Source organism: Galleria mellonella, unplaced genomic scaffold, assembly GCF_026898425.1.
Source record: "Galleria mellonella isolate WM207_F2 unplaced genomic scaffold, CSIRO_AGI_GalMel_v1 utg718, whole genome shotgun sequence".
NCBI lineage: Eukaryota > Metazoa > Arthropoda > Insecta > Lepidoptera > Pyralidae > Galleria > Galleria mellonella.
Genome location: NW_026442143.1, coordinates 327,852 through 399,940, shown reverse-complemented (window position 1 = coordinate 399,940; position 72,089 = coordinate 327,852). Strand labels below are relative to the sequence as shown.

Genomic DNA, 72,089 nt, shown 5'->3' with positions numbered 1-72,089 from the left:
AGACTAATATTCTCTTCTTATGGGGAGAATGTGGTGTTTAATAAGTCATAGTTACTGTTATTCTTAACTACGAGCGCGAAGAACTATTTCCTTATATATCTAATATATACTTCTATACTAATATGAAAATAGTAAAAAAATATTTTTTGCGTGTTTGTTTGTAATGTATAAACTCCAAAACTATTTAATCGATTTTAAAAATTCTTTCACATATAGAAAGCTACATTGTCAACGAATAACGTAGGCTATATATTATTTTTACTTAAAAATCCCTACGAAAAATACAATAAAGTATCAAACATTTTTCTATTCAAGCTAATGTAAAATACTAACTTATCTTTCTATCTATCTACTCGTGCGAAACCAAAGTCAATTTCTAGTTAAATTATAAATTTCAATATATTTTTTTCATATTCGTCAATTTTTCATTTCAATATGAATTCACTGCCAAAAGTATTTAATATAAATAGCTACTAATTTCAATGGCTACCAATGAATGTAACGTAAATAAACATATGGAACAATTTGATTAATTTAATAGACTATTATTGTCATCGAGACTAATTAGAGCTTTTGGCTTTTCTCGCTCCAACAATGGCGGTCGGCCTCGTGGCTGCAGGAAACTGGTGAAATGATCAATCAACCGTCCGTCTTGGCCTCGACAAACATTTCCGGATGGAATTTGACCGAAATGTCTTTTGTCATTTGGTCGATTAGTTGAGCCATTGACTCATGCATCTTGGTACCTTATCTACTTTTGGCTTGCGAGAGAAAGAGGGGGGGGGGGGGGTGTTCATTATTAATGATGATTAACAGCCTCATGGATAACAATATGTCTTATCTAATAAACCTCCACGCAGTCTCCTTGAAAATTATTTCTGGTAATTTCTAGCGAATTCGTAACGATGGGTCGATCTCTCATTGATACCCTGGCCAAGGTATACCAATACTTCAAGCAGAGTTACTATTCCACCACCTAGTTAAAAAACTTTGGCACTTGATTCTTTCTACTTATATCAGAAATGATTTGGGATGACGATAAATTATATATTAAACTAAATCAAGTTATGTTTAATTTTAATATTATGTTTAATCAAGTAAGCTTTTGATTCTGCCTACATATAATATATGTACATTTTTTCATATACTATTTAATTATAAACGTAGATAACAAGTTAGATTGACAGTGCCATCTGTGTATAAAGATTTGGAATAGTAAGTCTCATAAGTGCAGTCCGTTCCTTGGTTGTAAAATACCAATCACATTTGAGTTTATTTTAGTTTCAGAGGAAAAACACAGATGGCACTAGCGAAATATAATTTATCGCGGAACTTTGACAGTACGTGGGTATATTGTATCGTATAATGTACCTAAGTAATTGTTTCAAAGTACAAAGTTTTATTTTTTGTCATAATTATAAATACCTAAACATCAGTAGTGTCGTACGTTGATTATATACATTGTTAAATGAATTATTTACTACCTCAATATTTTTAGCCAATGTAAAAAGGAGATATATATGTTTATGATCAGATACTTGGCAATAAAATAAAAGTAATTCAATTGAGTTTCTTGCCAGTTCTTCTCAATTGGATCTATATACCGAACTGGACGGTAGGGAAAAAAATAAAATTATAATGTAAAAATTTGACGTTCATAAGCGGCTAAAATGTCCTACATGAATAAATGATTTTTGAATTTTGAATTTTGAATTGAATTCATTTATTTAAAAATTATTGTTTAGCATCTTTTGGTCTTATTAAAACCCCTAAAATGTGAGAGATATAAGGTACAGACATCATCTAGTTACAATGTTATTATATCAAATAATATAATATTAAATAAATTTTGCTATATCTATACAAGATTTTGTACTCGCTTTCCATAAGAATACTGTAATAATTCAACTTTTTATTATGTACATGAATCTATTTTTTTATGCAACTTTGAATGACAAAGCTGACGGCCCACCTGATGAAAAGTGGTAATCGTCGCCTATAGACTATTTAATATACTATTAAATAAATAATCAAATGAATAATAATTATTAAATTAAATATACCTATAAATAATATTTTTAATAAATTTAGTTCATTAGAGATTAGGTTTTGATTCGGCAATCCTCGGCATCGTTATCCAATATTATTTCGCCTTCACTTATTTTGTGTCAAGTCAACAGCAATGTAACATTATATCTAGGACTTTACGCGTCAAACAGACTGCAAATAATTTATAGATATCTATATATGCATATAGAATAGATAAGTGATTTATAAATAATTTCTAATTATATTTTATCACCTCCAAATTGATTTGTTACATTGCTATCTTTTACTCACTAGTTAGGAATGAAAAATATTATAAGATTAGATAATCTAATATATTATATTTGTAATCCATCAAGAAATAAATAAATAATAATTATAACATTCAGTCATAATTTAGTCAATATTATATCATAAATCTAAATAGTATCCTTAAATACAAAATATTCGTAGTGGGGTGGAGGGGGGGAGGATATAGATAATATTGAGGTCTAGCAGCTCCATTTCTAACAATATACTCTGTCAGGTCGACCTCCAGGCAGTTCTCCGTGGAAACTTTTGTGCTTTATTCTTGAATTCATCACGAAGAACTAACTAACCTACTTTCATTAAATCATCTCTCACTGGTGTCTCACCAGCGTATACCGATTAACGTATTAATAATGTGAATTGGACTCTTTTACCGCGCTAAGCCACTCATTTGGGCCATTGTGCGCATGAATCGTGCTTAGTACAGCCAGATAAGCTTCGCCCAGAAGTACAAAAGCTTCCTGGGGTCTGGGGTGTCATATATATGCTATTACGTCACAGATTGCACTGGAGAACTAAGATGTATTTGTAATTTCACTGTTAAACCTCTTCTTCTGGTATTAAATATTATTATACAAAATATTAAATTACTTTATATGGTAAGAGGTAGATATAACAATTTAGACGTCATCAAGACTTAAGATCAGGTAACATTGTGGTCATGTACGCTCAAAAATATAACAAAGACAATTATAATAACAGAACAATTCACAATACACCAGTGCCACAGAAGGCAAACTTTAATTAAAACTCTGTACCGATCTGCTTGGCAAGCGTGACTACTAATATTATCCTTCTTTATCTAGAGAATGATAATCACAATAAATAAAGATCTCTGTGTCCACTATGTTACGTTAAATGATTTTGGCATGTCACAGTGAAAAAGGAACCAGTAGTTCAAGGACATTGGCATATTTTTCCCGAAAGATTACATAACAATTTGAATGCACAGCGCTGTCTAGACGTGTCCATTAGACGTCTGTTTACTACGAAAGTTCTTCAAGTTATGCTATCATTTTTATATTATTATACCAGCCGTCCAATGCTGGGCATAGTCCTCCCCTATAGAAGGGGGGGGGGTACCAATAAGGCACCCGCCTACCAAGCGTAGCGACTACTGGTAAAACCCCGCAAGGGGGAGGGTTATGTTCAGCAGCGGATAGTTAAAGACTGATATGATGATGATGATTTATATAGTTACCTAATTTACTTCATGTAAGTTTGAAATTGATCCTTTCTAATATTATCCATGTGAAAATGAGTTTATTTATTTGTATATTACCTTATAGCGCCTTAACGGTTTAACCAATCATTATGAAAATTTTTTATACACGTATTATACAGGGTGGAAAAGGATATAGGCTACTTTTTATTCCTGTTCGTAAATATACCCAGCCACAAAGACGAAGTCGCACGTAAAAACTAGTTAAGTTATATGTCAACCTTTGTTACAGCCAAGACATTATATTACAATGTAATCTTAGCACAAAGTATCAAATTGAAAAGCACAGTTTTATTTTTCTTAGTTGACGTTACATAGCAGTTTCTACTCAGAAAACTCGATCATAAATTGTTACCAACCTATTTATGGTAAATTTTCTGTATTCGATAATTTATAGTCATCGTGGTTTTGTCTTATTTCCATTTGGGTTGGACCTTAGAACAATGCTCTAAAGGTTCAATGTTATATGATATTTACCATCACTATCATTTCAATAATTCATTGTCCACTGAAGAAACGGAGTATTGAGTGTCTTTATGAGTATTTTTTCTTTATAACACAGAACAATCGAGCTATACGGCGAGACTGATGGTGACTACCGTTGTCTTCATAAACAATATATATTATATTTTTATAGGTGAACGAATTTTTAAAATCAGTTGAATAGTTTGAATTTATCCATTACAAAGCAACAAACAATCAAATCTTTCATCTTCAAGTAATTCAAGTATTTTGTCACTTTTCGATAGGTAAAGTAGATTTATGAGATGTTTCATGTTTTTAGTATAGATTTACCTAGATGTAGCCACCAACAAAGACCTTTTATTTACCATGAATTGTACATGTCCATCTTCTAAGCACATCAATTAATTCCTCAAATCGTATATATTTGTGTCTATAGTAAGTTTAGCCTTTTCAATAGCACAGTAGCTATATGCCTTGTGATAACATGGGTATAACAGAGACATGACATGACATTTCTGACATTCATGATACTGTTTATATTTAAACGATTATGTGACTGTTACCGTTTTTAATCAGGTGGGTCGTCAGCTCGTTTGTAGTTCTAAGCTTTGTAAAAAAAATAACATGGAGTTTCCTCATACGAATAGCACAAGATATTTCAATATTCTATTGTCCTTATACTTTTAATTTTATACTGGTGTCATCAATACATATTTTTACTTGCTTATCATGATTATTTATTTTACTACTAAGACCAACAGGGGGAAGAGATTGTTAGTAATGTAGGCTACCTGTCACATTGTTAGTGATATAACCTGTCAGGTCGACCTCCATGTGGTTTCCCCTGGAAACCATCGTGCTGAATCCCAGATGTATTCTTCACGATGGGCTAACTGACCTGCTTTTTCATTTTCACCTATCATCCCTCACTGGTGCCCCACCAGTGTATACCGATAGCACAGGCGGGGTTACCATTTCATTATCATCCATTTAAAAAAAACTAAGACTAACATGTAAGTGGTACCAATTTGTCACTGAGCGATAATTTATTTGATAATCGACTTCTACATCCTTAGTAGGGGCGTCGTCTGGAATAGAAATTTTGTTGCTCCTTGGATATAAAACTACCAGAACTATCTGACCTGGTGGCGTTAAAAACAAGGTCAAATAGGGGTGGATTTAATAAACAATATCGACCCAGTTAGATAGGAGCCGCGGCGCCGGTCCTCCCGTTCTTAGTGTGGCGACCACTATTAGATAGCACCTTAGGTGTGGCTCAGTAACACCTCTCTAGAACATTGATCGAAACCGTCGTGTACGTTTTCTAAACTAATATTATAAAGAGAAAAGATTTGATTGTTTTCTTTGTAATAAATAAACTCAAAAATTACTTAGCCGACTTTTAAAATTCTTTCACCTGTAGAAAGCTACATTACCAGCAAGGATTATAGGTTCTGTCTTATGAAAAAAAAACTGTGCGAGGCCAAAAGTAAGCTACTAATATTTTTTATAATACAAAAATAATTAATAAAATAATCATTAATTAATTCAGCATAATTTCTCATACGCTTGAACCTAAATGGTCGCGTACAGTTTGGTTTTAGAGGATTTTTCTTTCGCGAACAGACTGTGGTACGAACTCCCTGCCATGACCTAAAGACTACGGTATGGGGTTTTACAAAAAGGATGTATTAAAATTTTTCAGTATTGGCAATGTGCATGTGACACTTCTAATGTGTCCATAGGCTACAGTGATCGCTTACCATCAGACAGACTGTGTGTTTATTTGCCACCTTCGTGGCATAAAATAATACTACAAACTTGGATGTCGCTACAGTTTCATGAATGAATAAATAATAACAGCCATTGATTGTCCACTGTTGAACATAAGCCTCCCCCTTAAGGAGTTTTGACAGTAGTTGCCACGCTTGGCACATGGACTGGCAACCGTAGTTAGGCTTTGGAGATGTTTTAAGAGAGATGCTGCTGCTCATCCCTTGCCCTCCTTTAGTCGTCTCATACGATTCCCACGAGAAAAGAGGGGTGGCCTATTTTATGCCGAGTTCTATACATAATGTCGTTATTTTAGATTTAGGATTTTAGGATAGGACTTTAGATTTTGTTTTGATCTATAACCGGATACTAGAGATTATTTTTGCTATGTATGTGCTATAATAAAAAAAAATATGCCTAAATATATCTAATATGTATATTAACCTATAAAGATTAGTACTTGCTTAAGTATTATAATTATATATCAGTCATTAAAAATAATCTAAGGAAACATTCTGTTTCCTGCGATTATCTTCAAGATTATGCTAATTTATTAAATACAATATGTTATTATTAAGAATTGATCACGTACATCTGTTTATGATTACGGCGATAAAAGTTGATGGCGTTTCGCATGCCGGTAACGATGTTTGTGATAACATACAAATGCTCCGTGAACGTACTGAATATCAGAACATACATAATATTGACATCAAAATATGAGAACAGGAAGATATGACGGCCAGGTTCGGCTTTAGTAAAAAAAAGATGCTTACATGAAATGTATAAATGATGACGGCGCCTCCTCTGACGACGACTGGACGATAGTCAACGATGCTATCCTTTAGCAGCTCTCGACTCTCTTAGCCCACTACCTTACTACACTACTTAGTACTCTTGAATCTCAGCGGCTCAAGGCGCCGTCCAAACGGGCAGCCCTTAAGTAGATCCTGTTTTTTTTTAATGGGTGAAAATGATATGGTAACCCCGCCTGCGCTTATGGGATACGCTGGCGGAGCACCAGTGAAGGGTGATAGATGAGAAGGAATACAGGTCAGTTAGCCCATCATGTTGAATTCATCAGGAATTAACCATGATAGTTTCCAGGGAGAACCGCGAGGAAGTCGACCTGGTTGAGTATATTGCTAGCAATAGGATTCTCAGTCTCCATTACTTACAATCCCTTTCCCCTCCAAAGCCGGTCCTGTTGATGGCTATCGATTTGAGACACAACACAACACATAACTTTCATGTAGAAATCTATTATTTTATTAGTTGCAAAACAACAATATCAGACTTAGACGTTTATTTCTTTGCACGATTGTCTTTACTTTTTACCCTATTGTTACAGAAAAGAGGATAATGTTTTTTCAAGTCTATACAAATGCGCAGTCTAAAGTATACGCGTGTGTATGGTCAAATACTCGTATTTGATACATGCAATTTAAATGGTATAAATGGTACTAGATTGATTTTAATTGTGAGAATGCTGTTATAAGCTTCATGAGAACGTTATAAAAAATAACCTTTATAGACAATGGGATCTGTAGAAAATTTCTCGATATCTATCCTACGCAATTTAATTATCAAGTATGATATTAATCACTATGGATAACATGATTTGTAAGTATAGGAAATCAATAAATATGAACGCATGATAAATAGATAGATACTCTTTATTGTTTCCTCTAAAGATTATAATAGTAAACTTATTATAAATATAAACAATCACAAGAAATAATCACAATGAGAAAAAAATGGGCGACCTTATCGCTAAAAGCGATCTCTTCTCTCAAATAAAGCAATTTATTTGTAAGTTCAGTTTATCTGATCTGCATTACCAATGCTATCAATATTATAAATGCGAATGTTTGCCACGACGGATGGACGCATGTTTATTACTCTTTCATGCAAGAACTACTAAACGGATTTAATTTAATTTAAGTACACAGACAGGTTATATTCTAATTTAGCACATAAGATACTTTATATACCAATTCATGTAGGTGGAACCGTAGTATACAGCTAGGTTTTTTTAAAAGGCCAATAGGGAAATTCATTTGAAAGTTAGCATAATTAAGTTAGTTAATAACCAAAGGGAGACTTTGTACAATAGTCGATTGCTTGGGTACCTCTGTCCCATTCGTGTTTCTACCGTGAAGCAGTTATGTTTGCATGGCTGTGTTTCGGTTTGAAGGGTGGGATATGGCGTGAATTTACTGGGATATATAGAGGAATAACACCTGAGTCCTCAGGAATGGCAACGCATGGGGGGTATCATGGGCGAAACTGTATACTCTGTTATGTCACCGTCGCCTATAGAAATGAGCAGTACCATGACTGCTCATGTCTATAGGCGACGGGTACCACTTTCCATCAGGTGGGCCGTCAGCTTGTTTGCCATTCTAAGTTGTATAAAAAAAAAATTCAAGCGGATTTATAAAATGCATCAAAGAAATCTAATCTCAACGGAACAAACAAGATAAGATATAAACAGCTAAAATATACAATAGTTATCGATAAAAATACAAATAGGTATACAGATTAATTGTCAGATATCATTATTAATTGGGTATTTTCCAATTGTTAGCCTAGGCCAATAGCCACTCGACAAACCAGGCTAGTCGACATCATACATCGGAAAAAGATTTATTGTGTTATGTACTAAAAAGTAAATAATTAATGTTTTACAAAATAAAACTAATTTTAATTGTGACAAAACCCATTATTTAATCACGCTTTGGAATCGACACTACAGGCACTATTGCCTATATCGAAAATACTATTATTTTCGAATAGATACGACATCGTAGTCATCAAGAAAAGATAGAAGATTCGTTTTTTAATAGGCCGGCAGCACACTTATATTTACCATTAGGTGAGCCGCATGCCCGTTTGCCCCCTTTGTTATAGAAACAAAAATTGATTTAAATACTAAAGTACTAAACCGACATGGATAACATTTCTATAGGACTAAACTGTAACTATATTTTTTCAGATAAAAAAATAATTTCTCAAATCAGTTTAGTACTGACGGAGTTAATAGGTAATAAACATAAAAGAACAACTATATGGAGAACCCCCTTCTTTTTGATGTTGGCTGAAAACATGTTTATGACAATGTTAGAGTTTATATAAAAAATAGAAGGTTTTCAACATCATTGCATTTTTATATATGTAGTGAATACGTGATAGATTAAAAAAAAAAACTACTTAAAGTAATTCCAGAAAAATAAGAAGAATAGGCCTAAGGAAAAATGGGGAAATAGACATAATTCGTAATCATATCCTATCATTATCATCTCAGCCATTATCTGTTCACAGTTGAACATAGGCCTCCTCTAAAGACTGCTTGCTATATATATGAGGAACTGACAAGGAACGGTCTTAAGCCCCCTGCATCCACTGACTGCCTATAATACATTTGAGGTCTATTTAGTAGGGATCGTCGTACACTGCGTTTGCCTGTACGGAGTCGCCACTTAAAAACTTTCTTATCGGTTGTTGCTTCTTCGAGCTATGTGACCAGCTCATTGGTATTTCAGCTTGTTTATCTTTCGGGATATGTCGCTTACTTTTGTTGTTTTACGGATCGTATCCTGGTAGTATTTAATGGGATTAATTTGTTTATTACACCTTATGACGTTCTCTTCTAATTGACTATGTCATTTATATGTAGATATAAGTATTCAGTTTATGATCCACAAGAGTCGGGAATTACCGCAGAAATATTTAGTTTTCTAAACAATCATAAAAAGTCACAATCATAAAATATTTAAACGTTTATTTTTAGTCTACGGTAAACGTAGAATTTTGTTGTTCATTTGTTTTCGTGGAAGACACCACGGAGTTACTGAAAACAAGTTTATAACCGCAATACACGCTACTTTGTATTCATTGAATTAATGACGTCGTCGAAATTGTACGACAACACGATGAAAATTCACGAAATAGCTTTACGAATATACGTATTTATGTAATTATATTTACATTCTTATTAAAGGAGTACAGAGTATATTATTATTTTCGATAATACTATTTAATCGCTAGTTTAGTATAAAGATATTAAAAGTCCTTGTTCTTAATAATATTTATTATTAATAATAAATATTATTTAGGATCCCTAAATATTTTATCAAATATTTTAAGTATTACAACATTTTAATAAAACTCTTGTATTTTAATATTGTTGTTGTACATACCTAACTAAATTTAATATGAATAATGATTAATAGAATTTGCACTCAATAACTGTTCATCTTCTAAGAAGTGAAGCAACATAGAATAGGTATGGTAATTATTTGAATAGTTTGTAATTCATATTACATGGAACAGTGGCATTATTATTAATAAAAATTGAAAAAAATAGGCATACAACAGGATTCAAACCTACAGCTGTTTGTAATGTGAGCTGAGTGTACACCATAATTAAGATTGTGTTCCACAAAAAACCGACTTCCATCATAGCAAAATAAATTATTTCATTAAAAAAATCCAGTTTGATTTAATTACTAAACTACTGGACTGATTTTAATATTTTTTTTTATGGTAACAATCTAAGAGTGTATTTTTTTTAAATGAAAAAAGAATTTCCCAAATCGATTTATACACTAATGGAACCCCGTCAGTTATAATCCTAATATAATAATAAGGTAAAAAACGGAAAAATATCCTCTGAATTGAGAACTTCCACTTTTTTAAGACAGTTGAAAATAAGGAATACTATCAGTTACTATAATTTCTTTCAATATAATTTAATGAATATGTAAACAAACAATTGGGCATTCTGTTGACGTCTAAATACATTACGAGTATAAATAAAAAAAAGAAAACGATTAATTGATTAAATATTTCGATATGTCACTAATTTTATTTAGAAACTGTTTCTGTGATAATTTCACCAAAATTTTATTATTTTTTATAGAAACTTATTAAAATAGACTTTATTATACTGTCAGCAAGAAAAGCCAAATCCTGTGTGATCGACTTGTTGAATATAAATTTTTTCAACTTGTTAATCATTTAGGATTTCTAAATGTGGCATTTAAAATATTTTCAAATATATTATGGTGCGGTACTTTGAGTGCCAACCGATCCAAACTTCAATCCTACTAATATTATAGATGTGAAAGATTGTAAAGATGTTTGTATATTTGTTACTTAATTGCTCTAAAATGACTAAATGGATTTGAATATAATTTTATATATGGATATATTATATCCAAATTTAACAGATAGCATATTTTACATACTGATTTATACGGTCGAATTGAAACCTGCAGGAAGCAACGAATCAGAAATCAAAACTAATTAAACATTAAGATCTACTTAACTTTATACATATAATTAAAAATTGTAAAATAACGCTGGTGCGATATGTTAACTTTGCATGTTATTTATGGATAAATATAAAAACAATCTGCTTCCAGAAGCTAACTAACACAGGGGGAAAATGTTGGCCAGAGATATAAATAGTCTACCAACTGGTATGAACAACAGCTATTCGTATCTGTTGATCTTTAGAGGTAGCGCCTTAGTCCATGTGTATTTTAATAGTCTAGTAGTAATTTAATTTTGAACTTCTTATATTACGCATATACTGGTTAAAAATCGAATATTAAATATTCTTTAACATGAATTGAAATATTTTAAATTAATCACTACTAATCTACAACACTCGTCTATATTATTATTACTATCAGGTTATCAGTAAGGTTTTGAGTATGGTAGTTACAATAACAAATATGTTAAAAGTCTGTTATCCAAAGAATAATATCGGATAACATACTTTTAAGATATTAAAAAATAGTCATATGGCAGATATGAGCTATATCGAAATGGGTGATGAATAAAAAAGCAAGAGTAATGATTATAATTTGACACGAGAGTATATATATATATATATATACATATCACGTAATACTTATGTATATAAAACAGACGTATAAATAAGGGATCTCTTCTTATTGAAATTGGTTAAAAAGGGCAGAGTTCAATGTTCTAGAATAATATGACGTCAAATCGTCTGATCGGTACATTCCGAATAACACAGCTATAAATAACTTTAGTTAGCCCACAAATAAATCCTGGCTATGGCATTCATTCTGTAACTTTTAGTGGAAATTTTAGTAAATTATGTTTAGCACCGTTTTAAATGGAGGGCAATCTTTTAAAGAACTTAGATAAACATTTTGCAATGTATACTTATGTAGGTATCAACCACTATTTTATTGTTTCCGGATGTGTAATCATTCAACGAAACGAAAAAAAGGTTTCAATTGTGACGGAATTTATAAGGTACTAACACGCGAGGACCTATTGAATATGTAAAAAATTATATTATCATAGTAGGTTCAGAATTGACAAAGATCACGCGTAACATACTCAAGAAAAATATAAGCCGATCAAGAAACTTCTTAAGTAAACTAAACTTTAATAAACTTTTATAAGTCGCTTAAATAATTCTTACTAATTTTATTTCTTTTATAACTATCTCACTAATATAATATAATGAAACTTTCTGACGCACAAAAAACCGACTTCAATTGTGATATAACCAGTTATTTTGAACTAAAAACTAAACTACTAAACTTTAAGTATATCCTTTCTGATAAACAAAAATCTCAATCGGTTTAAAAGTGACGATGTTATCACAATTGAAATTCAAACTCACAAAGATGAATGTTCAGTGGTCGCCTGCCAAATATTTTTAAATGACTGTTATCAATTCGACTCTGTTAGCTTCATATTAATTTTGCTTTAAATGGCACAGCTTCAAATTTAAAATCTACTTTTATGGGACATCTCATCATCAATTAATAGGTTTTATTTGTTTTAAACCAATAATACTGACATCATTCTTCTAATCAATATACGTATGTTTTATATCGTTACGATGGAAATTGCTATTTCTTCGAGGATTAAAATCTAATTTCTTAGATCTTAATATTTAAACATTAGTATTTAATTGTTGGAAGTTTCCAAATTTGAAAATTTTGTTAAATGTTGGTGATGTACCTACACAATTTGAAGATACATAAAGTCGCTCTTCTGTTGTTTATATTTGACTAGTTTTATAAAGAGAAAAGATTTGATTGTTTATAATGCATAAATTTAAAAACTACTCCACTGATTTTAAACATTCTTTCACCTGTATAAAGCTACATTATCAACTAATAATATAGACTGCAAAATTCCATCTACCTGTGCGAAGCCGGGTCGGATTACTTGTATTGGATAAAAATATATCCATGCGTCGAAGTTTACCATATGAATGAAATCTTCTGTTAAATGTGTTAAGATTATTTTTAGCAACAAGTTGGTAAAACAATTATGGGTTTTTACAGGTTATTCTAGTTTTGAGATACTATTATATTAGACAACAAAAATCATAGTTTTTTGAGAGTGATACTTTGTAATAATAAAAGTTGCAACAGTAACGGAGAGGTTGTGAAGTAATAGAATGTCTTGGTATGGTCATATCATGTGCAGAAATGAAAGCTATGTTTCAAAGAAAGTGTTAAGTATGAAAGTAAATAGATGATAAGACAGAGGACGACAGGCGAAAAGGTGGATGAACTGTGTGAAAAATGGTATGCATAAAAGATTAGTGAGCCCAGAAATGTCAGTTGACAGGGATTTGTGGAAGAAGGCATACCGCGCCGACCCCAAATAAATAGAGAAAGGCAATACAATGATGACCTTACATGTAATAATAAAATAACAAAAGTGGGAATAATCTGAGTGATAGATAGATAGATACCCTTTATTGTTTCCTCCATAAGAATACAAAAGCAAACTTATTATAAATACAAACAATGAGTGATACTCATTTAAATGGAAGTTAATCATTACAACAACAAAATATGTAAATGTGAATGTGGTACTATATTATTATATATTTTTATTTACTTCACTTCTTCTTTGACTTTCCAAAAAGGAGGTTCTCAATTCAGTGCATCTTTTTTATGTTTGATACCTCATAAATTCGTCGTTTTTAAATTCATTTAAACAATTCTAATTTATCTGAAAGAATATAAATTCAAATTGGTTTCATAGAAATTTTATCAAAATCGGTTGTTATTCTTTAGTCAAATCAAAATAACTAGTTTTGTTGGGATTTTAGTCGAAGTTCTTTTTTTCTAGAACAAAATTTATTACTCGTACGTGTAGAATAAAATATATGATGGGTGGCATCGTATATTTTGTTCTGAATCATTGAACGGAAACTACTCGAACTTCCTATTATACTTGTATTAACGACAAAGGATTCATTTGACAACTTGTTTACCGCAAGCTATAATATTGTATTATTTGTGCTATTTTTTGGTACTAAGAAATAAATACTTTATTTATTATACCTTATGGACTGAATTCATAATAAATATCCTATTAATATAAATAAATGAAAATTTGTAATGATGGACAGATTGATAAAAATTGGTTTATGTGAGTAAAGATGTAGAAAACAACTAGTATACGTAAATGCGAAAGTTTGACAGGATATTTCAATAGATGGATCTTTGATACTCTTTCACATAAAAACTAGTAGACAGTTTTTAATGAAATTTGATACATAGGTAGGTTGTATGCTAACTTAGCATATAGAATGCTTTATGTCATGTATACATTTATGATATTTATTTATAAATTAACGATTACTACATGCTAGAAGAAATTATAGGATCAAAAAGTCAAATGTCAAATCACAAACTCTTTAAGAAATATTTAAATTTAGCGAAGAAACTGAATATTTTCTCTATATTATTTATAAATTTGAACATAATAAATTATTTCAGTTATTGTGTTTAAATTAAAATATAGGTACATGGTAAATAACGATAAAATGTACATGACATTATTTCATTAATTTAATTTTATCTGGTGTTTTAATTAAACGAATTTATACTTATCTATTAAACTACTTATGAACTGATATCATCAATTTGTCAAATTACACATATTACCTGAGATAAAATTAGTAGTATTAAATATTAAGCCGACATATCTTTTGTGTTACTTCGACATTATTTAAAAGAAAAAGAAAGCGTATCAAAAACGATTCAATAGTTTAGTTTTTAAATCAAAATTACTGGTCATAACGAATAAATAAACGAAGTTGGATTTTTTTTCTGGAACACAATTTTAAATTATTAACGAACTTTGCATCTATATTTTGTTAGTAAAATAAAATAAAAAAAAAAAAAAACTTTTATCTATAACCAATAGTACGGTTTTAAAATTTTGTTACTGGGTTATTGAGGTGTCGCTACTAGGATAGACATCTACTAATTATGTCACGATGACCCAGTTCGGTCCCTCCCTATATACCTACAGAAGTTGACCTGTACTATAATATACTCTAATAAATGACTGTTAGTTGTCCAAGTAGCAAATTATATAATTACTTTTGCACATTAATGAACGTGGACGAATACAAGTTTTATTTCTTTTAGTTTTCTTTCTATCTTTTTTCTTGTGTTTCATTTAAATCATTCAATGTTGACCCAGTTGAAAAAGTTCCATTTCCATGTTCATGATATTAATGTTGCCAAATTAAAAAACTTTTCCTTCAACTGGCAATTGGCTAAATATAAGTACAGCAAAAACCGAAGTAAGTTTCGTAAGTGGCGATTCGGTACTCTCATCGATATCGGTACCCCATCGGTTGTCGGTTCTTCGAGCTTTATGGCCAACCCATTGCCACATTAGCTTGCTTATCCTTCGAGTTCTGTCGGTTACTTTGGTTTTTTGCGGATATCCTCGTTTTGGATTCTATCAACATAATATAGATTTTATTAATTAAATACTGTTTTTTATTATACCGCAAAGGTTGCAAACAAGCATACAGTCCGTTTGATGGTAAATGGTCACTTAACTTATGGACCTGTGACACTAAAGGTATCAAGTGCGTGTGGCCAAAAGTAAGTTTTTATAAGTTATTTAAAAAATTTAAATTAAATTATTAAACAAAACAAATAAATAGAAAAGCATTTTCTATGTTTCTATACGCACAACAGTTTTATTTCAAACTTTAATTCAAGGCGATATCTTATTATATCTATTTTATTATTATAACACAATGAAATTTACTGAAATGAATCACTGGAATTATAATGAAATATTTAAATAAAAATTTATTTACATTAATATGTTGTAATAAATTAAACCACATTTAAGATAATAATGCAAGCACAACAATTACGCAGTATTATCATGTGATAATAAACATAGTTAAAACTTTTTTGTAACTAAATATGTCGCGCCTGATAGAAAATACCTTTCCATCGACTAGGGATTGGTAATATCGATACCGCTCTTATATATAGATATCGAAGCTATATATTAGGTGCATCTGGATATTTATGGAGGTAAAAATGTCATCATCTATTTCGATATCGTTCACACCGATTGGATATCTGTATTCATTTTGATAAGATGCTTCATTTCAATATTATATATTGGATAAACGATATTAAATATATTCGTTATTAAACCAATATATAGGTAGTGTAACTACATTATATAGATACCCTATTACTATATATTATCACCATCTCTACTGTATACTGTGATGCCCGTAGTACACCTCATATGCTGCCATTCCTGAAGACTATAGTGTTATGCTTCAATATCTTATAATTCCAATAACATATTTTATTCAAAATAAAACATAGTCATACAAACACAGTTGTTTAACGGCAGAACCACGAATGGGATGGAAATAATCAAACAGACTTTTGTACAGTCTTCTTCTGGTAACTATGTAATTCTAGGCATTTTGAAAAAGTTATAGTATGAAAGGTTACTACTGCTAAATATTATGTTATATATATAAGGGTAATGCTCCCTAGTATCAAGAATTTATAGACGGAGAGTCTGTTCGTCGTGCACGGAAATCACTCCAGTGAATCACTGAATGACGGATTTATGTGAAGCAAGAAATGAGTGGCAAACGGTAGACCCAAACAGGTATATAAAAAATTAGAAAGTCCTGTCTTCTCAATAGCTTAGTTGTAGACACATTATTTTATTGTAGACATTTTTTAAACCTTATAATATAACAATTTTTTTTTTAATGGGTGATAATGGTATGGTAACCCCGTCTGCGCTATTGGTATACGCTGGCGGGGCACCAGTGAGGGATGACAGATGAAGATGAAAGTAGGTCAGTTAGCCCATCCTGACGAGTTAAACTAGAATTAGTTACGATGGTTTCCAGGGGGAACCACGTGGAGGTCGACCTGACAGGATATATTGCTAGTAATAGGGCTATTTGACCCCATTACTAACAATCCCTTTTCCCTCTATAATATAACAATTATAAATATACAAAAAATTATAAATAATTAACACAACTATTATTTTCATTACTTTTAATATATCCTAGTAAAATACCACAGATTTTTATAATAATTTAATAATAGCAAAGAATTTATCCTTACCAATATTATAAAAATAAAGTAGTTAGTTTATTTTTAGTCTTAGTTAACAGTTATGAAAGTCATTTATCCAGCTCAATCAATATATTCACACAGAGAAAGTCACCGGTTACTTATTAGTCTACTAGTTATAAGGAAGAAGATAAAAATAATATCGTTACTAATCCTTACTTAATATTTTAAAATGAAGGTGATTGTCTGTTTGTTATTCCTTAGGACCTTAATGTCTCAAATAATCCCTACGCAATTTAGTATACCTAGTATTTGAGATAGCGAAAAATATAGCTATCAACTTGATATATATTGAAACGGTTTTGAAAATAATATAATTTATTTGGATAAGGATTTAAACAGAAGTATGAATAACATGATGTAATTTTGGTCGGTATTTCTATCAACTTTTAAAATGTTAAAAGTGGTTATTGTGACATAACGATAATAGTTGGATATATAGTATCGTGAAGTTTTTTGTAGTTATTGATATTTTCTTCAATATATTGTAGTAGAACGTACTTTTATCTATCACCAATAGTTTCCGCAGCGCACGCGACGAAAGATATTTTATAGCATTTATTTACACCTTGAGTTACGTTACTAAAGATTTGGTAAGGAACTCTAATCTTTTCTAGCAATAAATATAGCCTGTGTTACTCAAGGTGAATGTAACTCTCTAATAGTGAAAGAATTTTTGAAATCGGCATAGTAGTTTTTGAGTTTATTCATTACAAACTTACATACACACAAAAATAAATTTTTTTCTCTTTATAATATAATATTAGTATAGACAACGCTATCGCGTTGTACATGTTATTCGTATCCTTATCGAAATAAATTATTTTGTATTTAAAATTGTTTCAATACTTGCAGATTAGATCCATTTGAAAGATACCTATTATGTTAAAAAGTCAGAAATAAATAAAAAAGGCGCCGCTCGCCGTCCGCGCCGTATCGGCCACGTGGCAAGCTAGCCAGGCATTGTAGCGGTGCGGGAGAGGGTCAAGTGGCAGGCACATCTATGAAATAGGTAGCCACGCAGCTCATTCGCGCGGACGGCTCCTTACGCAGTGAACTTAACCGATATTGAACATTTCTTGACGATTTTAATTGCATTTTTCTTTGTCGAAGTTTAAAAATGTCCACCCGTGCGAAGCTAGGAGGGACCGCTAGTAATAAATAAAACTGTCTAAACAGTGTGAGCTAATCAAGCCAACGCTCAAAAAGAACTCAAAAACTCTCTGATCGCGCCGAAATGGTGTGAATTATGGTACCAGTCTTTAACGTCTGTGTCAGAATATAGGCAGCTTAATAGGCAAATCTCCAAATGTATACGGCGTGACATACACCAATTCAATAATAGTATATGCATTATGCACAGGCAATAGAGCAGAATTAAGGCTCCAAAGTGTTCGCCTGAGATTTGGCTATTGGGCGAAGTCAACTGACAAAGTTGAAGATCGACACCGGTGATATAATTTCCGTTGCATATGAGATTTTAAGTGAGATTGAGAAGTTAAATAGACAGCTGTACACAACGTTGTTGACACCGCATACTAATGCAAATAAGACCAAAGAGCTAAATTCACCCGACACTATACCGATGATATCCCAGACGTCAGTTTGCAAGAGATTGAAATGGCTTTTAAACAGCTTAAAAACGGCAAGGCACTTGCAGAGGACGGAATTACATCAGGGCTTCTGAGAACGGGTGAAAAACTAGTATTTTCAGTCCTTCAGAAGCTATTTAATTTCGTCATCCATAACGGTGTTAAGCCAGAAGCGTGGAACAGAAGTGCGATAGTCTTAATCATCAAGAAAGATGACAATTTTCTATTGAAAAACTATAGATCGATATCCCTTCTAAATCGCGTCTACATACTGTTTTCGAAAGTCCTGACCAATCGTTTTACGCGCCAACTCGACGACTTCCAGCCACCCGAACCCGAAGCTGGCTTCTGAAAAGGCTTTAGCACCATAGACCACATACACACGCTATGGCAGATTATATAGAAGACCGAAGAGTATAATCTGCTACTATGTCTGGCGTTAGTAGACTATGAGGAAGCCTTTGATTCGGTTGAGACATGAGCGGTACTACAGTCCCTCCAGCGGTGCCAGATTGACTATAGGTATATCGAAGTATTGAAGTGTATGTACAGTAAGATTACGATGTTTATCCGAGTACAAAACCAGAGTGTGAAACCTATCTCAGTGCAGAAAGGTGTAAGACAGGGTAAAGTCATATTTCCGAAACTTTTCACAGCTGCATTGGAAGATCTTTTCAAACTTTTGGACTGGAAAAGAGATAGTATAAACATCAATGGCGAATACATTGATTTGCCGATGACATAGTAATTATGACGGAATCCCTGGAAGTTCAGAATACTATGCTCAATGACCTCAATGGTGTTTCTCAACTAGTTTTAAGATGAACATGAACAAGACTAAGATTATGTCAAACATCCATGTCACACCTATACCGGTTACGATTGAGAACACTTCGCTCTAAGTTGTCGATGAGTATGTATACCTCGGACAAGTTATCCGAGTAGGTAAGTCCAACTTAGACCGAGAGGTCAACCGTCGAATCCAATTCGGCTGGGCAGCATTCGGGAAACTACGCCACATCTTTTCATCCAAAATACTTCAGAATTTGAAGACGAAGGTCTTTATCAGTGCGTATTGCTCATTATTTTTACACATAGCTCGAACAACCGACAACCGAAGAAAAGTTCTTGAGTGGCGACCGCGTAAACGCAGTGTAGGACGACCCCCGCTAGAGGGAGTGAAGACCTGAAATTCATTACACAGAATCAATGGATGCAGGTGGCTCGGGACCATCATAATAAGTGTAATACACTTAGTAATTTATTGTGTACTATCTTTTACCTGCAATTGGTTAAACCATTAAAGCGCTATAAAGAAACAAACAAACAAAATCACTTTCACATTTGTAATAGTAAGGATACAACGAAATTGCGTCAAGATCTTATCGCCATTATTGAATGGACAGATATGTAATAATTCTAAAAATGTCTGATTTGTATATTTTGTGTTTGAGATGGAGAAAAATAAAGGCTACAATTTATCCTGATCAATAAGTATATCCCGGTCACGCGGACGGATACGCAATAAATAATAATTATAATAATTCTCTTAAAGCTTGGTTACTTTGTTATTGTCATAATACGTGAGATCACATTTTATAATACGATCACGTTCATTAGTTTTGTCAAGGTTAGTCTATGCGTCTCTATAGGTAGAATTTTAAAGGAAAACTCAGTTGTAAACAAAAATGCAAGGTGATTATTTTATTTGACTCGTCGAAGTGACGTGGAATAAATAAGTCAGTAGTATTACTTTATGTAACAGATAATAATGTTATAACGTATATAAATTAATTAAAATTATTTTATAATTCCACTACCAATGTATGTATACGACTGCCTAAATCTAAGGATTGTTTATTATTGACATTAGTAAAATCACGACAAATTATAATCGATTAACCAGTGATATAGTCCCGTATGGTCTCAGCATAGAATGGGTTACCTCGTCCTTTCTGGCGGGTGTCGTAAGAGGCGACTAAGGGAACTTAATGGTCAAGGGATGGGCAGCAGCATCCCTCTTAAAACATTACTGAAGCCTAACTGCGGTTGCCAACCTACCTGCCATGCGTAGCAACTACTGGCAAAACCCTCCTTATGGTGGAGGCCTATGTACAGCAGTGGACGGTTATTACCAACCAGTGATATGGACTTTCGTGATTTAACATCTATTTCAATAGAATATTTACAATTTAAATATCATCATCATTCAAAGCAGTCTAAGTTCTTAGGTTTTTCTAGAGTCAGTAAGTTAGTGGATACTAGAAATATTCTATAAGCGTAAATAATATTTAATAAAAAGTAATTTTGTTTTCTAAAAGGTAGACTACCGCCTTTGCTAGTTTCTCTCTAATTGCTTATTTTTACCTTATGGCCCGCATTTACTAAAGTAATTTAAAATTTTTATTTTTAATATCTATATAACTGAATGTTTGTTTGTGTAAAGTTTTAATTATAATAGAGTTACAGATAGGTACAAATAGTACATAGTGATTACTTCTTTCCTTCCCTATATTGAGTACTGTACTATGACTAGTAGCTACGTTATTTATTATGTCGTATTAAATATTATGATCGTTTCCAGTAAATAAATATTTATTTAAAAAAGAAAAATGCTTAGTTTTCCCACTAAAAATTCAAGTGTAGGCTCGCAATTCTTTCGATATTGTAGATTTTTATGGATATAATTACCATCAGGTGATCAACATGCCTTTATATTACGACCCCTTAGATTGTATAGATAGAGGGTCTCTATAGAATTGCTTCGAGAAAAACGGATCAACTATTGCATACAATTTTGCGTGATAAATATTTATGATTCCTTTATAACTTCTATATTTATTTTGTCTTATAAATTCTGCATCTTTTAAACACTCACTTTATTTTAAAATAATACGTCATCATGATACATTTTATAAATAAATATATAGAATACTGATAAAAAATCAAGTCAGCTAATTTGACAATTAACTGACAAAAAGTTTACCCTTTTTGAGGCTCGATGCTCTATCTCTCCAAGCTTTCTAATCTAAGTATGATCCTAATGGGAAGTGCGGTGGTGCTGTCCATGATCAGCACCATGGTACCACCACAGAATATATACTTATAATATATTTTATGTGTTGCCATGTTGTCATACTTTAGGATTGGGTTAAACCTTTCAGTTATTTCACCATTATATTTCACCTCTTAAAACCTTGGTTAACCAAAACACAGCTATTCGAAGACAGATGGAAGATAAATATTTTTAAGAGTAGTCTGATAGAATTTACATGTTCGATAATGTTTTATTGATTTTTACCATAAACATGAGTTCCATAGCTAACATTGCCGAGAGCAGACAAATTCCAATAAGAATGAGCAATAAACGAGACACGCATACTGAACATCAGACGCCAGACGTAAACAAAGTTTTCTAATATAGACATTTGCTATATTTAATTTACCATAACTTATCTATACTAATTTATAAACGCTTTGTCTATTTAAACTTAAACTTGTATCTAATTGTGTCTCTCTTTTTTTTTTAATATAACTTTATCAAAGTTTGCCTTATAAATCATCATCATCATCATCTCAGCGATTATCCGTCCACTGATAAACATAGGTCACTCCCATAGACTGCCACAAAGAATGGTCCTGAGCTACCTGCATCTCTCTGACTCACTGCAATGCATTTCATCTGCTGTCTGAAAGATATCACTGTTTTAAGATAAGATAGTCACCATTTTTACTCTTTTTAATTCTTGTAATAAATGATAATGAAGTTTTTTTCAATAGATGAATATAAAATTATAAACCTGCCTGCCTGCATTATTATACTGGCGGGATAGTAGATGGATTTTTATTATCATATAGTGACTCCGCCAGCGCTATCAGTGTACATCCAGGGGAATCCACGTGGAGGTCGACCTGTTAGACTATTAGTTATTGTTAGTATATTACTAACAAGGGGGCAGTTAAACCCTAAAACTAACAATCCCCTCTCTTCCCGACCCCAGTAAATGGAATTTTTTAATGGATGATAATTGAATGGTAACCCTGCCCGCGCTATCGGTATGCACTGGCAGGGCACCAGTGAGGAATGATTGGTAAAGATGAAAAGGCAGGTCAGTTAGCCCACCGTGACGAATTCAACGATAAATTAGTCACGATAGTTTCCAGGGGGAATCGCGTGGAAGTCGACCTGATAGGGTATATTGCTAGCAATAGGATTCTCAGTATCCATTATTAACAATCCCTTTCCCCCAATTAGACGGATGTTAATCCAGGCCGTAATGTGACGAATTCACTAGAAGTTAATCACAATGATTCAGGATGGACAAAGGTTGATCTGATAGGATTAGTCTAGATTTTAAAACAAGATTCGTCAATCCAAAATAGACCTAGGTCAGAGATAATAAGGATATGTCCAAATGGAGGTTATCAGTAGAATTTAGAATGTTGTTTTGGTATAAGCTCGCAAAGAAGATGTGGTAGAGAATAACAATGGACGGAAATGATTATGACTTTGTACCACTTAAGTCTACTCACAGCTAATATGCAATTTTAGCCAGGCGTTACAAAATGAGTTAAAATTGCCTACAAGATGCAGTCTTTTCGAGGAAAATCTGATGATCATCCCGTCTGGGTTAGTGAAGTACCAGTGAAAGATGATAGATGAGTATGAAGTGAAGTCAGTTGACCCATTGTTTATTTATTTAACTACTTTGATGGAATATCAATAGGCATAGAATAGGCCACCTTTCCTTTTCTGTGGGTGTCTAAGAGGCCACTAAGGGGGGGGGGGGGGGGGGGGAAGGAATTGTATCAGGTCGACCACGCGGTTACCCCTAGAATTTACCGTGACTAATTTATCGTTGAATTCACGATGGGCTAACTGACCTGTCTTTTCATCCTCGCCTATCACCTCTCACTGGTGCCCCGCCAGTGTAAACCGATAGCGCAGGCGGGAATACCATGCCATTTTCACCCATTAAAAAAAAGAGGCCACTAAGGAATCTAAATTGTCGAGGGATGGGCAGTAACGATTGTCTTAAAACATCTCTAAAGCCTAACTGTGGTTGTCAATCCGTCTGCCAAGCGTGGCAACTAATGGCAACCCCCCTCCCTGATTGGAGGAGGCCTTTTTTTAGCAGTGGACAGTTAACGGATAATATGGATTGACCAAATCAGGCAAACAGAGAAATAAAATCTGAGTCTTCAGGAATGGCAACGCATAGGGGTATCATGGGCGAAACAGTATACTCTGTTATGTCATAGTACTGCTCTTGTCTATAGGCGACGGTTACTACTTTCCATCAGGTGGGCCGTCAGTTTGTTTACCGTTCTAAGTTGCATAAAAAAAATTAAAATGTAGTATACAAAGGGGACTTAATGCTAGAAGTTAAGTTAAGCTAGTAGAATGCATTTCCTACCAGTAAAGTTATTTATTCATAGGGGATTAATCGTGACTGTCTCCAGGGTGACCACTTGAAGTTAATACTTCAATTAAATACTTTAAATCTGTATGTAATATATGAATCACTCAATGATACATTACGAGTATCAATTATTTAGAGGACTAAAGTACTTTTCATGATTCCTTATTGTTCCAATTCAAACACGAACGGTGTTGTTCATAACAGGTCAGGCGAGTCATACAAAAACACAAAACATTACTACTGTTAAATAAAATAAAACCTAGTCCCCACAATGATTTCACAACTAGGGTCACCCGATGCTGAGTGTAAATGCGTCGACCGGCGACGCTATGTCGGGAGGGCGCGGTGGTCTCTCAGTCGCCAACACTCGTAGCAAGAGGTCACTCGTACGCTGTGCTAATACAACTCTGTATACATCAACATGACCCGTAGTGTGCTTACTCCACTGAGCTTAGCTGTACTTCTAGCTGTCATTGAAATCGGTAAGTTTTAATTGTAAAACTTGTGCCAGCGATAGTACTATTTGTTTTGGCTGATTAGATTGTGGACTTGAAACAAGATTACGGTAGATGTCAATGTTTAAATAAACTATTTGCAAATTACGTTACTATTTGAAAAGTTGTACGCAGAAATAGGTCTTATCTTAAAATTCCAACAGTTTCCGGCAAAATTTCTAAAAATTTTATATCGTGTTATATTTATGTCTTCGTCGTAGTTAAAACCATATCTCTAATTCTGTTTGTAGATACTTTATACTTTAATTTAAGTAAAGATTGTGTTATTCTTAAAATAATAGTCAACAAATTCATATTAAATGAATTTTAAAGTTCGTATATATAAGGAGACAGACATATATATTTAATTATTTCTATTATTAAAACACAAATATACAAAAATAATGATTTCATACATTTAAATAATATAGATACTTAAAACTTTTTTACATGCGTAGGTTAAATAAACCTTGTATCTATATCCGAGCAAGTTTTAGTTATTTTTATCTGACCGATTTTTCCATATAAGCGCTGTTTATTTATAAGTAACGAGTAATGTATTGAGAAAATTTATAGTAAATGAAGGGCGCCACTTCGAATTATGTTTATTTATTTTTTATAAACAAAAACATAAATAAAAACAAAATCTTTTCAAGCGATGTGAAACACATCGCGCGATGTTTCGCACTTCGATGAACTATAAAATATTTCGTCCTATTGCAATCCTGTGCTTGCAAGTAAATTTTGCTACGCAACAAGTAACTTTTTGTTCTTAAAAATGGTTTCAGTTGTCACAAAATTAAAAAAAAAACACTGGAGTAAATTCTATGGACTGAAAAATTAATATCAAAATCTTTTCAAAATTAGCAATATAATCGTGTAATATTATCACAAATAAAAGAGATAAATTGGGAAACTAATTTTTTTTTATTTAAATTTTTACAAATTTGTATTAGTTTTACAGATGTCTGATTCCAAAACGCAGTAGTATTTAACGACTGACATAATAATGATAAAATCTATTAATAAAGTGTTTGAAGTAAAACCACAGATGATTCTTAAATGTATAAAATAATTTATAAATAAAATAATTGATAACGTGTCATAACATGGAGTATTCATCTTATTCAATGATAATTCTTTGCAACATAGCTATTAAGTTGAGTTTGAACTTGATTAAATACAAAATAAATAATAAGTATAATAGGTACAAAGGATTCGGTCCTTTCAGGTTCGTCCAGTTTTTATGACGTTTATAGGAGAAGGACTTTTTTTTTTATAAGCTCGCAACACTATGGAATAGCCTTGAAATATTTTTTTATGTAGATGTAATTACGTCTACGTTCATGGGCAATGGCAAATGACATCATCATGATGGCCTCGTAATGTAAGAAAAGGAATAAAACTGACAAATATTATTCAATCCTACTATTTGTAATCTTTGCATTTTAATACCAATGTATTATATATTATATATATATCACTACATAGTATAAAACCAAAGTCGCTGTCGCTGTCTGTCCGTCCTTAGGTATGCTTAAACCTTTAAAACTACGCAATGGATTTTAAAGGGGTTATTATTAAATAGATAGAGTGATTCAAGTGGAAGGTTTATATGTATAATAAATGCATAATATTATAGAGAAACACTGATAAATTTAGAGATTTCTAATGTGGTGTCGTAAATAAACATATTTTTTTGCGTTTCCATTTCAAACGCTGGCTGAATCTCACGAGATAAATCAAAATAATGTACTACAATATTGTACACCTTAAAAAGGTCAACAAAAAAGTCCTGTTAGTATCCTGTATCATGTTAGTATTGTCTAATGACGAAAAAGCTGTAAATGTTATTTATAAGGATATTCTGTAGTAGGTAGGTATATTTAGTATCAACATTGCACCCGTGCGAAGCCGGGGCGAGTCGCTAGTAGTATATAATATTATATTATAGGTATATATAGTAAGTGTATAGGTATATTATTAAAATTTTAATGTAACCAATAAAGAAGGCAGTATTGCAGGCGTTCATAGGCTACAGTGACCGTTACAGTAACAGTGAACATCAAACGGGCTGTATACTTGAATGCCACATTTGTAGTATAAAAAAGAAGGATACTAAACAGATTTTAATGAAATTTTTCTTTGTTTTCTGTTAGTCAATTTGATTTTTTCGTATTAATGTAATGATATATTTTTAATTATAATAAAAGAAAAAAAAAACAAATTGGTAATTAGCGCGACGAAAATTAAACCCGGAAGTGACGCAAAATTAGCGTCTCTAACTCGTATAACATTTACATACACTTCTGCACAAATAACAAACACTAGTCATGTTATTTAGTCTTGTGGTTTAAACACTCCTTCCTTTTTAAATTATTTGTCAATATTATGGAATATATAAATGAACATATAAGTGCCTATATATGCTGTCGCTGTACTCGGATAATTTTTTTTATTTTTTTTTTTGTGCATATTATATTTATTTAAAAAAGAACAGAAAAAACATTGTTTTAGCGTTTCGTGTAAAATCGGCCGGATTTTAGCGGTATTTACTATATATTTACAAAATAAAAAAAAATATATAATATAATTCAACACGATATCGTTTACCACTAGACGTTTATTATCATTCTAAATCCAGTCTATTTTTTAATGATATTACTAGCTTTTACCCGTGATTTCGTTCGCGTGATCAGGATATGTTTACTGAGTAGGATAAAAAGAAGGCTATATTCTACTGCTTCCCATATGTATCTATACGTGTATATCAAATTTCATAGTGATTAGGTAAGCCGTTAAATCAATATAAGGTAACAAACAAATTCACTTTCACATCTATATATATATATATATATATATATATATATATATATATATATATATATATATATATATATATATATATATATATATATATATATATATATATATATATATATATATATATATATATATATATATATATATATATATATATATATATATATATATATATATATATATATATATATATATATATATATATATATATATATATATATATATATATATATATATATATATATATATATATATATATATATATATATATATATATATATATATATATATATATATATATATATATATATATATATATATATATATATATATATATATATATATATATATATATATATATATATATATATATATATATATATATATATATATATATATATATATATATATATATATATATATATATATATATATATATATATATATATATATATATATATATATATATATATATATATATATATATATATATATATATATATATATATATATATATATATATATATATATATATATATATATATATATATATATATATATATATATATATATATATATATATATATATATATATATATATATATATATATATATATATATATATATATATATATATATAGAGTCGGGTTAGGTACACCATTTATAACTCCAGAACGGCTGTTTACATTTTAATAATCTATGATCCGTTGAATTCGACTCCGCCCCGAATAGCAAAATAACTATTAGAATATCGGAAAGATTCACTTAGTATTAGTAAGAACGAAGTTATGGGTACAATTAGATAATAATATTCTTGTACAATATTCCTTTTCCGTGTTCCTTCCCCGTGGGTTTCATAAGAGGCGACTAAGGGAACATAATGGTAGAGGGATGAACCGCAGGATTTCTTATTGCCTGTTAAGCGTGGCAACTATTGGCAAAAATCCCCCATGGGGAAGCCTATGTTCAGTAGTGGACAGTTAAGAGCTAATATGATATGATGACGCTACATCAGTAGGCATGTACTCCTTTTATGGGGTTGGAATGACACCCATGCTTACGTAATAACGTTATATCATTTGTATTCATACCCATAGGGTATTAATGGGTTATTGAAATAATTATGGCGATGATGTTGGAAGGAATTTCATTAAAAAAGTGCCAGTCTTTTGCTTGAAATACTAAATTATCTACCAGTATTATAGTATTATTAAAAGTTTGCCATTGCACTGACGTAAAGTTGCAATAAAATGTTAATAACTACCCAGTTAGTAATAAATAACTGTGACTTTAGTATCGATTAATGAACAAGTGTTTGTTTTTCTATTAATCAGTATAATACCATGATAAGGTAATTAAAATCGGAATCAATTTATTACGAATTGCAAACTACAATATTTCGATGTTTTTATATTTTTCTTTTTACTCTAACATAATATATATATATATATATATAGAAAAATATTAATTATTAGAAACTTAAATAACTGTGAGTTTATATCATTGCTATGAGGTAAACATGTGACATCACTATTACTAAATTTAACTATTCGAACTTAAATAATTTGTTTTTACATAGTACTCCTCTTATAAAAATATTTAAATAGACTTTTTTTTGTTATGACAATATCATAGAATTTATATTAAAATTGTTTAACTGCTATATGCAAGCAGCAAAAAACTCAAACTCTTTTGTTGAAATACTATCTGGTGCCGTCAATATAATAATATCACAAAAACATCTGTCATAAATTACATTTCCATTTAATTACTTTGTAACCAATATACGTTAATCTACTATCCTTATTAATAATAAAATTATAAATGTGTTTTTTATCACTTTTTTGGCATTTGAACGGCTCCACTAGTCGTTATAAAATTTTGTATACACTTAACTCCCTTATTTATAAAAATGTCAAACGCCTCGTAAACCTATTTTAGCTGTTGAACTGTTTTGTCTCTTTCTTTTATGCTACATTCCCAATTTGAAAGAACGTGACAAAATAGTTCAATAGCCAAATGAGTATTGTAGTAGGTTTTAGTTGTTTTGAAAAAGGGATTAATATTTGGGAAGAAGATGGGCATAGACAACTTTTATCCTGGCCAATAGACATATCCTGATTATGGGAACGAAGTCGCAAGTAAAACCTAGTAACATATCATATTGTCTCTAGCAAAATGTAGCTTAATTGAGTCAGATGTTACTGTGCAAATAGGTAATAATTAATGCGTAGGCGCACAATGCCAAGCTGCTTTACGTTTGTAAAGTGTCTATTGAAAACTGACGTAAGCATACATAAACAAAGAACTCTTTAACAGTTCCATTTTTAGCGAAATTACGATATGTATACCTATAGTCAAAATGCTATTATTTAGCCCGTATTTAGTTTTGTAGCAATTGGCGTGCTTTTAACACTTGGCTCATGTCAACAAATTTATAACACACAAAAAATGTAGGTACATTTTTTTTCTGTGATAAGTATTATTTTGTAATATTATTAAATTGTAAACTTTTCTAAATTATACAATATTTATTAGGTTAAATATCTAGAAATTGAATATAAAATAAATATTTTTTTTTTCTTATTTCTTTGCTGCAATTTCTCACGCACTATGAGATTCCCGTAAGAATTACGTTTCCCTATGTTTAGGAAGGCAGTTTAAATTTTGTATTATCAATCAGTTAGTTTTCCTTTAAGATGTTAACAGAAGATATCTAAAGTCATGTGCAACGTAAATCACGGGTAAATTAACATTTATCCAAGTTGAAAAATTTCTACGTTCTAATTTTTTCTCTATGTTTATTAATACTTACACTATTTACATTTGCTAAAGTATCCGCCATTTTGAGGACGTCCTTATCGGAATTTAAACAGGAAATGGTTCGAAATGGTATTCTGACTTCCGGTTCTCGTCCTTATGTTATTTGTATGGTTAGTTACCAACTGTAATATCCATACATATACCTATATAAAACATAAATCATACATCGTTTGAAAAATATTTAATATTAGTTAAAGTGATCTAGTTCAAAGATGTAAATTAAATTTTAACAGTAGAATAAAATAGTCCATATTAGACCAGAACAGTACTAAATCATCTATTTTCGTTCTATGAATCTATAAGATTCCTTAATAAAAAAAATAATAATAATTGCCAAATAAATATATTTTGCTTTAAAAAAAAAAGCATAGAAATTGTTAGATTCCAAATTAAATTATTAGATTAGTAGATTACTTTTTTGCAACAAGCAAGTTTTGAAAAAAACCGTGACAGATTTTAATCATCACAAAATAAATATGAAACCAACACAGGACCAAATAATGCAAAAAGTATCGAAATTAGCACAGTAACATACCCATAAAAGTAAACTAATTAAAATGTTCTTCTTCTGAGAATTGCTTAAAAATTAACAAAAGTGTAGTATTGAAAATGAAATCTGGCAGTTTGCAATATTGATCAATTATGTACATACAACCGTGTGTCGTGTGGTCCCGGCTTAGAATGGGCCAACCCTTCCTTTCCAGTGGGTAGTAAAAGGCAACTAAGGTAACTTAATGGTCGAGGAATGGGCAGCAACGTCCCTTTTAAAACATCACTAAAGCCTAAATGCGATGAGAGAGGCCTATGTTCAACAGTGGACAGTTAACGGCTGACATGACAATGATATACATATAACAATAAAAACTATATTTAGATATTAATATTATTACAAAACACTAGTACTCTATCACAAAATAGGTTTTATAATAAATACCTAACCGGTTATGCCATTTGGGGCATTTTCAAAGGTTAAATTTTCCACTAGTTTTTCCTCGAGTAATCAATTAAAGCATCCTTTAATAACGTTAATAAGTATACAAAGTTCCAACAAAATGCTAACAATCGTTATTATTTACATGTTTGTAAATAGATTCAACTATAGTAAGTGGTAATTAGACTTCGAGTAAAAAATGCACGTATTATCAAAAAGATTAATGATTCCATTCAACTTTAATACTGGCTTAGAACGTGTTTATGAGTTGACATAATAAAATACAATCTGCATATTTACGGTCTACCTGATGGAAAGTGATAAGCTCTAATAAACATGAACAACACTATGGAATATCGTATAATCAGAATAATGAAATCCCATCCCAAGAGGTTATAACACTAACAGTGAATTTACAACACTAATAGACCGCATTGAATGGACTTATCGTATTATTAAAAATAACTCCTTTTAACGAATCACTAACTTAATAAGAAAATTAAATGAATCTACTCATAAAACAAATAATCGTTTCTTATTTTTATTATTACAAACTTTTATTTTATAGTTATCTATATATTAATTCGTGAAGCAAAAACTTTGTACCCCTTTTTACGAAAATTGCGCGGATGGAGAAGTATGCAATTTGACACACTTATAGTTTATATAGAGAAGGAGTGCAGAATTAATATTTTTTTTATTGTGCATAAAAAAAATGTACATAAAATCAATAAAAAAAAAACATTAAAATTACACACACTGCCATGTATTTTACACAACACGCATATATGTATAGAACATACATTTGTTTATTGTTAAAGTCTGTGGTCAAATTGAGAATAGATTAATATTGTTTGTCTTTAATATTGTCTATAGTCTTACTGAATGTCAAACATAACTATAATAAATTCATTTATTACAATATATGTATGTTATGGTCGGGTTTCGACCACTGGCCGACCATTAGTCTATATCAATTCTTATATGTATAAATGTATTCCGAATTCGCAGAGAAACGGAATGAAATTAATATAATTTTAATTTCCAGTATATAAATTGTGAAATTTTAGTTTGTTTATTTTATTGTCTTTAATTAAATAAAAGTAAACTAAATTTGCTCATTTTATGTCGTGTGGTCCCAGCATAGAATAGACTACTCCTTCCTTTCTCGTGGGTGTCGTAAGAAATGATTAAGGAAGTTTAATGATTGAGGGGTCTCTCTCAAAAGATCACCAAAACTTGACTGTACCAAAACAATCCGCCTGCCAAACATGGCAACTATTGATAAAAGCCCTCTTATAAGAACGGTATATGGATAATTAACGGCTGATACAATAATACAATAAGTACTAAAACCGTTATCTACTGCTTCTATAAGTAAACAGAGGGACAGTGTGATGCTTGATTGCGATCATCCAATAACAGGAAATTCTTTCGGCTATGCCCGCTCACTGAGAGCTATTTAACGCTACAACGGCTCCGAGATTATAGGTGATAGAACTAATAGAAACAACAATAATTATTACGAGTTCCAATCACGAGTGCACAGGTTACTTCTGCTCCATGATCTAAGCAATCAAGTTTATTCTAGAAGCGTGTTCATATTCTCTGCAAAATGACATAGTTGGAACTGGTCCAGGTTTTTTACGACTGAGTCGTATCTATGTATATATGTGCATAGATATACATACACATACATACGTGCTATGAACGTAAGATAGACCGGCCGGCTCTTAGTTTACGACCCAATACTGTCACACTAACAAAATGTCTCAACAAATGAAACCCCAAATATCTTATATACGCGCACTGTACATTTTGCTCGCAAAAAATAGAGATTTCTAACATTAAGCACATTGGTGTATTTAAGGCTATTTTCCAGGGGTGACGGGATGGGGCGGTGGGGAAGGTTAGGCACGTTCGCATTCTGCCATCTGTCTTATTTTGGAGTGGGCACCAAACAATTCAGGAGTGAGCATGGCTCACCGAGCCCTCTCTCTAAATACGCCTATGGTTTAAGCACGATGAGACGCCATATTTCGTGAACACGTTAGATTGAAAATATTTGAATTTGAAAATAAGAATCATGTTTACAAGTTGATTCGCTTTCGCCACAAGCAGTTTTTGCTCCGTAAATAAAAACTACAAATTTAATTATCAAAAAATTTATATAAAACTACGATGAGAGTAAATTCTATTTATATTAAAAGTATAAAAAGAAAGATTTGATTATTTGTTTGTAATGGATAAACTCAGAAAGAACTCTATCGATTTTAAAAATTCTTTCACCTATAGAAAGCTAAATTATAAGCAGGTAACATGGGCTATATATTATTTCTGAAAATTCTAGCTACCCGTGCGAAGCCGAGCCGGATCGCTAGTCAATTGTAAAAAGATTTTTTCAAAACATTATAGATTAGTTACCATAGACATAAAAATTACAGACGAATTAAGACAACCTCCTTTTTTTGGAAATCGCCAAATTATCTGCGACATGAGGTTGGATACTGATTGTACGACAGTGTATAAAATTTATCATTGACCGTGGTGGTGTAGCGGTTGAATATGTTGACCTTCTGATGATCGCGAATTCCATCTCCATTGTTACGCAATAGACACATTTTTATATTCATGACTCACGTTTGTTTATATTAGCGTGGATGTTTTTATTGTTTTAATAAAGAATGTATTTACTAAATCAAATTACGACCAGTTGTCTAGTTGGTATTCATAATACAAGTTTTCTATACTTTAAAAGTAGATGACACTAAAATATATTCAATGATATTTAATTTGTTTATCAGTAAAATTAATTAAATCTTTATATTCCTTTTTAATGTCAATCTAATTTATATAGTGATGTAATCAATATCCGTGTTCATTTACAACATTAATGTACTCATGCGTTGTCACTCGTGAATAATAATAATAATATTGTGCCTCTCACATCAAAAATTTTGATGACTACCCATTATTTACAAATGTAGATAGCTGAGAAATATAGGTTCGAATCATATCAGATAGAATTGTCGGAAGGTAAAATTATTATGCGCAGTATTTAGATTTTTTAATATAACATTACGAATTTTAAAACACTTTGAAACATATTGATCAATAGTAGGAATATCAATGAAATAGTCCACTTTTAGATGGCGTATCAAGATAATACATGGCAACGCATGGGGGGCATCATGGGCGAAACAGTATATTCTGTTTTGTCCGTGGTACTGCTCATGTCTATAGGCGACGGTTACCTCTTTCCATCAGGTGGGCCGTCAGCTTGTTTGTTATTCTAAATTGTATAAAAAAACATACACCTGATTTTAAGTTAGACCTTCAGGAACACAACTGTGAAACTTCATCCAATTTGATATAGTAGGTTTTGTGTAATACCGAAATAAATATACAAACAGACAATTTTTTTTAATTATTGTTTTAACTTCTATTGATCATAGTAAGACCCTCATATTTTTTTCAAATGACATCTATGTACAGACATCCCCTAGTTATAATTTTATTATATGAGTAAGAAAAGATAATTGTGCACCAAATGCAAAAGTACATCGAAATCAATTCAACCGTTTATCTGCGATTGGTCAATAAGAAGCAAACATGCAAAAAACAATAAGTATTGACCTTTACCATGACGCGTAATCAATGATATTACTGAACGATGACAACAGCAAACATGATGTCATTCAGCTACCACGCTGTCATTCTACTGACATTATACATTTTCATTACTATACAAACCTACTATTTATAACTACGGTATTTTATTTAACTTAATCTATATACGTATAATAATTTGCAACTACTCGTCTGTACATACGTCTAATCTTAATATTATAAACGGGAAAGATTTGATTTTTTTTTGTTTGTAATAGATAAATTGAAAAAAAATATTTAACCAATTTTAAAAATTCTTCAGTCTATATAAAGTTACATTATCAGCGGATGACATGGGCTATATTTTGTTATAAAAAATTAAACATCTTTTCTACCTATTTATCCATGTCAAATCAGGGCGTATCGGTTATAGGAAATATTTAAGAACAATAGGAGCAATAAAAGCCAAAATAATAATATTAAGGATTTTATCTATTCGTATGTTTATTCCAATATCTCGCAATCTTCTCTATATTGAAATAATCGACTTTTAATTTTATTAACATTTATCGATATGAAAGTTTGAATTGAATCGGCTGCACGCTCATTTGTCTCATATGCTATAAAAATGTATGATGTTAAAGCAGGAAAAATATAACAATCGAGATTTGTATTTCATATTACACATGGTGATTGAAAATACAATAGGTACAGTCATCCATCATTGCCACTGTTATATCTGACGATCGAATATGTTTAACGATTACGAACGCGGAATTAATGATCAAATTCGATATAAAGCGATACTGGAGTTAAATTACTTGCTTCAAAAATGATGGAACAGGCTATGTATATAACATTATGAAATCTATCCGCCTTTACACTAGGTCTATTACTAGTTGTACAGAAGGTTCTAGGGCCAACATATATAAAATAAAACAAAAATACATACAAATGTGTAATTTTTTTTTTGTTAAGTTGAAAATGGAATGATAATAATGATATGGTCCGCACTCTGGATATATGCTGACGGTACCAGTTAATAATAGATGAAAATGGAGTCAGGCAATATCACTGCAAATTAACCCATTCGTGTTTCAACCGTGAAGCAGTTGTGTTTGCATGGCTGTGTTTCAGTTTGAAGGATGGGATATGGCGTGAATTTACTGGATACAGAAGAATAACACCTGAGTCCTCAGGAATGGCAACGCATGGGAGGTATCATGGGTGAAACAGTATACTCTGTTATGTCCATGGTACTGCTCATGTCTATAGGCGACGATTACCATTTTCCATCAGGAAGCCATCAGCTTGTTTGCCATTCTAAGTTGTATATAAAATAAAAAAAGGACAAATTTCTCCACTACTAACAATTTCTCCTTTACATGTATAATGAGAATCATTAACGCTATATACATATTCCTTGGTGGGCGTGGAATTAAATGGTAACATCGTCTGCGTCTGTCCTGTCAATGATATGTGATTGGTAAAGATAAACTCAAGTCAATTAACTCAACGAGACAAAATCAAAAGAAATTAATTATTAATAGTGTCCAGAGGGAACCCCATAGAGGTCGACCTGATTTGCTAGCGAAGGGACCTCTACATGCTAATACTAACAATTTACTCTCTCTCTCTCCACGTACATCGAATGTTGTATTGACCATAACGCTAACATTTGACAAATATCTTTGACTACTCCAAAAAGGAATATAGTCGTTGAGAATATTTATGTTCTTTATATATTCAGACTTTAAAAAGAGATAATAGATAATTGATAGTGTTACGTTTCCCGATACGTTCTTGGCCGCTTTCTTTTGGTAATGGTTTCTTAGTCAAAGTTAAAAAAGAACTAACAAAATTTCAGTCTTTGAAATGCTTACTTGCATTGGGATAATGCCAGAATTTTAAACAAATAAAAATAAATATATTGCTTATGTTAAACGTAGCCATGACATTAATCTTGACTTGGTGCCTAATTATTTTACTCCATTACCAAATAAAAAATATCTCACTTTTTAAGAGCATTTCCTTATTTTCCTTAAACATGGCTCTTCCGAACGAATCTTGGTTTTCTGCCAGCACTAGCTCATTTTGTAATGTAGCAACATTTTGTGATGTTTATTCGTATTTCTCTTGCTTAAATAAAACACAAAGCAAAGTATGTAACAAGAAAAATTACTACAAAGTAATAGTTATGTAAAGGAAGTCGAAATAAGGATATCCAGAGAAGAAATAGTGACCGATATCGTTCGAAGGATGAATAAATTGAAGTAGCGATAACTCGTAGAACCAATAACAGATAGGGAAGAGAGATCTTCGAATAGCGACTCGGTTTAGACAATATATAACAACCCCTATTAATTGAAAGATGTGTTGTACAGCACACACATACAGACACAGGCTCAGGACTGTTCCTTTAACAGTCCATGGAGGACGCGTATATTCAATGGCCAAAATGAAATGGTGGGGTAATAAATTGTGTTTCTATTTGGAGGATAAGATATGGCGGTGAAATTACAGGGTATAAAGGCATAAGACGTTAAATCTCAAGAATGGTAATGCATGAGGGGTACATAGTGTGTTTTGTGCTATTCATGATGCTATTCAATATGATGCTTTAGGAGGGTCATTATTTTTATAACCGTTTCAATTTGTAAAATATCTTCAGCATTTTTTTGTTATATTTTCACACATATTACATTATACGTGTGAAAATTTACCAAAAAATATAGTATTTCACACAATTACTCATCTAATTGAAAAAAATTAACAGACTAACAATCTGAAATCTAAGTTTGAAGTTATATAAATTGATACCATTTACATTGGTAAATTATTAAAAAATAATGAAAAATATTATTTTGATAAATATTATCCAAGTTTCATGTAAGTACATAATTATATTATGTACTTTCTTTTTATTAGTATTATGTAGTTTGCTCATTTATATTGTTACAATTTATTTTAATTATTGTTGTCAACAAAATCTGATAAAGTGAGAGAACTAGGTGCCAAAGGCAAAAAATTATTATCTTTTTATTTTTATTACTAAACTTACTAATTAAAATTTATGTATTAGGTATAAAAACAATTCAATGCGAGCCTCTTATGATGTCTTGGTTTGTAAATAGCAAATTAAATAGAATTAAAATAAAGTTAATTTTAAGGATCAGAGGCACTATCTAGATCTGGTTAATATCCATCAAAAACGTTTGTATATTAAATCAAAGAAAAAAATTCACCAAATTGTGTTGTTTGTGAAAAAGTTGAAGATGTGCAGCACCTATTGATGGAATGTCATAGGAACCGAAGTGAAAAGGAAATATTTTAAAAAACATTTAACATTAATAAATTTGATGCGGCTATTGTTCAGAATAAATGTATGCTTCTACTGTCAAAAATGCATAATGCTTAAATGAATTAGTAAGTGGAATTCATTACTCTTAGTTATAGTAGTAGATATCCTGTTTAGATATTATAGGATTAACATGTTATAAAACAAAAACCCCAAATTAAACATAGATGAAAAAGAAAATTAGGAGCAGGAAGGAATTATTAGCAACGGGGACTAGATAAAATGAGTGATAACGGAATGGTGACTCCGCATGGGATAGTGGTGGGGAACCAGTGGAAGATTAATAGGTAAGGATGAAAGCAGATTAGTTTGCACATCGTAACAAATTCCTCAAGAATTAATTACAATGGTTTCTAGAAAGATCGCGAGAGGTCGACCTGACAGAATATATTGTTAGCAATGAAACCACTAGTCCAACAGGGACATTAACAATTATTTTCGATCTCAGCCTTTTATAGTTAAAGGTAGAATGATGCGCTAGGTGTAGTTAGTAATGGGGACTAAACCCCAATTACTAACAATGCAAATGCATTGACTTTGATTTGATGTCACAGTGAAATTACAAGGTACAAAGGCATAACACCTTAATCCTCAGGAATGTGTTAAACTGAGTCGTACCATAGTGCTATTCGTGTTTATAAGTAATAATTATCACTTTTAATTAGGAGAGCTATCAGCTGTTTGTCATTTCAAGTTATAAAAAAAATATGGCTACAAACGGAATTGTTTACGTTTTGGCGACACAAGAGTCTAGAAATAGTCTGGTAGTCCGCATAGTATGTTGTTATCTATACCGGAGTACAATGACAATAGTATTCTAGGCATGTTTACGAGTACGTTATTGAGTGAAGTGAGATGACATCATCAGCTATACCTATTTCCAATACGTACAACTAGGGGCATCTAATATATCTTATAATATATTTATGTATCTTGATATTAAATTTATTATAGGTTAGACAGTATATAATATCCTGTTTGAATATTAATTATGTAGCTATTCGTAATTATTTCGTTTTCATACTTTTAAAGATAGATAAATACATAATTTATTTGTACAACTTCAGCACAAAAATAGTGACAAACGCAGATAAAATTCACAAAAACAGAGAAAAAAAAAACAAAAAAAAAAGATATAATAACAGAAATATTAATAAAAAGTGACATAGATTATATCTTCTTTTTCTTTTGTGTGTATCACAGTAACGCAAAGTGGTATTATAAAAGGCATAGCGATTATTATAACTACTTACAGATTCCATAGACGTTCGTGGGTTCAAATCACGGGAAACAGCAAAAACTTTGTAAACATATTAAATCAAAATACGTACTAACTTTCTAATGATTGATATCGTTGGGAAACTTAAATAGTCTACTATTTTCATATATTTCTATGTCTATGTTTAAAATGTAGAATTTGAAATAATTATTTTGTTCATTAATAACTAGAAAAGTAAATCTTATCCTGAGCGCGTCCTTATTAAGGTCGAAAACACGTCTTGACATACATTCATGCCACTCCTATATTCATTTGGTCAAGGATATCCTCAGTTTTATTATGGTATGTAATGATAATGATTTATTGCAAGCATTAAATCAGCAGTACCTATAGAAATGGTATGTACTTATATATCTACGCATACATTGATACCTCTACATCTGATTGGTTTTTTAAGTCATCTCTCAAAAATTGTGCTCCAAAATCGCCTTTTAAAGGGAGATGATTCCAGTTATGAACAAATTTTAAGAATTATTTTTGCGGTTGTCATTTGTTTACCATTGCGATAGTCCCATATTAATTTTGACACGATAGGAGAAGCCATTTTATTGTGGCACAAAAACTTGTTTATTAATAAAATAATTTCATGTTGAATAAAACTATTGCAGTATAATAACTGTCGTGAGTCATACTGTATTGTAATTATTTATGTCGGCTTTATATATTTATATCAATTACAATATTGTGCTAAATCCTCACAGGTTTGATAAATAAAACATGATGCTAATAATTTACATCTTTATATGTCTACATCTCTTGTTAAGATGTTTTATTCTTTATTGTACACAAAAGGTTATTGAAATGTAAAAACAAACATAATAGTGCACAAGGGCGAGCTTATCTCCAATAGAGATTTCTTCCAGCAAACCCAATATGAGAAAAGTGACAGTTCAGTTTTTCAGTTCAGAAAGCGTTTTCAGAAGTAGGTTGATCTTAATTCCTCTACAATTTTTTGTAGATTTCGTTATTTCGTTATTAGTAAATCCCTATCGATTTTGTAAAATATTACAAAATCGATAGGGATTTACTCCCTAGTGGTTTTCATGTTAATTTTATTCCGAATGACATCGCAGTTTTTTTTTTTCGGAAAAAATGTTTACATTATAACCAATTATTTACTGTGGCATGTAAATAAAAATAAGTTTTAAAATATTTAAATGTGTAAATAAATTAATAAGCCTTAAAACTGTAACCTTTTTTTTATTATTTTATATTTCTTCATTTGAGAAATGTGTAGCTAAAACTAGAGAATATATCTTTTGTTTGAAAATCATTACAAAATATTTAAATATCTGGAAATCCTTTAATAGATTGCGAACCTGGGTTGGCCACTGCAAGATATAACACCCAATTTTACTAAGTTATACTTAGTAAAATTGGGTGTTATATTTCGGGAAATTTGCAACTGTGAATCGTAATACTTATGTCTCGCTTACTATCCTGTTCTTTGTATCCTTTATCCTGTATAATAGAGAACCTCAACAGGCGAATAGGCGACCAACTATACTGTGTAAGTTGCTAAATTCTGGTCTAAATATATTTAGGTCGCATATTGACTCGGAAAAAGTAAAATATTACCGTACTGGATATTTTTCCAACAAGTAGAATATGTATCCATTTGCACGACGTGTGTTCAAATTAACACAAAACGAATTATGACTCACAGTAATTAGCACAAATAATATGATTCACATTTTCGTCATGTATCACATGTTTAAATACTTAATTTGTATGTATACTAAGAAAGACCATGTAGTCCTATCGAAAATATAAAATTTAAATTCTGACATCGATTTTCTTCCACTATAAAAAGTTGTCAGATCTCATATAAAACCGTATCAGTTATTTTAGTGAAGCACCTATTCAACAACTTTGTTATAAATTGTTAACTAATTAGTTAATTTGGTAACAATATTAAGTTGCTAGAAGTACCTCAGTGGCAAAATTAACTAACTTTAGTTGACATAAACTATAACTATTTTCTTTTTTAATGGTCTATAATAGAAAGGTAACGATATATGCTAGCGGGGTATCAGTAAGTGATTTTAAGTAAAAATGAAAAGATTTTTTTTTTTTTTTTTACAACACAGGGGGCAAACGAGCATGCGGCTCACCTGATGGTAAGTGACTACCGCCGCCCATGATCACCCACAACACCAGCGGCATTGCAGGTGTGCTGCCGGCCTTTTAAAAAGGAATATACTCTTTTCTTGAAGGTTATGTTGTCGTATCGGTTCGGAAATACTGCTGCTGGAAGTTGATTCCAAAGAATGGTTGTGCGTGGAAGAAAGTGTTGAAAAACGCACGGTGGAAGACCGTCACTCGTCCAGATGATTGGGATGAAACTTTAGTTTGTGGCGGGTTGTACGGTGGTGAAAATCAGCAGCAGGTATCAATCCGAACAATTCCTCAGATCCCCATGATAAATTCGGTAGAAGATGCACAGAGACGCAACATCTCTGCGCAGTTTCAATGGATCAAGTCGGACAGTAAGGCGTTGACTTTCGATAATTCGAGTTTGAATGCGGTCTAACGGAAGGAGTTGGTACTGTGGCGCTCCTGCCCACAGGTGAGAACAGTATTCCATATGCGGCCTGACTTGGGCTTTATATAATTTCAGGCGGTGTTCTGGCATGAAATATCGTCTCACCCTATTGAGCACTCCTAACTTTTTGGAAGCTATCTTAGCCTTCTCCTCCAGATGACCGCAAAACTGGACGTCGCAAGATATATCAACGCCCAGAATTCCTAGACTTGACTTTTTATCAAGGGAAGTGCCCTGAAAGTGAGGAGATACGACAAACGGCGTCTTTTTTGCGGTAAACGCGCAGACTTGGTTGGGTATATTGTTAGCAATAGGGCCCTTAGTCTCCCTTACTAACAATCGCTTACAGGTATTACTATTAGATATGTTAGGAATATAGGTAGTTGTAGTATGTCCTTTTAATTATTAAATATTCAAACTTCTTGCTTAATAAAGTTACAGGAGTTTAAAAGTGCTTTAAGTCACTTCGAGAAAAGGATGTTACGGCTGTTTTTGAATTGGCGGGGGCGCCACTGTGCCCTTGATCATACAATTCGACGTCGTTTGTATATCTTTTTCTACCGTTCTGCAAAGCAACTTACTTTCATGAAGCGCCGTACGATTTAGTTTAAAGGTGGCACCGAGAGAGACTTTATATAAAAGCCATTTATAAATATTTACTAGTGGGAGGACTTTATGTGATAGTCGTCTATTCGGATACTTCTGTCCCACTCGTATTGTTGCCATGAAGCAGTTGTACTTGCATGGTTATGTTTCAGTGTGCCTATAACGGACTTAGGAATAGCAAGGCATGAGATATACCAAATGCTTCTATAATGTGCAGTATATTCTATAATGTCCATGGTGCTGTTAATATCTATAGGCCTGGAATGGATTGTTAGTAATGGGGTCTAACTGATCCATTGCCAGCAATACACCCTATCAGGTCGACCTCCACGCGGTTCCCCCTGGAAACCATCGTGGTTAATTTTAGTGGAATTCGTCACGATGGACTAACTGACCTGTTTTAATCGTCACCTATCATCCCTCACTGGTGACCCACATTAAAAAACATCTATAGGCGATAGCTATCCCTTTCCATCAGATGTTTATCAGCTCAGATGACATTTTAATGATTTAAAAAAAATATTATACAATTCTAATTGACTCCAAGTATATTTTATTTATTTTATGTAGGCATACTCATTATACTTTTTTTATTCAGAAGTCATATACAAAATATGGTGCAATTAATTACACGATCATACAAAAATACATGTCAGTTTTTAAATAACGTAGATACCTACGTGTGTTGCTTTCACAGAAATAATTTTATTTGATAAGAAGCCCAATCGTTTTTTGATTAGATAAAATTGTCTTTCTGAGAAAAAAAAAGGAAGATTATATATAAATTAGTTCATTAATACTTCTTCAATAGTTATCGAGTACGATAATTATTTTATTGCATTACATAGAAGGACAATTTATAACATGAACATTGTCACTTGTCAGATAATGTAACGTGATCGTAAAATATTGTCATTTAAATTTATCATTTTCAAGACTTGTTATATTGTACTTATATTGTTTTGATAAATACAAAGTAATGTTAGGATCAATCGATAAGTATTTTGTCAGTAGTCTAAAAGAAGTTATACTACTTTTATTGTATCTAGGTTATTGTTAATAGTTCTTATGTAAAATGAGGTAAACAAGAACCAAACTCAGTAGTCAACCAGACATTCACGTCCTAGATACGAAAACATTCCTATAAATTTACTTCCCTGTGTTATAATAATACTGTTTGTTCACCAAACTACAAATACGCTTAAATGGCAAATAAAATCTAGGTTTTATTCTCACTCGATTCTCGTTTTATTATTCTGCACGTGAATTGATGTTACATTGTATTTTGATGCGAATGCGCAAAAAGGAATGTATTTTATTATGTGTTCCCGTGAATTAGAACAGAATTGGCTGTAGTACAAATAGAGTAAGATTATTAGCATTATTTAAGAGAACGTTCTACTAGTTGAAGTTTGTATCTTCACGTACAAAGAAATATTTGTCAAAAAATTATAAAATAAAATTAAGCTTTTTATAATAACCCCATTATTCAAAAAGACCAAAGCCTACTGTAAACCCATTTTAACTATTACAGTGTTTTGTCGCTTTTATTCAAATTGAGAATTTAGCACAAAAGGAAGAGACAAACAAATAGTTCTATAGTTATATGATACAGGTATTTGATACATTTGACGTTTTTATTAATAAGAACGTCTGTTCAAAGCTAGACGTACCGCATTAGTAATTAGTAGGTACTATTACATATAATGTGATGTTAATACAAGAAGATTCAAAACTTTAGTTGTCATTGAATATGATAACGATTTTACCTTTTATCTATCTCAGTCTAAAAAGTTATCTCATTCTTTAAATTATTCTTTAGAACTAATTTAAAGCAAATTTGTACAGCTGCTTAAATAATTAATAACTACGACCAAATTCTTCAGAGCTTAACTATAGTTACTAGATAACTGAGAGATATTCCCACCTATTTTATTATATATGTATATAATATATAATACCCACAAAATATCCAGTGTCATACAAACAAATATACTCAGGAATACATGTTTGATTTATACACAGATCGAACCCCTTTTTTAAATAGTAATCATTAAAACATGATAGTAAAAGATGACTGGTAAACGCATATATACCTTTGATATCATATTTCAGTTTCATTAATAATGTTATTTAAATAAACAATAAATAATTATATTGAAAACTTAGTTTAGAGAGACAATTATATTTTCTTGAATATTTATTATACTATATTGACTTCGTTATGAATACACTTAATTGCTTAATTAATACAAAGACACAAAAATGGATTTAAATAGTTTTTTGTTGAGAAAAATGTACATGTATCAAATTAATCTACCCGAAGATACCTATATCTTCGTTCTTACAGGTTCTAATAAAGTATTTTATAACGTGATTGTCCCAAGTAAACGGCAGACACTTTTATAAATTAATCCTATTAGCTGAGGTACGAAGACCCAGTGAATGACCAGCGACCGTCCAATTACCATTCTGAGGTCACGACCTAGGAGTTATTACTACAACCTGTGATTGATAGAAATAGAACTCTAGAAAAATTAAGTAAATAGAATAGATCTTAATAATAATAATAATAAAGTAAACGTGTTTTGAATTAACAAAATTGAATAATTTTATGCTTTTGCTAATTTATATATAATAATTAAATGTATATGATTTTTTCTAATAAAAATATTTTTTTTTTGTTTCAGGATCATGTATGAAATGTTACCAGTGCAACTCTCAAATGGATCCAAACTGTGCTGATCCATTCAAAAATGCCGCAGTAGTCGTAAGTAAATAGTTATTATAATTTACTATAAGAATATTATTTTTAACAGAAAAAAAATTAAGACTAATTTTATTAACAAATCATGCATTAAGCATAAATAAGAATAAAAAAATAATAAGACCCAATACGACCTTTCTGCTATCAAAGGCAGTTGACAATTTATTACATTAGAAAAACAACAAAATGCACACAATCTTCATATATAAAATAATTTTATGACCTTCATGGCGTAGTAATACACCCATTGTTTTGTATAACGAAGTCCCGAATTCGATTCTCGGTCAATCCAATTTAAAAAATGAACTTTTTTAAATTGGCCACGGTCTGAGCGTAAAAGGTTGTGCCGCCTCCACGCGGTTTCCTCGGGAAACCATGGTTAATCCTCGATGAATTCGTAACGATGGATGAATTTATCTACATTCATCCACACCTATCATTACGTACTGGTACTCCGAAAACTCATAGATAATGATAGCGCAGGCAAAGTTACTATTCCATTGCAATCATTAAATTTTATCACAATTCATCCATTAGTTATTATGTGATCCGTATACAAATATGCAATTAAAAAACATTCACAATTTATTAAAATATGCAGTTTTATTAATAAACTAGCTATATCTAGCGAATTCGCCCGCTTGAATCAATACGTAAAGTATCCTATGTGCTAAGTGGAATAAACCCTACTCGTGTACCATTTTCATTCAATTCTGTTCAATAGATTTTGCGTGAAGGAGTAACAAATATCCATCTATAAAAAAGGATGAATGAATAGATTTAAATTTTCGCATTTATAATATTAATAGGGTTAATATCATAACTTAGATAGATAAATAAATCTCTGTAGTAATAACGAAAGGTTATTGGTGATTATTAATTTCCATTATTTTGATTTGGTTTCCAGGAATGTTCGAGTTCGGACTCCACAAACTACAACAACCAATTCCTGCGTGGACTGCTCCCTGCTGAAATTGGATCAGCGATAGGTGCCCCTAGATATTGCCACAAAATTGTTATGCGTAAGTAAATAGTTCTGTATAAACAGCTGCTTAATTTATAGATGTTAAAGAAAATAAAAGAAGACTGAACAGTCTTCTTTTATTTTAAATCATTTTTAAAAATAATCTTTTATACGCTCTATGATCAGAGATAGCGATGTGGTAAAGAATTATCCACTCTTTTCCTTCTCGTGGGTGTCGTAAAAGGCGATTGAGGGAACTTAATGGTCGACAAATGAGCAGTAGCGTTTCTTTTTAAACATCACCAAAACCTAGCTACGGTTGCCAACCCGCCTGCCAAGCGTGGCAACTACTAGCAAACCCCCCCAAAGGAGAAGCTTACGAGTATGTTCTTTCTTAAACTTCTTAAACTTTAAAAATCTTAAACTTTGTTGACCTTTGTAAATTTTACTTACAGAAACTGGCACTGTCATTCGGGCGTGTTTAGATGTCAATCCCTTGAACATCAACCAAACTTGTCAAATTCTCGATACTCCGAGGATCGTGGATGAGAAATTGAAGCTGAGATACTGTGGCGTATGCGACAAGGACAAATGCAACGGCGCAGGAGCCCTCACAGCGTCACTCCCTCTAGCGGCGTTAACGATCATTACATCGTATCTCTACTACAAACAATAATATAGCAAATGATTAGTAACAACAGATATTAATGGTCCAAGCTTCATAAAAATATTTGTACTGCGCTTACGCTAAGGAATATAAACACGTTTAATTACGTTTATACGTGGCTAATAAATATTGGTTTATACGCCAAATATTTTGTAAACCTACAATACATTAACATGTATCTATTGAACCAATAATTCGATTTAGAACGTCCCCTTCAAAAAATTGGACTGTTATGGATATATGTTTTTATTTCCTATCAATGGTTACTTTTCTAATAAATTACAATAACATATCGGGTATAGTGTTGTGTTACATTAAAATTTTATACACAAGGATACAATGTAAAAGTACCTATTTTTCAAGTGTCATCAATGACCAAGCCAAAATAATTATTTTAATAAACTCTAACTACCGGAACTTAATGTATAAAATACACTTATAGTTCTATAATGTAGATATACTTAATGGGGACATAATAATCATTCACGTAACATAGCTAACCTTCCTCATATAGTGTTAAATAATGGCATTTAATAATAAGACGGGATCAATTCTGAACTTTTATTACATAGCCGTCTTTCTCAATATTGGTCTCTAAGTAGAGATCTAGTTTTAGAATCTCATTTCGTGAATTGACCCAATATGTGCCTAGTCGCCGCTCAAAGGACATTAAATATTATATTAAGATGATAATAAGGCCTTTGAGAAAATTAAAGACCGTCCAATATCATTGTTGTTACATTCGCTGTGTTGGTTAGTTTTATTATATAAGTGTATGTTAATAAGTGTAGCTTTAAGTACTTGTATATTAGATGGATATCACCAGCTAATTATTAGCTACGATTTTAAATTGTATTTTATAATTTCTACTAGTTAGAAATTTTATTTGTAATTTGTGAGAAAATTAACTAAAATTTTGGTTCATCTTTAAGCCAAGATAAAAATAAAAAAATATATATAATTTTTGGGTTTCACTATAAAATACATAACGCTGTAACGATATGTAACTATACAATAATAAAATTATTAAAAATATATTGTGACATATTTATTTGTATTTTAATAAAAAAATAAATAATGTAATAAAAATGGGTATTTATCATCAAATTACTATAACATAATCTTTTTTAAATGAAATCTATCATTTCATAGGATTTTAATACTGCCTTTTGATACTTTGGCGCCCTGCATACGGATGAAATAGTTTCACGTACCAAATTCCAAAAGCATCATGTAATATCACTTTATATAGATATAATTTATCTCAACATTTAAATAAAACAAAATTTAAGAATATAGAAGAAGATTTCTACTAAGCTTCCTCATATCAGCTTGAATTAAAATTGCGCTTTATATTTTTAGTATCTCTAACTATGACAAGTAATTTTAAAATATTATAAACTATATATTATAAAGTTTATAATATTACCTATAGGTATATTCTGTTTTTATTTTATTATTGTTTTTATTTAAAAGGCAGTTAAATACTCGAAAAAAATACAAGTTCCCTTTCAGATAAATCCGATATAAACGGCTTAAAAGTTAATATGATGTGAGATACAAAATGTAGATTCATCTTATGACTTCTCAACATTTTCTCGTATCATCATGCATCTTTCTTTCCAATGACCCTGCAAGTAAGTACATAATTGATTAATCTGGCAGAGGAATTAAAAATGTAGCGATGTAAATGTATTTATCGGAGAGGAGGGGGATAGGATTATTAATAATGTGGATAACCATTGCTAGCAATATACCCTGTTAAGTCCACCGCCACGTGATTCCCTTGGAAACCATCGTACTGAAATCCGAGTGTATTTATCACAACAGGCTAACTGACCTGCCTTTTCATTCTCATGTACCATCCCTCGCTAGTACCCTGCCAGCGTATACCGTTAGCATTACTACAGATAATATAATTTCCATACCAATTTCATTACCATTCATTAAAAAAAATGTATCTGTCGATTAATATTATGCCCTCAGTAAGAGAGGCCTATTAAACTGGGCGGGTTAAGCAAAACAAATCTTGTTACAGTACTTGTAAAATAAGTTTTTCCCCTATCTCAAGTCGCACCATATTGTTATCTATTCAATTCTAACATTCTACATCAAATTGGTATATTCATTGCATTGTTCCTTCTACTTATTTGTTGTGCTCTATCATTAATTTTGGTTATGTGGTCATTTACTTAATTTCGAATTAAAATTCTCAATTATTAATATAATATGTGCGTTTATCTTTTGTACCTAATGAAGTGGCGTTCCATTTTCTCATTTCTGCTTATCCTTATCTTTGAAGAGCTACGCAATCAAGACTACTGCTAAAGTGTTGGATAATATTGACTTTTTTTTTACATACATGGTGTGATCAGCTTAAGAAAGATAAAAAAATATTTAGCTAATCTTATCTGAAAATTTAAATTCTTTTTATATTCGAGACGGAATTGCATTCAAAAATATGGGCGAATGTTGTTATTCCAGCAACGATTTTATTTTTATTCCACTGATGCCAAAGACTCAACTGATTACAAAAAATTCCACTATACTATAGCGCTATATTAATATACTAGCAATCCGACCCGGCTTCGCATGAGTAGAATTTTCGAAAATCAACACATGTAACAAAAAAGTTTCAGTTAATTCAACTGATCGGTTATTTTATAGCATTTTATATGTGATTGATACAACTTTTTTATTTATGAACCGATCGAAATAAAACAAACATTAAATGTTAAGTGGAATGCATTAGTGAAAACTGTATTCAAGCCGTTTCTGAGATTAACGTGCACAAACTTACAGACAAACAGACAAAAATTAGAAAAACCATTGTTTTGGATTCTATTGCGCTCATAAAGCCCACTTATAATAGTTTTTCTTATAGGTATATCTTCCGCGTACAGACAGCGACCTTTTTATTATATATATATATATATATATATATATATATATATATATATATACACACATACACATATATGTGTACATATATATATATATTTATATATATATATATATGTGTGTCTACGTATTGATTATAATCAATACGTACATATAATAAAAACCAAAGAAATTAACTACTTCTAGATGGCGTCTAAAGATAATGCATATATTAGTTATATTAGTTTCTAGGCTAGACGTTTTAGAAATGCAACTGCGAAAACCGCATACAATTTAAAAAAACTTACAAATATGTAAAGGCCCCTTACATAAAATTTACTCAAATATATGTATAAACATAATTCGTCGGTTACAATACTAGAATAGTAGGATAACACGGTCAAACTATCAAGGTTATAAATTCGGCATAAACAAAACAGCTGTTCAGTTTTCTTTGAAGGATACCTTTCTATTTCCAAGATTAAGGGATGAACTCCATATCAATCAGCCAAGTAGAAAGCGTTTGTTACTTCTGTCTGTGAAGCTTACGTTAAAAAGCATATGTTAAAATTTTTTCGCTAACAATCATGATGAGGTTTCTAAAATAAACGGGAATTTTTTTATTAACATTTGATAAGATAGTCTGATTAAAATAATCTTCTAATGAATCATCTACTATAAAGATAATATACCTATATTTAAATATGGAATATAAGTCATTATACTGATATTACAGCTTGCCACTAAACAGTGTAGTAGTGTTAAGAGATTAAAATACGAAGAAAGTAAATAAAAAAAAAAAAAACATAATGGGAAAAATATTTTATATTGTGTTTATCATAACGTTTTGTGCATTTTCTGAAGGTAAGATTAAGATCTTTATATCGTTGTATTTTAATAAATTATATCTTTCCTTCTAATATCCTATTAACCCTTATTCATTGGTTCATTTTAGTACGTTGTTTAAATATAAAATGATGCTTTTGAAAACCAAGCTAATTGTAAAAAACTATTTGTGGTAGTGGTCAAAAACATTTAGGAAACAAACAACCACGTACTTATTACGCTTTTTTAATTTCTTAATTTTTTATTTAATAAGAAATTCTTAATCACTTTGGGCAAATTAGTGATGTTAAAAATAGTTATATTATTATGAGTGTTATTTTTTTAAATTAATAGTTGGAAATCTAATATGAAGACAGTAGGTCTGATTTTGAAGTGCCATTTCTATAAATTTATCTCTTAACCTATTATTTTAATTTGATATTTTCGTGAAATTACTGTTTTATGGACCACCATTAATTAAAATTATAATAATTTAGACTTAAATCCATTGGAAAATCAGTTCATATTGGTCCTTATAATAAAGATTCCGTTGTTATATCAAATTAAAATTTCAATTTTTAAAGTTAAGTTCAAAGAAATGATGTCCCAGAATCGACCCCAATATTAATATCTTACGAATCGTTATTATTTGAGATGGGTTTAAATTTTCTATTTGACATAAATAACAGTATTTGTGCCAATATGAATTGTATAATATACTTATTTTTACTTTTACTTTAAATAAGTTAATATTTGATGAGCTTTAATGTTTTTTCTTATACCACTGAGGTGGCAAATAAGCATACGGCCCAACTGATGTCAAGTGGTTAGCGGAACTTATGAACACCTGAAATACAGGGGCATTACGCGCGCGTTGCTGGCCCTAAAGAAACTTCTTGTATTTGTAACGATTTTACTCGCCGTCCGATTGACTGATGTTCGACTTTCTGCAATACAAAAATTTCTATTCGTCTATTCTTATTAGACTAAACGTTTTATGTGTATTATTCAAAATATTAAAATACGGCTATTAGTTTTTTCCTCGAGTATTTATATGTAGTACAAATTTAGTTTCGTTTAAGTATAGATAGCTCTCTGTGAAATAAGTCTAGAGTAACTTACTATTATATCTTTCCAGTGATGAGCTTACAATGTTACGTGTGCAATAATTGTGCTGAAATTTCAAGTCAACAACTGCAAACTTGCGGAGAGACTGATATAATTACGACCACTGTTCTACCAGAAAGTACTTCAACTACAAGTACTCCTCCTACAGATAATAGTACAACACCCGTAGATAATTCTACTACCATTACAACTCCAGCTACGCCTCCTGTAGATAATAGTACAACACCCGTAGATAATTCTACTACTGTTACAACTCCAGCTACACCCCCTGTGGATAATACTACAACTCCTGTAGATAATTCTACTACCGTTACAACTCCAGCTACACCTCCCGTAGATAATAGTACAACACCCGTAGATAATTCTACTACTGTTACAACTCCAGCTACACCCCCTGTGGATAATACTACAACTCCTGTAGATAATTCTACTACCGTTACAACTCCAGCTACACCTCCTGTAGATAATAGTACAACACCCGTAGATAATTCTACGACTGTTACTACTACAGCTACACCCCCCGTGGACAATAGTACTATTCCTGTAGATAATTCTACTACCGTAACGACTCCAGCTACACCTCCTATAGACAATAGCACTACACCCGTAGATAATTCAACTACAGTTACTACTCCAACTTCACCTCCCGTAGACAATAGTACAACTTCCACAGATGTTAATACTTCTTCAAGAGTAAAACGAGAAGCTCTGAATAATGACCTTTGTGTTTGTAAAGACGTAAGTACTGTGATATTAATATCATCATCATCATCTTAGCTGTTAACTGTCCATTACTGAACATAGACCTCCCCCATAGGCTGCCACAAAAAACGTTCCCTAGCTACCTGCATCCACTAACTCCTTGCAATGCATTTGTGTTCATTGCTCCATCTAGTGAGGGTCGTCTAGTAGGAAACAGTGTACTGCGTTTGCCTGTCACCACTCAAGAACCTTTCTTTCTCAACGGTTGTTGGTTCTTCGAGCTATGTGACCAGCCCATCGCCACTTTAACTTGTTTATCCTTCGTCTATGTCGAGCACTTTAGTTCTTCTGCTAGTTAATTATATATTACAATAAATCACAATAAAAATTTATCCATTTTATTTCAGTTTTGCTTAGTACTTCTTTAAAGAATCAGTAAATTTACTCTTACTTACATTACAGATAATAAACTGCGACTGCAATAGATGGCATTCTCGAAAAAAAAGAGCTGACTCCAATAACATAATCACATATGTCTGCGTTAAGGATGAAGTGACCGGTATGTACTTTCTGTTGCATATTACATTTCTAAATAAAAATAATATGAAAGAGAAACTTTATGAATACCTCTATATCACTAGTATTTCTGTTACCAAACAGCTATAATTATATGATATTGCTTCAGTTTATGGAATATGACAGCGTTTGATAGTAGTAAGTACAGATATGGTAGGCTAAACTGATATGTTCTATAACGTTCACATTTTATATCTATATGTTGATAGGCCAAAAAGATTATGTATCATTCATTCTCACTTTATATCGTCATAATTAATCTATCTTTGTTGAATACCCATCCTTCGACATGTCCAGTTGCCAACACAATATAAGCTCTAAATTTTTAGTCATATTTTTTGTAATATTTAATTTTACTGATAAAGAAAAATTCCGTCTTTCTTAAAAGATTTCACTTTGTATAATATTAAGAAACATTATTTGTTTAGAATTATTACTTGTAACTTAACGTTGAACTAACCAAACAAACATCATCAGCTCGAATTTGGCAGATACAAAAATGATATTCTTTTATACACTAGTAAAATAGGACAGTAATACAGATTAAAATTGTTATATCAATTTATTCGGTTGCAATCATCGGTATAACCGAACCAAATTAACCAGACTAACGGTTAATAGCTGAACTAAAAGTAACTGGGCAACGTACTCACCATGAGGAAGACGTCCGGATGAAGTAAAAACAATTATCGTTAACAACAAAAATGAGTAAAATTATTAAATTCTTGTAGTTCATTTATATATGTATATAATTGAATGAAATTATGATAATACATTTTGAAAATTATGTTGTATTATTAAAATAATTTATTAAAATAATTGCAGTGAATGAGACAACTATTATCAATAGAGGTTGCGCTGTTCTACAAAACACCACGGAGGCGACATGCACAGGAGCAAACTTTTCTTCCAGTTGTAATACTTGCGACACCGATGGATGTAATGCGGCAGTAACATATAAATCCTCTTTAGCTGTTCTAGTTTCCTTATATCTGTTATCGTTTGTTTAATTTAATTAATATAATGTTCATTATTCTCTTGTATTTAAATCACAAGGGTTGCAATGTTTATACACATATTGTGTAATTGTAAATTTAAATTAAGTAGAATTGATCAATGATAATGTAATAAAAAGGAAAATATATATATGTCGCCAATGCACTGAAAGTAAAACTTGAAAATGAAGTTAACTTAATATGTCTACAATATTTTTGTAACTCTCGTGCAATTAAGGATTACCATAGTCATCTTTTTTAAATATTCTTATTGTTATTAGAACAACACACCATGCATTTAACAAACAATTTAAATTGTTCGTTTGTTCCTTAAAAAATTGGCATTGATGGTGTAAATTGATGTTATTTGGTGGAAATTAGAGTTTGTTATCAATCGAATAATCATTTTATTTCACTATTTTAATTTTATGTAGTACATGCCCAAATGCAACTAGGTTCACCAAGGTCCAGAAGATTTCTAACGCTCAATTTAAGGCATTTGTTATAAGGTGTTACAGTATTAAAAATTGTGATAGATATAGTGAGCCTTTTTGAAATTATAAGAGTAAGTTATTTATTTGTTTCATTACACTTTAGCGGGTCAACCAATCATCATAATATTTTGTACACGAGTACAGAAGAAGTCTCTCTCCTTTTGTATTCGTATAAAAAATATTATAACAATTATTATTAATATAATAATTTCCCGCAAACGCGGTGTAATAATTATTAGTGAATTAATTTACTTTTTATTTAAATTACAATTGCAATGCTTGTTTATTTTATTTATTTATTTATATTTAATTTATAAGTATTAAACTAATTTTTTTGTTTGTTATCTCTTGATTACTTAACGAATCGACCGATCGCTATAAAATTTGTCATGCATATAGTATTTGTAAGTTGTCCATAATATGTCCCAGTCATGCGGACTAAGTCACATGAACAACTAGTTGAACAACAATTTCACAAATAAATAAGTACTATACTATCTAACCTGGTCTTTTTTTTGATGGATGATGAAGGAATGGTAACCTCGCTTGCGTTAACGGTATACACTGGCAGGGCACCAGTAAGGTATGATAAGTCAGAATGAAAAGGCAGGTGAGCCCATCGTGATGAACACACCAGGAATTCAGCACGGAGGTTTCCAGGGAGGCTACGTGGAGGACGACCTGCAGAGTATATTGCTAGCAATAGGACTGGTGGGCTAAATTACAAAAGTTCATTTACAAAATTGACTGGTTCGTAAACTTAAATATGTTTGGTTTTGGTGACAATAAGTAGATAAGTAAAGATCAAAACTAAAGCTGATTAAGGACCGAACCCTGACATAGAGGGGGAAAAGGGATTGTTAGTAATGGGTTCTAATGAATCCATTGCTAGCAAAACACCCTATCAGGTCCACCTCCACGCGGATTCCCCTGGAAACCATCGTGATTAATTGTAGTGGAATTCGTCACGATTAACTAACTGACCTGCCTTCACCGTCACCCTCACTGGTACCCCGCCAGCGTATACCGATAACGCGGGCGGTGTATCATTCCATTATCATCCACTAACTAAAAACCCAGGCATAGAATAGACCACCATCCTTTTCCATGGGTGTTGTAAGAGGCGACTAAATCAGGGCGAGGAATGAGCAGCGGTGTCCCTCTTAAAATATCTCAAAAGCCTAACTTCGGTTGCCAAACCGCCTGCCAAGCGTGGCAACTACTGACAATACCCCCAAAGGGGAGGCTTATGTTTAACAATAGACAGATAAGGGTTGATATGATGATGATGATGATGAAGGACCTAACTCTCTAAAAATGTCTGAAAGTTAAAGGTAGGTCTGTACTCTGTTTTATTAACGTGAGCGATTAATATTACAAATAACGTTGAGAATCTGTGAAGGATAAATAATGGAATAATAAAACAAACAATATATATATTTTAAATGTTTTTTGCCTTATTTGAATGAAATAAGAGATAAATAAAAAATTAACTGTGACATTTTCATTTTATACCCCTCTCTCCCACACCTACATGCCTTATTTTTCTCTAAATCAAATTATTATTATTATTATACTGTGCTAAAACTAAGAATCTACCCACTTCTTTGTTTTACGTAAATCTAAAGATTTCACTTTTGTTTAATTGAACTAATTAGTGACATGGACTTTTTTATACTACTATATGACAAACAAGCATACGAGGGGAGGGTGGAAAGGGATTGTTAGCAATGGTGGTTGCATTCCATAGCCTGAGCATTCGCGAGAGAAAACCACTCTAAAACTGTGCGTGATTTTGATTCCAGGGTGTGGGAACGAGGGGTGCTGGGTCGGAAAACCTCCAAGAGTGTCCTGGTTCATTGTACGGTCACTTGTCCTGGTGCGGATACGTCCGGCGGGAACGGTGGCTGACAATGGCTGGGGCCTGGTGCATCCCGGGCAACGGCGGTAAGTGATTTCTCGCTATTTAGAGATCTCACTTACCGACGGCTAATATTCCGACACTGCAGGCAGTATATGCTCCTCGCTTTGTCGATCAAGTCGACAACTCTGGGGATGCATAAATTGCCTGCCCTTCTTCATTTACCCCCTTCTTTTATTTCTTCTTCATTGTTTTGTTTTGGTTCACTCTTGTTTTGTTTTTCTCTCTGTCCTTTCCTATCCTTTTGCCTGTTCTGTTGTTTTGTTTCTTTTCTGTTTCTTTTCTTGTTGCACGGAATGGCAGTTGCGGACCTATATGCCGCCGCTGCGAGGGACGAGGGTGCTCGCTCGGAAGTCTGTTAGGGCTCCAACAAATTGGGGCCACTGGGGGGTCGACGGGTCCGGTGGGTGCTTAACTGCGCAGCCGGACTGGCCTTGTGCTACCGTCGACAAACCCGTAATCTCTCACGGAGGTGTGGTCATGTTTTACGCCCGAGTGGGGGAACGGGGGCCTTGGCTTAACCGCCTGGGCCGCGAGGAGACAACCTCTATAAAAAACCGGTTGTTTAAGCTCTGGTGCCTGGCGAGGGACAGCTTACCCTGCGGAGCACGCCACTGGATACCTATTTCGGCTGACGTGTTCTGCAGGGTGGGCGGGTCGGTGACGTAACATCGGCCGCAAGGGCACCAACCTTTGGGCACCTGCCGCACCCAAAGAATAGTAGGCCGTGCATGGAAGCAGGGGGCTACCCCATGCACGAAACATATCCCCCATGCTCGTGGGAACATATATGGAACCAATTAAAAACCCAAAACAAAATGACGAAGTGTCCGCGAAGGACGGAGAGAAGGTAGTGTCCGCGAAGGACGGTGTTGAGGCGGTATCCGCGAAGGACGGAATGGATGCAATGCCTGCAAAGGGCACCCCTCGTGATAACGCTAGAAGCGCCATGAGACTAAGGAGTGCTGGTTGCAGCGCTGGGAGCAGTCTCTCCCGTTCGAGCTCGCGCTCGACGGTTGTGGACGAGGCTTACACCGGCATGTCTGTCGACCAGTACATAACTGAGCAGTATATGACTGGACGGAAGAGGCGTCGTTCGGGCTCGGAGACATCGGGATCAATGAGTTCAATGACCAAAAACTCTATGAAGCTTGGTGCCCTCAAAAGCAAAAACAACTCCCAGAAGCAGCATTCCGGGCCGAAAGAGGCGAGGGTTGCCGGCAAGGAAAATGACTTCCAGGGAGACACCAGTGAAGGGGCCACCTCCTCGGCAACAGAGAGACCGAGGAAAATTCAGTCAAAGAGCGGCATCAAGCAGCGGTCCATTAGGACCAATAACGCTGAGGACGAAATATCCAGGGTACGCAATACCATCCACCACAGGACCAGTAGGGTGCTAGACGTAATCAGGAAGTCTGGCAACCTGAAGGGAACCTGTGTGAAAGAGATGAACAAACAGATTAAAGGAATTATGGATGAAATGAACAAATTGGAGAGTGACCTAATTCCTCAATCGGTAACTCCACTGCTAACTAGGAACATAAGTCTAGAGCAGGAGGTGATGGACCTTAAGAACCAGTTAGCCGAACTGCGTACAGCACAAACTGCTCCTGTGATGGAGACCGACATCTTTGTGGCCCCCAAAGGTAGGCCTCCACGTGCTGTACCCCGAGTCGTCTCCCAGGCTGCAGCGATCAGTGGGGCTGATCTGGAGCTCTTTCGGGACCAAATAATGGTAGATGTGGATGACATGGTCCAGAGACAGATGCGGGCCATGTTTCAGGAATACATGGGACGACCCGCTGCGGCCGATGCTCCCCATACTCCAGAACGTCAAGAGCCCCACGAGGTCTCACTGCGCCCGAAATGGCGTCCCCCTTTACAGGGTGATGCAAGATATGAAGAGCTCACCAAGCTCCCAGGGGCGGGCAGTCTCGGCTATAGAGGAAAACCACACGTGCTGTCAGTTCCACAGGGCACGCAACCTCCTCCTCCTCCTCCAACAACCTCCTCGGGCCTTAATGCTCAGTCGCGACCAGCGGCCAGTCGGCCACAGCGTGTGGAACCCCTGGCAGTACCGTCCTCCTCAAGGACGCCAGCCGATACGTGGGCCATGGTAGTACGGCGCGGCGGCAAGACACTTGCTGTGCCACAAACCGGCGGATCAAGCAAGAAAACGGCGGTACAAAAAGCGTCCCAGACCAAGAAGGCGGGACCGCCTTCACCGGCCAGACTCCGGGCCCCCCGGTCCTCAGCGGTTGTTATAACCCTACAACCGGAGGCAGAGGAGAGCGGAGTGGGTTATGCAGGAGTCTTACAAGAGGCGAGAGCCAAATTAGACCTTGCCAACTTTGGCATTGAAACAGTTAAATTCAGGACGGCGGCCACAGGGGCTAGGGTTCTGGAAGTTCCAGGAGCCGCCAGCTCCGAGAAGGCTGATGCACTCGCCAGCAGGCTCCGAGAGTTGATTCCGGAGGGTGTAGCAAAGGTCTCCAGGCCCATTAAAACAGCGGAGATGAGAGTCACGGGCCTGGATGACTCCATAACACCCAACGAGGTCGCTGCAGCCGTCACCAGGTATGGGACGTGCACGGCTGACTCGGTGAAGGTGGGGGACATTAAAAGAAACCACTCCGGACTTGACACATGCTGGATTCGTGCCCCGGTGATGTCTGTAAAAAAGATTACGACCGCCGGTCGCATGTTAGTGGGCTGGGTAGCGGCGCGCGCCGAATTACTCCGGCAAAGGCCACTGCGCTGTTATAGGTGCCTCCAAAGCGGGCACGTGAGGTCGCGGTGTTCGTACGAGGAGGACCGCAGCGGCCTCTGCTACAGGTGTGGGTGTTCGGGGCACAAGGCGGCGAATTGCGCTGCCCCTCCCCATTGTGTTGTATGCGCCACTTCAGGGCGTCCGGCGGACCACTGGGTGGGTGCAAAAGAGTGCGCCCCGCCCAAAAGACAAAAAAGAAGTGCGGTCGCCATGGCCTCCCGGGCTTCCAATGACCGGGGTGTGGGGGAGACGATGGACACCGGTAAATAATGGCGGTCCGTCGCCTCCTTCAAACGAATCTAAACCACTGCTCGGGTGCTCAGGATCTTCTGATGCAGAGCGCCGTGGAGTGGCAGATCGACTTGTTGGTAATCGCCGAACCATATAATATTTCCAATAGGAGAGGTTGGTTCGGCGACACGGACGGCCTCGTGGCCGTTGTGAGCCTGCACGGAGGTTCTGCCCCTCCGTTAGCCTCGGTCCTCTTCCGAAATTCGGGCGTCGTTGGTGTGAGTTGGGGGGAAATCGTCATCATCGGGGTGTACTTCTCCCCCAACAGAACCCTCGCCGAGTTCGAACAGTTCTTGGACGGGTTGGAGGCTGCAATTAGTCAATATCCAACCCGCCCGGTAATGGTACTGGGGGACTTCAATGCCAAATCCCCGGCTTGGGGTGCTCCGGTAGCCAACGCTCGCGGCAGGGTTCTCGAAGAATGGGCGATCACGACTGGCCTTGTGATACTCAATCAGGGGTCAGTCGCCACATGTGTGCGATGGCAGGGCGAGTCAATAGTGGATATCACGCTCGCTAGCCCGGCTATTGCGCACAGGGTGCAGGATTGGAGAGTTTTGGATGATGTGGAGTCCCTGTCAGACCACAGGTATATAAGGCTTGACATACTCCCCTCGTCAACGCTCCTGTACCCTGATCACCGGGGGAGAAGGAACACCTTGACGTTCCCCAGGTGGACATCGAAACGTCTGGATAAAGACGCTCTGATGGAAGCTTCGATCGTGCAGGCCTGGGTCTCCGAGGCAGGGTCAAGACCAGAGCCTGTTGAGGTCGAGGAGGAGGCATGCCGGTTCAGCGAGGCAATGTCGCAAATATGTGACGCAGCGATGCCCAGAGCCGGTCCTCGACCTCCTCGGCGTCAAGTGTACTGGTGGTCCGATGAAATAGCGGCTTTGCGCGTAGAGAGCAATGCTGCTAGACGCCAGTACCTCAGGCACCGCCGTCGAAGGCGGAGCCGTGATGCCGAGACGGAAGCGCAGCTGTATGCGGTCTTCAGAGAAAAGAAGAAGACCCTACAGCTGGCCATCAAAAGAGCCAAGGTCAGTGCCAGAAAGGAACTCCTGGAGTCTCTCGATAGGGATCCATGGGGGCGCCCTTACCGAAAAGTCAGAGGCAAGCTTTGCTCCGGAGCGTCACCTACAGCGGAGAGTCTCCAGCCCCAGCAGCTGGAGGAGGTGTTAACAGGTCTGTTCCCTGAACAGCCGGAGTACGAACCCCCTCCGATGGTGCCACGTAGCCAAAGACAAGAAGAGGGCAATGGCACTATGAGCGCTGGGGTGCCGCCGATTACCTTGGCAGAGTAATCACTGGCCGTGGATAAGCTCCGGGGGAAAAATACTGCCCCCGGGCCTGATGGGGTCCCTGGTCGTGTTCTGGCCTTGGCTCTGGATGTCCTCGGGGACCGACTCCGGCGTCTTTTCGACGCATGTTTGGAGTCGGGACGATTTCCCAAAAAGTGGAAGACGGGCAGAGTTGTCCTGCTCCCAAAAGAGGGTCGACCCGCGAATTCTCCTCTTCCCTCGCTATTCCGCCCCATTGTTTTACTGGACGAGGTCGGCAAACTCTTCGAGCGTGTTATAGTAGGTCGACTCGTCCAGCATTTGGTCCGTGAAGGTCCCGATTTGTCCCCGAATCAATACGGGTTCCGAGAGGGTCGCTCGACAATAGACGCGATTGCGCGCGTACGCGCCCTCTCTGACCAGGCGGTTTCCCAAGGCGGGGTGTTGTTGGCAGTCTCTCTAGACATTAGGAACGCCTTCAATACCCTGCCGTTTGCAGTCATCAGGGAGGCTCTGAAATATCACAGAGTACCTTCCTACCTTCGGGACATAATCGGGGCCTACTTGGAGGACCGGACCGTAGTCTGCATCGGGCGGAACGATGTAGTAGTCGAGAGGGAAGTAAAGCGCGGCGTCCCACAAGGAGCTGTCCTCGGACCGGTCTTGTGGAACGTCGGGTATGATTGGAATTTGCGGGGTGGACTCCTCGCAGGCACCGACGTGGTCTGTTATGCTGACGACACGTTGGTCACTGCCCAGGGGCAGGACTATAGAGAGGCAGCCCGTCGTATCACAGCGGCCGTGGCACTTGTCGTCGGGCGTATACGCCGATTAGGGCTTGAGGTGGCGCTCGAAAAATCGGAAATTCTGTGTTTCCATAGGCCCCGACGAGCGCCACCTCCAGGCGCACACCTAGTGGTCAGTGGACACAGGATTGAGGTCAAGCCGCATATGCGGTATCTCGGGCTTGACCTTGACAGCAGGTGGAACTTCCGCACTCATTTCCGGAATCTGGCCCCCCGTCTTATGGCGGCTGCTGGCTCGCTGAGCTGGCTGCTGCCCAACCTGGGGGGCCCAGGAGACAGTTGTCGTCGCCTATACATGGGGGTAGTACGGTCCATGGCCCTATATGGGGCTCCAATCTGGGCGAAAGCCCTAAAGAGGAAAAACGTGGCCTGTCTTAACAGGCCACAGAGGGCCATGGCTATTCGGGTCTCCAGAGGCTACCGCACTATCTCCCGTGAGGCGGCATGTGTACTAGCGGGGTCACCGCCCTGGGACCTAGAAGCTGAGGCCTGCGCGTCGCTCTACAACTGGCGCGCGGAGTTACGCTCTCGGGGCGAGTTCCCCACTGAAAGGGAAATGAGTATGCAGAAGTCCCGCGTTCGGCGGTTACTCCTAGAAAGATGGGATGAGAGGTTGGCCGACCCAGGGGCCGGCCTGAGGACCGTCGAGGCCATCCGCCCGGTGTTTAAATACTGGATGGATGAGCGCCGTAAAGGTCCACTGACCTTCCGACTGACACAGATACTGACCGGTCATGGTTGCTTCGGTCAGTACCTGTGTCAGATTGCGAGACGAGAGCCGATGACAAAGTGCCACGAGTGTGGTTGTGACCGGGACACGGCGCAACACGTATTAGAAGAATGCCCCGCATTCAGCGCGGAGCGCCGCGTTCTGGTCGCGGAAGTGGGGAACGACCTCTCGCTGCCGAATGTAGTTCGGAGAATGGTCAGTAGCGAGAGGTCGTGGAAAGCCGTACTCACCTTCTGTGACGCGGTGATGTCGCAGAAGGAAGCAGCTGAGCGGGAGCGTGAGAGTGCCTCCACCGCTCCCGCCATGCGCCGCCGACGAGTCAGGCGAAGGAGAGGGGGCGCGCCCAACTCCGCTTCCCCCCCCCCTCCCTACTAGGGCCGGGGTGCAGCCTTGAGGGAGGCACACCCCACTAAGTTCCCTAGGAGGTATGCGCACGTACCCGTGTGCCTCCTGAGACGGTATGATGGGAAGGGCATTCCCCATCCTAAACACGAGAGGTGGCCTGCCTTACAACATCTACAGGGCGGGCCGTCGCGTCGGGCTCCGGTCGTCTTCAACTCGGGAACCCGGGGACCCGACATATGCGCCTCGAGGTACGTCGTGAGGTTTTAGTGGGTAAAAATCCCACACACCCCCCCTGCCTTCCCTCCGGCAGTTGGGAAGGTCTTTGGAAGATTTCCTCACGTTAAAAAAAAAAAAAAAAAAAAGGGTGTGGGAACGAATTCCCTGCCGGTGGCGACCGATGCGATGGTAAAAGGTGGCTGTAGGCATCACTAAACACAATCTGTTATACACACCTATACGGAAAAAAATCCAAAGAGAAGTCTCGCGTTAAATTAAGGGGCTCAATACTGCAAAATAACATCTAATTCAGTTAAATAAATTTTAAATAATTATTACGATTAATAAAAGATTCGATTTCTCCCTGTACTTTATGCAAGTGCCCCACTAAGTGTGTTTACGTATAATGGAACTTATTTTATCTAATTTCATTTCAGTTTTATCTAATTTTATCTCTTTTAGCTACCAACGAAATGGATTATCGATTAAATCAGTGGAATCAAAGCACATTTATGCATATAATTAGTATAGACAACACAAACATGTCTACGCACAATAACAGCGTGATATCTACATAATTTATCTACGCGACTCATTAGACGAAAGTAGGAGGAACACCACTAATATTTTACAAGCATACAACCCATTTGATAGCTCATTGTAGCCTATAAACGCCTGTAATACCAGAGTTATCACGTGCATGTTGCCGACCCTTAAAAAATTTAATACACTCTTTTTTAAGAAATTCATACTGTAGCCTCTAGAGATCTATGAAAAGAAAACTCATTTCACAACTTGAGTGTTCATGTGAGAAACTATTCTGAAACCACGCTGTACACACACTGTAACCACACGCGACCTAAATGTTCTAGAATGTGAGGTTGAATCTCCTGTTAATGAAAATTAGTGCAATAATAAAAGGTGACTATGGGCATTATTTCGAACAATTTCTTCGAATCCAATTCGTTGCATTAGAATATATTGTCATACAAGGTATTATCATACCTTAGACTAAAGGGCTCGCTACAGCCTTTTAGCATGTCAAAAATAATACGCTTTCTTTTATGATACAACGACATTACTAATCAAATAGCAATTAACAGAACTAGTATATAACAGTTTTAAATATTATTATAGTCAGTTCCTATGAGTACTGACGATCCATATGAAAGAAAGTGGTAACCATCACCATGAACAGCGACATGAACGAAGAGAATTTTTGTGTGAAAGAGTAACAAATGTCCTTCCATCCTTCCATTACTACAAACTTTCCCATTTATAATTTTAAAAGGATTTAAGATACAAAATATCTCGTTGTAGACCGATATGTGTGTTTACGAGTGAAGTCGTTTACTTTGTGGAATAAAATGTACGTATACTTATTATAAATATTTAATCAAAATATATTAATTCAATTCGGTCACTCGTACACACACAGTAATAAGTAATTCATTTGCTTCGAATTTCTATAGCTTTATCTGTTCAATATATTCTGGTTGATAATGATAAAATCCATAGTGATAATCAATTATCACTTACTTTATCGTCGTTAGGTGTTCGTTTATTCCGGTTTGATTTCATTATAAACGTACCGTAATTTACACCATAATAAAAACGTCAAAGTATAAAAGAAAAACAAATTTTTATACATTGAGTTTTGTTATTACAAAAATAACCTGAAGAGACTACAAATGAGCTAGATTTGTTAGACTTTAGAACTTCCTCTCAAATGATATCAGAACGGCGAAGGATATATATATATATATATATATATATATATATATATATATATATATATATATATATATATATATATATATATATATATATATATCTAGCGCAGGAAAGGTACATGTAAAAATAATGTAAATAAATAAATAATAAGTGCATAGTATTATCACGTGCGTGTATTATTAGATTTCAATCTTTTCTTGAAGGAAGTAATGGAGGGACTATTCTGTATGTCAGCAGGTAGCCCGTTCCACAGTTGCGCAGCACGAAATGAGAAGGAATTTCCAAAAAGTACGCCTGGGACGTGAGGAAGGGGGCAAGATTAGAAACGGGGGGCGGAGATAAGATGGATAATTGGTATCATTAAGTATATTATAAATAGTGGAGAGAATGTGCATATAATGTCGAAGTTGGATTGAGAGCCATTTTAACTGAGCACGAAAAGCGGAGACATGATCATATTTACGTAGATCGATGATAAATCTGATAACTAAATTTTGTAGGCGCTCAAGTTTATTCAGTAGCTCCTCTGTCACATCCAAAAAACTAACGTCGGCATTGTCCAGAATAGGAATAGGATAGATTGAGCTAGCATAATTTTGGTTCTGATAGGAAGGAAATATTGAATTCGTTTGAGCGAGTGAAACGAGAAATGCATACGCTTACTAATGTCGTTAACATGAGAAGGCCAAGAGAAGTTGCTGTCCTTGATTAAACCAAAGTTTTTTACTGTGTCGGTGTATATTAAGGGAACACCGTCATATACATGGCATTTGAGACATATCGACCTTGCCTCTAAGCCTACAACTGCCTATAACAATGGCTTGAGATTTAGATTGATTAACAAGAAGGCCAAAAGCTTTAGCCCAAGAATGGATGGATGACTGACCCTTGTTCAAAGCTGTGATCGTATATGTTAGGTAAACTGGAGAGAAATGTCAATACAGTTGAAAATCGTCTGCATACGACGGGAGAAGATATAGCTCGAGAAATATTATTGATAAAGACCGAAAACAATAAGAGAGAAAGGCCATGAGGTACACAAGCAGTGAGCGAATGCCAACTAGATGAAACATCATTCACCTTCACACACTGCTCGCGACCGAAAAGATAAGAAGAGAACCATTCTAATGCAGAAGCAGAGATAATAACAGCACGAAGAACACCAAAGAAGAATATATATATATATATATATATATATATATATTCGCGAAGTTGACTGTATAACCTAATATCTATATTATAAGTGAATGTACAAAAGCATAAAAATAAATGAACAAAAGGACCCAAATCAGTCACTTTCAAAATACGTACTCTCTTTATTATACCATCACATGAAATGATTGAATGATGAAATTTTATGATCGACTAGCTTATCTATTCGACTTCAAAAAGAAAAACTTCTCAATTTGGTTGTACATTTTTTTTATGTTTGTCATCTAATAACTCCGTCAATTAAACCGATTTGTATACCATTTACTTTTTTTTTTATCTGAAAGGATACTTACAAATTTATCGCATAAAAATTTGATCAAGATCAGTTTAGTTTTGTTTTCGGTTTACGCAACAATTTAAATCAGTTTTTTGTGGAACACAATCTTAATTATATTATAAACTAGTGACTCGCCCCTGCTTCACACGGGTAAATAGCTAGATAAATTAATATTACTTATCACTGTTAATAGGAAAATTATTGATACAATACGTTATATTATAGTAATTTTTGTGGGGATCTCTAATTTTCTGTTTATAATACTATTATTGTTTTACTTGCTGATAATTTAGAGTTAGAGTTGAGTAGTTTTTTAGTTTATCCATTACAAACACACACACTTATTAAAAATACAAAATTTTTATAATAATTTCGCAAATAATAAAAAAGTTAAGTGATTTTTGGAGATAATGTTAACAATAATTTACTAATTAAAAATTAATAAAATGTCGATTGTATCGGATTGTCTAAAAAACTGATTTGATTCCGTGAGTATTTTTCAAGTAAACATCACGTTTTTAAATTGTGTTACATTTTCTAATTAAGTTGTTAATATTCGATCCTCTCTGGTTAGATAGATAGATAATTTATTTACTTTATTTACAGCTTACAAATTACAATATATATAGATATACATAAAAAGCGAGATAACATAAATGTTAAAAAAAATACATAAAGCCAAGTACATTTTTTTCTTTTGTGCGTGTGCCGTAACAATACAAAATGGTCACAACTCAGTTTATTGCTCCGCCCTCAAAAGAGCAAAGCACTGATATTCTGTTGCGGCCAAAGGGAATAGAGTAACAATAAAATAATACTACCAGATTATCTATACAGTAAACAAACAGATATGACAATCTATCTAGCAGACAAATGGAGCACAGAGGTAACTTGCTGGAATATCTAAGTTTTGCCTTTGAGTTAAGATTTTTATTAAATTAATTTTGAAACTAGACTTAGTGGCGATCAGTCTTATGGGAGGTGGTATATTGTTCCAAAATTATGTGGCTTGATATGGGAAGCTACTATTAAAAGCTGCTGTTTTATGGGGATGACAAGCTAGAAGAAAACGAGACGCTCTAGTACTGTGATGTAATCTGGTAAATTTAAGTTTAGAAAAGAGGTACTCGGGTCTGTGAAATTTCAACACATCAAAGATGGCCCTCCAAAAGGATAATTACATCTATACCAGAGGCGACTTTGAACAAAAAGTCGTTTGCTTGGACATTTCCATCTCTTTCGTGTTTCTATCGTGAAACATTTGTGTTTGCATGGCTACGTTTCGGTTTGAAGGGCGGGATATGGCACTGAATTTACAGGGTACAAAAGAATAACACCTGAATCAACCTCAGGAGTGGCAACGTATGGGGAGTATCATAAGCGAAACAGTATACTTTGTTATGTCCATGGTACTGCTCATGTCTATAGGCGACGGTTACCACTTTCCATCAGGTGGGCCGTCAGCTTGTTTGCCACTCTAAGTTGCATAAAAAAAAAAAAAAAAAATTAACATGCGAAATAATGACATTTATTTCATTTGTCTACTATATCTATGGTGCTAACAAATAATTAGATGACAAATATTAAATTAATTTAATGAAAAATTAATTGTTTGTGATTCGGCGATACTGCATTTTCTGGTCATCATACATGTCAGTGTATGACGTATTGACGGTAGGTACTTACATAATTCCACTGGACGACTTAATTACAATCCTTTTATCTCTTTGTTGTTCAGATAATAGACCGGTATAAAATTACTATCAAAACTCCACCACACCATTAGCTTTACCGGTATCGTTTCGTGCAACGTGAACTTAATTATTTAACTATATATATTTTATTTAAAATAATTAATACTTCACTGAAGTATTTTCTCTAGCAGTTAAAATGTTGGGTGTCAAATACTTTTTGTGTGTTTTTGCAGTTCTGAATTTAGTTAATATTTATGAAAATAGTGAGTATATACAAGTGAAAATAATTAAAAAATAATTTAAGTAAAATATTGTGGAATTATATGAGGTGAACGTAACAATTGTGTATTAAATTTAATACGAATACTTATAAAATTCGATTTGTATACTATATCGGTAATCCGACTAAATATCAATATAGATAAAGCTTTGGATTGTTGTGATGCAGAATAAAAAAATTGGAGCAACGGTCTATGGTTTATAAAAGAATCATCTTTGCCATCTCTTGTAAACCATAAAATATTCAACGCTAATGCAAGTTTGAAAGTTAATAAATGGTGCAGTGGTCTCTATGTTTGATACAATAAAAACTATTTTATCATTAGTTAAGCCATTCCATTGTTGGACTGAATTCTCTCTCTATGGAACTATCTTAAACCACCCAGTGACTCCCTGCAATACAATTGACACCGTCGCTGTATTTATTTAGGGTCACCTTACACTGTATGTGTGTACGTAAGTGTATGGCGACTTGAGAGTGTTTCTTTCCAATCGAATGTCGGTATAGTCTGTTTTTATAGAACTTAATAAAATGTTACATAAGTAAAATGTTTTACAATTTGACCATATTTTAGCGAATAAAGGCTCTCAATTCTTGAATACTATGTTCTTATCTTTTTACAGCTATGTTAGATGATTACATCGACAATTTTAAAACAATTCCTACAATTAGTTTGACAATCAATAAGTTTTTTTTAATGTTGATTCCTTTTTAATTTTGTGATGATTTAAGCTAATATTTTGCAAAAAATCTAAACTAATATAAAGTCACAATTCCGCATCATGTGTACGTATTTTTAAAACATCTCGTTATTTATCGGTGTGTGTGAGTTCATATTCATGAATAAAGTAGTTCTTTGTGAAACATACTTATTATATATTTTTATGTGTATACTAGCTATGTTTCGCAGCTTTGTCCACTTGTATCAGCATATGAAGCCCTATGTATTAAGTTAGAATATAACTTACCGATATACCAAATTGTATTTGAATCCGTTTAGCCGTTTGAACAAGATTGAGTAACAAATATCCAAACAACTTGACAAAGATTCACAGTTATAGCACTAACTGTGTAACGAAACTTCCGCGTAAATTAGAATACAATATATCCTATGATCGAAGTTAGAATATGTCTATCCGTATACCAAATTTCACCAAACCCATTCTACAGTTGTCGCGTTAAAAGTAATAAATATAGATAGATATATACTCTCTATATTATTCTCTGTTACTATCTCTTATTTAGATTCCCAGAATTAGCGTATATGCATGAGACAGCTGTAAATGTCGTGCAATATTTCATGCAAATTTTAAGCGATATAACAGTTTAGACTTTTTTTTTCAATTAATCTAAAAAATATACAATTTTAATACGAGCGCAAGTAGTACAATTTATAAAATGTTTGCATTCCAAAAATCGTAGGTGGTATATATAATTCTATTGTAACATTCTCGTAGTTATTATTTACTGAGTAAACGCATTTCATTTTCTCGTCACTTTTTTTAATGGGTGAAAATGAAATAATAACCCTACCTGCGCTATCGGTATACGCTAGCAGAACACTAATGAGAAGTGATAAAGGTGAGGATGAAGGCAAGTCAGTAGAGCAATCGTAATGAATTTGTCAAAAATCAACCAAGATAGTTTAAAGGGAGAAGTCGACTTAATAAGGTATATTGCTAGCAACGGCGGTGTATTAACTATACATTCATCAATAAATATATAGTTGACTATAAATATAGTAATGGGTATAGTCAAAGAAAGAATAAATTAAAACGAAATGTGTACAGTACGTAATAGAGCTGGCAGATTGCAAATATAGAGCGAGAATGAGTTGATTTGAATAAAAATGTTGATGTGTAAAATAAGAAAAGGCATGACTTCGCCTCGGAAATGGAACATATTCGGAATTTGGGTAGAATATTTACTCAAAGATTGATAAAATAAAATATAATACGACATTATATATATGGGAAGATGCAGGCATTGAGCCAGGCGTGGACTAACAAAATAGACCATGTGATAATATAATCAATCATGGGACTCCGAAACTAAAGAATATGCACGAGACAATTATGAAAGTGTGATCCACTTTACTACTACTTCACTGTTATTACTCACTTCATTAATAGATGTACAAAATAGTCATTTATAATATAGTAACATGTGATCACACTGTCTTGAACGAAAACAGGGACAATACGAGTATGATCAATGATTGCGATCAAGCGTAAAAGAGTATGTCATACTTTGAATGGCCTGAGGTTTTAAGACAAAGGAAATCACGTAAAAAGCCAATCAAAAACCTTAGGATACGGTTTAAACAGGAGTTTAAATTTTTATACGCGGGCGTGGGCGATGACACTGATCGATCTTTGTGTGATAGTTGAAAGGGGAAGATACAATACAAACATACAGCTAAGTGTAAATAAATGGATCTTACTCCCTTTCAGTGTCACCTTATCCCGGTCGGCTTTCTTTATCAGTCACCGCAAAGCTGTCTAATTTGATTCATCTTTAATTTTCTTTAAGTCGTTGTTGATTAGGATAAACTCCCGTTCCATCGTGGAGAACAATCGTGAACAGCTTGTGTCTGAAATCGAGAGAACACTAACTGGAGTCTCTGATTGGGGACGACAAAACTTGGTCCAATTTAACCCCTCTAAGACACAAGTTTGCGCGTTCACCGCTAAGAAAACCCTATTTGCTGTGGCCCCACAGTTCCAAGGCACATCTCTTAACATCTCTAAAAGCATTGGGATCCTTGGTGTCGACATCTCTAGTGACGTACTGTTCCGTGGCCACCTCGAAGATAAGGTGAAGCTGGCATCCAAAAAACTCGGTGTGCTCAATAGAGTGAAGCATTACTTCACGCCGGATCAGCGATTAATGCTTTACAAATCGCAAATCCGGCCCCATATGGAGTATTGCTGTCACTTATGGGCGGGAGCACCTAGATACCAGCTTGAACCCTTCGACTCAGTGCAACGACGAGCTATGAGAATTGTCGATGATCCCATGCTTGCAAGCGGTATCGAACCCTTAAGTCTTAGGAGAGATTTTGCTCACTCTGCGTGAATCAAAAATAAAAGATAATGCCAGTAATATTCAAGGCTGTTAATTTTTCAATCGTATTTTCTTTTACTAAATATTTATTTATGTTATATATTTATGTATTATTTTACTAAATATTATTAACGTACCTAAATATGACAAAATAACATTTAGCCACTTAATAAGTTCAAATAATTAAGAAGTTGAAGCAAATACGAATAATAAAGAAGCAATTACGTTTACTGAGTTTCACCAATCTTGTAAATACTTTATTATATGATATCAATTTTTTTTTTGCACTATTTCTAAAGTTTCTTAAATCAATATTACACCTATTATACTATATATTATTATATATATATTGTACCTTGCTTTAACCTTGAAATAAAAATGTAATTACTCATACCAAAGGTACTTACATACTCATTGATAATGACAACAAACGTTATCATATCAAGCGAACGTTATAATGAAATGGGAGAGTTAACCTAAAATGATAAAATATTTATTCTTCTTTCATTATGTTTACTTTATTCGTGTATATAATATTGTTAATTTTTTTATGCAACTTAGAATGGCAAACCAGCTGACGGCCAACCTGATGGAAAGTGGTAACCATCACCTGTAGACTTGTGCAGTACCATGGACATAACAGCCCATGATACCCCCCATGCGTTGCCATTCCTGAAGACACAGGTGTTATTCCTCTGTACCCTATAAATTCACTGCC

At 34.0% G+C, this 72,089-nt stretch overlaps 3 protein-coding genes and 1 long non-coding RNA gene across 4 annotated transcripts in view; 3 read left to right on the top strand and 1 right to left on the bottom strand.

Annotated features, from left to right (window-relative positions):
* Nucleotides 1–13,154: 13,154 nt before the first annotated feature.
* Nucleotides 13,155–16,214, bottom strand: LOC128202035 (uncharacterized). The gene is made up of 3 exons (XR_008253567.1): nt 15,960–16,214; nt 15,223–15,589; nt 13,155–13,840 (listed from the first exon to the last, which is right to left on the bottom strand). It is a non-coding gene; the product is annotated as an uncharacterized LOC128202035 (long non-coding RNA).
* Nucleotides 16,215–24,605: 8,391 nt separating this feature from the next.
* LOC113515934 (uncharacterized) lies at nt 24,606–49,377 on the top strand. The gene is made up of 4 exons (XM_026900229.3): nt 24,606–24,765; nt 45,442–45,521; nt 46,426–46,540; nt 46,938–49,377. Exons 1-4 carry the CDS (start codon nt 24,705–24,707, stop codon nt 47,156–47,158), a joined length of 477 nt encoding a protein of 158 aa, XP_026756030.2. The 5' UTR covers nt 24,606–24,704; the 3' UTR covers nt 47,159–49,377.
* Nucleotides 49,378–50,734: 1,357 nt separating this feature from the next.
* Nucleotides 50,735–55,251, top strand: LOC113516030 (uncharacterized). Its single transcript, XM_026900371.3, has 4 exons — nt 50,735–50,893; nt 51,993–52,720; nt 53,147–53,243; nt 54,086–55,251. Exons 1-4 carry the CDS (start codon nt 50,839–50,841, stop codon nt 54,268–54,270), a joined length of 1,065 nt encoding a protein of 354 aa, XP_026756172.2. The 5' UTR covers nt 50,735–50,838; the 3' UTR covers nt 54,271–55,251.
* A 12,856-nt stretch (nt 55,252–68,107) lies between these two features.
* LOC113516219 (mucin-2-like) overlaps nt 68,108–72,089 on the top strand; it is an 11,980-nt gene continuing 7,998 nt past the window's right edge. Inside the window, exon 1 of the mRNA XM_052900858.1 lies at nt 68,108–68,288. Within this exon, the coding sequence (XP_052756818.1) occupies nt 68,222–68,288 (67 nt within the window). The 5' untranslated portion in view covers nt 68,108–68,221. The remainder of the gene's footprint in view (nt 68,289–72,089) is intronic.

Excerpts from the sequence above, each read along its gene's own strand:
- LOC113515934 (XM_026900229.3), top strand. The coding sequence starts at position 24,705 with ATGACCCGTAGTGTGCTTACTCCACTGAGCTTAGCTGTACTTCTAGCT. Across the intron at positions 24,766-45,441 it reads TCTAGCTGTCATTGAAATCG|GATCATGTATGAAATGTTAC; the intron begins GTAAGTTTTAAT and ends TTTTTGTTTCAG. Across the intron at positions 46,541-46,937 it reads TTGCCACAAAATTGTTATGC|AAACTGGCACTGTCATTCGG; the intron begins GTAAGTAAATAG and ends TTTTACTTACAG.
- LOC113516030 (XM_026900371.3), top strand. The coding sequence starts at position 50,839 with ATGGGAAAAATATTTTATATTGTGTTTATCATAACGTTTTGTGCATTT. Across the intron at positions 50,894-51,992 it reads GTTTTGTGCATTTTCTGAAG|TGATGAGCTTACAATGTTAC; the intron begins GTAAGATTAAGA and ends ATATCTTTCCAG. Across the intron at positions 53,244-54,085 it reads CGTTAAGGATGAAGTGACCG|TGAATGAGACAACTATTATC; the intron begins GTATGTACTTTC and ends AAATAATTGCAG.